This window comes from Corylus avellana, chromosome 1, assembly GCF_965113065.1.
Source record: "Corylus avellana chromosome 1, dhCorAvel1.hap1.2, whole genome shotgun sequence".
Taxonomy (NCBI): Eukaryota; Viridiplantae; Streptophyta; class Magnoliopsida; order Fagales; family Betulaceae; genus Corylus; species Corylus avellana.
The window spans coordinates 10,241,093-10,313,181 of NC_142490.1; the positions used below are offsets into that span (position 1 = coordinate 10,241,093).

General features: G+C 36.1%; 2 protein-coding genes and 1 long non-coding RNA gene across 5 annotated transcripts in view; 1 reads left to right on the forward strand and 2 right to left on the reverse strand.

Annotated features, from left to right (window-relative positions):
* Positions 1-21,519: 21,519 nt before the first annotated feature.
* LOC132171915 (uncharacterized) lies at positions 21,520-23,142 on the reverse strand. Its single transcript, XR_009439095.2, has 2 exons — positions 23,004-23,142; positions 21,520-22,440 (listed from the first exon to the last, which is right to left on the reverse strand). It is a non-coding gene; the product is annotated as an uncharacterized LOC132171915 (long non-coding RNA).
* A 3,760-nt stretch (positions 23,143-26,902) lies between these two features.
* Positions 26,903-48,534, reverse strand: LOC132171943 (protein SPIRRIG). The gene is made up of 19 exons (XM_059583360.2): positions 47,858-48,534; positions 46,384-46,453; positions 46,180-46,265; positions 45,714-45,849; positions 45,568-45,624; positions 44,940-45,116; positions 43,323-43,514; positions 43,123-43,188; positions 42,548-42,662; positions 41,175-42,352; positions 40,195-40,894; positions 39,997-40,099; positions 38,780-39,894; positions 37,005-38,643; positions 33,765-36,821; positions 30,040-30,348; positions 29,493-29,799; positions 28,986-29,132; positions 26,903-28,743 (listed from the first exon to the last, which is right to left on the reverse strand). Exons 1-19 carry the CDS (start codon positions 48,058-48,060, stop codon positions 27,565-27,567), a joined length of 10,836 nt encoding a protein of 3,611 aa, XP_059439343.2. The 5' UTR covers positions 48,061-48,534; the 3' UTR covers positions 26,903-27,564.
* An 18,072-nt stretch (positions 48,535-66,606) lies between these two features.
* Positions 66,607-72,089, forward strand: part of LOC132170741 (2-oxoglutarate (2OG) and Fe(II)-dependent oxygenase superfamily protein) — a 13,075-nt gene continuing 7,592 nt past the window's right edge. Inside the window, exons 1-13 of one of the 3 annotated variants that reach the window (XM_088519200.1) lie at positions 66,607-66,738; positions 66,865-66,942; positions 67,468-67,551; positions 67,646-67,804; positions 67,996-68,064; positions 68,183-68,309; positions 69,058-69,130; positions 69,288-69,404; positions 70,454-70,573; positions 70,697-70,715; positions 71,193-71,277; positions 71,472-71,575; positions 71,736-71,797. In XM_088519200.1, the coding sequence (XP_088375326.1) occupies positions 66,649-66,738; positions 66,865-66,942; positions 67,468-67,551; positions 67,646-67,804; positions 67,996-68,064; positions 68,183-68,309; positions 69,058-69,130; positions 69,288-69,404; positions 70,454-70,573; positions 70,697-70,715; positions 71,193-71,277; positions 71,472-71,575; positions 71,736-71,797 (1,187 nt within the window). In that variant the 5' untranslated portion in view covers positions 66,607-66,648. Of the gene's footprint in view, positions 66,739-66,864; positions 66,943-67,467; positions 67,552-67,645; positions 67,805-67,995; positions 68,065-68,182; positions 68,310-69,057; positions 69,131-69,287; positions 69,405-70,453; positions 70,574-70,696; positions 70,716-71,192; positions 71,278-71,471; positions 71,798-72,089 lie in introns of all 3 variants that reach the window. The other 2 variants (XM_059581829.2, XM_059581830.2) reach the window with 2 other exon arrangements.

Below are 72,089 nucleotides of genomic sequence, written 5' to 3' on the forward strand. Positions count from 1 at the left end.
AATCACCGTCTTTCATGCCCCCATACTCATCAACAAAACGGTGCTATTGAACGTAAGCATCGCCATATTGTCGAAACAGGACTTGCACTTCTTTCTCATGCTCATCTTCCCAATTTATTTTGGGATGATGCTTTTATCACTGCTGCTTATTTAATCAATCACTTGCCTACAAAAGTACTTAAAAGCAAAACTCCATTTGAAGTCCTTTTTCAGTCTCTCCCTGACTATTCCTCTTTACGTGTATTTGGATGTGCTTGTTGGCCAAATCTTCGTCCATACAATTCAAATAAACTCATGCCACGTTCTAAGGAGTGTATATTTCTTGGTTACAGTCCTTCTCATAAAGGATACAAATGCCTTCATGTATCTTCCTCTCGCATATATATTTCAAGAGACGTTATTTTCAATGAACGTCACTTTCCTTATGCTGTAGTGTCTCAGTCTTCCTCTCACCCTACACATCCCACATCTGATACAATCACGTGTCCTCCTATCATGATTGCCAAGTCTCTTTCTGAAGCTTCAACGTTGGCACCATCCACATCACAAGTAAGTACTCATTTATCTTCTACTACTTTATCTTCTCCTACTTTATCTTCTTCTACTACTTTATCTTCTCCTACTTTATCTTCAACTACTTTGGCTTTTCCTACTTTATCACAAAACCATACATTTGAAAATCCTGCACCCCCCACCTTCTCTCCTACTTTATCTCCAACACCCACGCCTAACCCAACCCTCTGTCCTACTTTATCTCCAACACCCACACCTAACCCCACCTTTTCTCCTACTTTATCTCAAATACGTACAAACCATACATCTACCAACCTAGAAGCCCCATCCTCTTTTGAATCCGTAGAAGACAAAGAAACCCAACCTGCAGCAACCCATGTGGACCCCCCCAGTAACATCTCATCACCCCATGATAACTAGATCCAAAAATAATATATCCACCCCCAAAATTTCAAATAATGGCACAGTCAAACACCCAATATCCCACGCCCTTCTTGCCACTGTGCTTCCGGAAATTTCAGAACCCACATGCTACACCATGGCTGTCAAGGATGAAAACTGGAGAAAAGCTATGAATCTTGAGTTTGATGCTTTGCTCAAAAACCAGACATGGCGTTTGGTACCTTCTACTTCAGCTCAGAATGTTATAGGTTGTAAATGAGTCTTTCGATTAAAAAGGAAAGCAGATGGTTCTATTGAAAGATACAAAGCTCGATTAGTTGCAAAGGGGTTTCACCAACAGCCCGACATTGATTTTGGAGAGACTTATAGCCCTGTTATCAAGCCTACTACGGTACGCTTAGTTCTATCTATTGTTATATCTGCTAATTGGCCTGTACATCAGATTGATATCCATAATGCATTCCTCCATGGCCACTTATCTGAGGAGGTTTTCATGTCACAACCTCCTGGTTTTGCACATCCTCAACATCCAAATCATGTCTGCAAGCTCCAAAAGGCCGTATACGGATTAAAACAAGCCCCAAGAGCTTGGTTTTCAAGGCTAAGCACGAAACTTATCACTCTTGGTTTTCATGGCTCCTTATCAGATATGTCATTATTTATTCTCAAAACTGCTACATTTACTATGTATATTTTGATATATGTTGATGACATTCTCATAACATGTTCAAGACCATCAGAGATACCCAAATTGATAAATGAGTTAAATGCCGAGTTTGCTGTGAAAGATCTCGGCCCTCTTAATTTTTTTCTAGGGATTCAAGTACTAAAATGCTCCACGGGTGTGTTTCTCTCTCAACAACGTTACATGATTGATATTCTTAAACGTGCTAATATGCTTGATGCCAAGCCAGTAGGCACTCCTATGGCCTCCTCAACTCAGTTATCAGCATATGAGGGTGAATTATTTTCAGATCCAACATTATTTCGTAGCACTTTGGGTGCCTTGCAGTATTTATGTATTACAAGACCTGATATCTCATTCTCAGTAAATAAGTTATCTCAATTTATGCATCAGTCACGTCTCTCACATTGGCAGGGAGTCAAACGCTTACTTCGGTATCTCAAATAGACACTTCACTATGGGTTACATATTCATAAATCTTCAAACCTTCATCTTCAAGCATTTTCTGATGCTGACTGGGCAGGTGACAGGGATGATCGTCGCTCCACTAGTGGTTATTCTATTTTTTTTTGGGTAATAATTTAATTTCTTGGAGTTGTCGCAAACAACCTACTGTAGCTCGTTCTAGTACAGAAGCCGAATACAAAGCACTTGCAAATGCAGCAGCTGAAATTATCTGGATTAAATCAGTGCTCACTGAACTTGGATTGCAACCCTCCAAACCTCTCATTCTTTGGTGTGACAACATTGGGGCCACTTATTTGTCTTCTAATCCTGTTTATCATGCTAGGACAAAACATGTTGAAATTGATTTCAATTTTGTTCGTGACATGGTACGCCACAAGACACTTGACATTCGCTTTATTTCAAGTAAAGATCAAGTTGCAGATATATTCACCAAACCCCTCTCATCTTCACGGTTTGCCTTTTTACGTGACAAGCTCACCATCGATCCTCTACCGTTGAGCTTGCGGGGCGTGTTAGAGAGTTATCAACTGATAACTCTCTCCATGTTATCAAGAATTCAAACAACCATTCAATTGAAGATAAGGATAGAATTAGTTGAGATAAACCATTTGTAATTTGAATTTGTATTTGTAATCTCTATGTTATCTCTTGTAACAGTTCTATTTATATATACAAAGCCTTAACCACAATTGATGGTAAGGTAGTACAACCCAAACACTAGAATTACCAAATTATCACACTATACATGAAAGAAAGTGTATTTGTGAGAATCCAAAGGTACAATTTTTTACTACTCTTTATTAGTAAAGCAAAAAACCCTATTAATAACATTATATTGGTACAACCTTGAAAAGAAATACCAAAGTGATATATATGTCTCTGATGCCCTGCCAACTAGTTGACGAAATTGTTATAACAAACCTCCTCTCATAGAATAACATTGGATCCACCTCTTTATCTAGTTTGGCACCCAAGCTTGATTCACCAAGTCAACACAAAGGCAATACCAAAAAATGCTATAACAATCTATACGACCACTTTGGAGCCATAAAGATTGATAAAACATGAGGATCATATTCTACCCTCAACCACCAACTAAAACAAAAGATAATACAAGCACAGAATAATCATGCATAACAGAAATTCAAACATCACAAGAAGAACACCAAAACTTATTGATGAAGTGGAAAACCCGTTGAACCAATCAAAGGGAAAAACCACTTTGGGGCAGCCAAACCCGAGAAATCATTATACGAAGATTCAAATTACAGATAGTAGAAAATACTCACAAACCCTTGTGAATCTCTAGACTTTTTAAGAACAACAAGCTCACTTGCTTGTTTCCTACAAGGAGTTTTGTTAGGACGTGAAGGGTAGACTGTCTTCTCTATAAAAGGTTTTACTGTAACTTTTCACTGTAGACTTTTTGGGAGGATTTTTGTCTGTGCAGTCTCAATAGTTCACTTCGAGCACTATGTCTCGGGAGTGTTTATTCAAGAGAGGATGTGATAAAGCTTCGGGTTGTCCTTTGCTCTTGATTTGGCATGTTGCTTGTTTGTTCACTTACACAAAGATTATTGCCTTGGTTGTTTGAAGAAAGAAGTCTACCGAAGGGTTGGTGAGGAAATGCACTCCGTGAAGATGGTTAGGATGGAGACAAGCTAGGAAGCTTGTTGTTCTTACTATGTCTAAAGGTCCTCCAGGTTGTGAGTATCATCTTCTCTGTAACTCTGAATCTTCATTTAGTGATTTCCCTGGTTTGGTTGCCCCAGAGTGGTTTTTACCTTTGATTGGGTCAAAAGGTTTTCCACTTTGCAAACAAACTTGTGTTGTGTTTGTGATGTTGTTTTAATCTCACTGTGCATGTTTTATTTTGTTCTATGGCTTAGTTCCATACTTTGATTGTTTGGCGATTAGAAGTAGAACACGTTCCTAGTACGTTTTCAATAATACAAACACAAAATAATCAAGCACAGCAGAAATTAAAACATCACAACCACAACACCAAAACTTATTGATGAAGTGGAAAACCCTTTGAACCAATCAAAGGGAAAAACCACTCTATGGCAGCCAAACTCGGGAAATCACTATACGAAGATTTAAATTACAAATAGTAAAAAATACTCGCAAACGCTTGTGAATCTCTAGACTTTGTAAAAACAACAACCTCACTTGCTTGTTTCCTAACCGACCATCTTCGTGGATTGCAATTCCTTACCGACCCTTCGGTAGACTCCTACACGGTTGTAGAACAAGCACAGTTGCAGATTGTGAAATGATGATCAACAAATCAAGAGGGAGTAGAACTCGAAGTTTTCACCACGTCCTCTCTTAGAAACCAACTCACGAGAACTCATTGCTCGGAGGAAAACTTCTAAGACTATTGAGAGAACAAAAAAAAAAAAAAACAATTACCATAGTCACACACAAAACAAAAACCAACACATGGCAAACCAAGGCCATATCTTATGAAAACCACACGATAACCAACATCAATCACAAATGGTATACCAAAACCACATGGTGTTTAGTGTTGTGCAAATTTATATTAACTCGCAAGTGCACGAATCGTTTATAGTTTAATGGGTTGCAAGTGCAAGGTCGATCCCACAGAGAATTGTGTTTTTGAAAAGTAAATTTAAATCTAAACTAATTAAATCCTAACCTAGTTCCTAAAGAGATTTGAATTTAAGGTTTTTAAAATAAAAGACAAAACATAAAATAAAATAAACTAAACAATAGATAAAGGTACTAAGGATGTGGAATCCACACTCGCTAAATTATACAACATACTTCATGTTCATCAATATTAATCCGAAGTTCTCACAATTAAAATCATATGTATGTTTTACTATGTTTCAAAGAATTAATCAAAACCATCCCATGTATCCATTCATTGCACAAATCACAAAAGGAATCCAAATTTAATTGAAACACCAAATGTATCCGAAGAACAAATTACAAGGAATATCCAATTTTTAGGCATATAAAACTAAGCAATCAATTATGTGAAGTTATCTTAAATCATCAAGTGTATCTTTGAATCACAACAAGATATCCAAGAATTATCTCACACATTGAAAAGAAGTAAAACAATAGAAATCAAGCTCAATAAAATCGGAATAATAAAAACTTACATAAAAGCAACGTTGTTCTTCATCGGTGAGGCTTCATCCCCAACTTTAGTTGGGAATTTAGCTTCACATAAAATTAAAACCTAAACTAAACTAAAGAGAAAAACTGTGGAATTTTGTTCTCTGAGATTGTATATCTTTCTTGACTGGAAAAAGGTCTATTTATAGGATTAAGAAAGTCCTAGAAGCCCATAGATAATTCGGAGGTCTGTCTTCCAGTCAAAATAGAAGTTTGAAATCGGAATAGGATTCGTCCAGATTTGTGTTCTTTTATTGCGGAACAATTTTGGCATAGTAAACGTCCGAATTAGGAAAATCATATTTCACAATGAATTGTATTATTTTGAGCTAGCTTTCCAATGCGCTAGTTTCACCTCAATCCGATATTGGAGAAAAAAAAGTTATGGTCAAAATACTAAGACATATTCAAAATCTGAATTTGAATTCAATCCGATTTTGACTCCAATTAAAGAAATTTCACTTTAATCCTTTTCTTGATTGGGTTAAACTTAACCACATCATCTAGATCTTCTCAAAGTGTGCTTTCTTCCAAACTTTGCATTTTTTTCCTTTAAAGATGCAGTTTCTCTTTAACAACCTACAAAACACTAAAAACACAAAACAAAAACAAAACATTAGATAACGACACAACTAAAGAATTAACTAATGTAAATTAAGAGGTCAAAATATGCAATATTTGGCACTTATCATTTAGACACGTCATAAACATTGTCCTATTTCTGAAACACTCATACAAGAAACATTACTTCCATCACATCCAAAACTCAAAAAGTAATGTAAGAGATTGAATCAATTTATCAAAAATCAAGATAAATAGGATGTCAAAATACAATACAGAAATGCATAATAAATAGGATGTCACAATACATAATAAAGATTGATTGTTTTGGAATATCTCCTCCTTTTTTGTCACAATGGACAAAGAGGTAAAAAAAAAAAAAAATCACTTGGATTCCAAGGAATTCTCATCATCATTGTTGTGCAAATTTATTTAACTAGCAAGTGCACGAATCATTTGTAATTTAATGAATTGCAAGTGCGAGGTCAAACTCACAGAGAATTGTATTTTTGAATGATCAACTTATATCTAAACTAATTTTACCCTAACCTAGTTCCAAAAGGGTTTTGATTTTGATTTTGAAAATTAAAAGACTAAACATAAACTAAATAAACTAAGTAAATCAATAGATAAAGGCACTAAGGATGCGGAATCTACACTCACCAAATCATAACAACATATTTTATATTCATCAATATTAAACCGAAGCTCTCACAATTTAAATCTTATGTATGTTTTACTATTTTCAAAGAATTAATCAAAAATCATCACATGTATCCATTCATTGACCAAATCACGAAAGGAATCCAAATTTAATTGAAACACCAGATGCATCCGTAGAACAAATCAAAAGGGATATCCAATTTTTATGAGTTAAAAACCAAGCAATCAATTATGTAAAATTATTCTAAATCATCAAGTGTATCCTTGAATCACAACAAGATATCCAAGAATCATGCCACATATTGAAAAGAAGTAAAACAATTGAAATAATAAACCAATAAAATCATAATAATAAAAACTTACAATAAAGCGATGTTGTTCTTCATCGGTGAGGCTTTATCCCCAACCTTAGTTGAGAATTTAGCTCCACATGACTATGAAACTAAAACTTAAACCTAAACCTAAATCTAAAGAAAACCTAAACTAAAAAGAGAAAAACTGTAGAATTTTGCTCTCTGGAATTCTATATATTTTCTTGAAGGCAAAGAAGTCTATTTATAGGCTAAGGGAAGTCCTAGAAGCCCTATTAAACCTAGATAATTCGGAGGTTTGTCTCCCAGTCAAAATAGAAGTGTGAAATCAGAATAGGATTCGTCCAGATTTGTGATATTTTATTGCGGGGCAATTTTGGCAAATTAGGAAAATTATATTTCACAACGAATTGTAGTATTTTGAGTTTGCTTTCCAATTCCGCTTGAATCATTTCAATATAATATTTGAGCAGAAAGTTATGGTCAAAATACTAAGATGTGTACATAATCTAAATTTGAATCCAATCCGAAATCTTATCCAATCTGGTCTTTAATCCGATTTAATCTTTTTCTTGGATTTGGTTAAACTTAACCACATCATCTAGGTCTTCTCAAAGTATGCCTTCTTCCAAACTTTGCATTTTTCCCTTTAAAACTATAGTTTTTCTTCAATGACCTACAAAACACTAAAAACACAAAATATTAAATAACGACACAACTAAAGGATTAACTAATGTAAATAAAATGGTCCAAATATGCAATATTTGGCACTTATCAATCATCATCATATCCGACAGGATCAATTGGGTCAGCCAAAGGAACTGGATCAATAGGACCAGTAGGAGCAACTGCACTCACTAGTGGATTCCAAACATCTTTGAAAAGGTCAGTGAAAATGAGGTCGCTCTCAGGATCTAGGTACTCCATGTGGATCATCCCAAAAGTGCTGGTGTTCTCAAAAGGTACGTCATCCTCTAGCTCTACCTTATCACCATCATCATCCAGAGCTGCATCTCCTTCAACATTTGCCTCAACTTCATTTATCTCAATGCTCTTATCCTTTATTCTCTTGAGAAGAGTGGTCAAGGCCGCTTCTACTTTGGAAACAGAACCCTTTAGCTTAGCAACTTCCATCTTTAGGTCCCTGACTTGACTAAGGAAAATTTCCCTGGTTTCCTCAAACAATTTCTCTAAACGATTTAAAACATCAAAGGGTAGGGGAATAGAAAGAGAAGAAACAGTGCAAGAGGAAGGAGTATTAAAAGAAGAATTGACCTCTTTCTTTTAAGAGACTCTAATTTAGCAATAGTGGTTTGATCACAGGGACCAAACTGCAAAGCTAAGTGATAGAAAGGAAAGACTGAGAAGTGGGTCAACACCTTGCTAATAACACCACCAAACGGAAGGGCAAACTTTTAGATTTAAAAAGCTTAATTGAGGCAATAAGATCAATAATGCAGGATTCTAGGTCAATGCAATGATTTCTAAGCATAGAGAAATTGAGCCATATTAAAACGCCCCAAGTTCTAACGGTAGAGCGATTGGGAGCAACATATTCTTATTAAAATTGTTATTATTCTACCACATGTTCACCACAGTAACATAAAATCACCAGAGCGCTATAAACTTCTTTGATTATGAAATCACAAGCTCCTAATGTGCTAGTATTCAATAACCTCATAGCAATAAAGTTACTAAAACAAACTTCAGAATCATACAACCTTAAAACGTTAAAACAATATATACTATAATTCTTTCCTTACAACTCAAGAACTACAAGATCTTAATCCTTAAGTTATAGTAAATGTCCTATTACCCTTGCTGAAAATATGAGCCACAAATCAAATGGGTGAAAGCTTTACACATAAGAGTCCAACCTCTCGAAATTATACAACTTTACTAAAATATAGAGTACAATGAATAATAACTCCAAAGATCAAAACTTGAAAACCTTTATCCTTCATTCCTTGTTGCATCATGTGAACCTCTTGGCATGGGTATTTCTTAAAGTTGTGCCATAGTCACTGCACTCTCTGTAAATGCAATTTGTAAATTAATACATATTGCATTTACAGGTAGAAGTGGTAAGTCTATGACTTAGTAAGCAAAGTAAGATTAAACATTGTGTGCATGTAAGCCTTTATTAAAATCTCTAACATAACCTCTTAAGGAATTCTTTTGAAGTTTCCTTAATAATGAAAGTAAAATTGGGAAAAATAAAAAAAATAAAAGAATCTTCATTACTACCTATAACTTTAGCTGTAAATGGATATATACACTTCATGTCTCATACCATCAAATGTATACATACATGTACGTCTGAGGCAATGGTGATTTTGTTTTTTAAAAAAATAATTAACTTAAGGCTTCCTTCCCATTTATTCTTTTTTTTTTTTACAAACTGTGTTTTACCCTTTGACATAACTCCGCAAATTTAAACCGTGAGCGGCGCACATTGGCTTGTCCAGAAGGACCTATAGGCTCATCTTGTCATCACAGGAAAGAGCTACCGGGTTGGGAACTTCCCTAGGTGAAGGTCACCCGGCCGATAGCACACACGTTCTCGGAACCGTCCTTCAGTGTGTTTGCCATGCTACCTATCCAATCAAGTACCAGTCGTGACTATAGTAGTGCCTCGGAGTTAAACATTTATAAACACGAATGCACATGTAACATTTTATATAGCATTTAGAGCTCATTCCATTCATAATCATAACATGTTCCAATCATAGTATAAATCTTTCTATACTTTCCATAATCATAGCATGAGAATTTATCATGAATAAGACACAAAATATGGAAGGAAGCATAACTTTAAAAATAATAATAATAAAAGAGTCATAAAATCCCCGACCTTTTTAAGAGTTTAATAGATAATTTGTGTCGGGGTTTTTCTGGGGTATTTTCACTTGCTCTTATTTCATGAAAGATACATTTTCTTTATTTCATAAAACATAAGGCATCACTACACACAGTAAAATAAATGTCTCATCTAAGAAAATATCATTATACTTTAGTTTATAAAGAGAGATTAGTGTTTTTTTCTCTTTTTTTTTGAAAAATGTTTTATTTTCCTTTTATCGATACTATTTAACCTTAACCCACTTACCTTGCATCGCATGCCCTTATTATGATTCTGCATCCAACTCACAATTCCTACAATAGAGGTAAAGAGTCCCTTCGTCATCAATTCTTTTACAAGTTTAAATCATGCATCACTTTAGTTGTTAAGGATCATATCTCTAATCACTATCCCACCATCGTCTATCCTTAGTCAAAACATAAATCCATCATCAAATCATCATTTCTCTCCAGCCAAGCCATCCGTTGACTTACAAATCAGTAAAATCAAAACATCAAGATAGAATTAATCGCACATAGGCATAATCACATTTTCTCATAGGTCAACCAACACCAATTTTCATGCTTATAACTTTAATTGATAATTTGAAATCTAACATGCAAGGTCTTGCATAGGTTACCTAATGTGTCTTAATCATCATCTATTTACCTAATTTCATAACCAAAACATGATCAATACATTAATTCAAACATATGGGGTCAATTTGCAAAAAGGTCAAAAACAAAATTTCAAACTAGATATACATGAGACACGGGAAGAAAAAGTGTATCCTAGTCTTGAAACTTGTGTTTTATGGGAAATGCCTTAGAAAGGTTGACAACCAAAAGACTTACTCAAGAATCACTTCAAATGAAGGCATTTAGAACACTTGTGTTCACATTGTAACAAATTTAGCAAAAGAACATCTTACTTCATCACAGGGAAAATCAAAACAAAAGACATGGAGAGAGAATGATATCTAAACAGTTGAACTAGTTCAAACAGAAACTAAATGCAAACAGAAAGAGAAAAACAAAAATGCAACACTCAAAACATGGGCTAGAACACAAAATAGCACAATTAACAAGAAGAACTAGCCATGTACCTAATCCCAACCTAGAAATGATCCTAATTACCTTCAAGTTTGTCCAACCTAAAGGTAATATCTTTCAACTAAGATATGATTTGGATAAAGGAGTCATTTTTAGTCTCATTCTCATAATAATTGGAGTTTCAATTGGAGTTTTATGAGAGGGTTGGTTGCAGTGTGATCGGATATGACCTCCTTTACCATAGAAATGACAAGTGGGAATTTTCCTTTGAAAATGAGTTCTCCTTAAAGTAGGAGAAAATTGTCCACTGGACCTTCTCATCCTAAAATAAAAGGGGGTTTATCAAACAATCTACCCTTCCCTTTGTCATTTTTATCAAAGCTATTTGACACAACATGTGAGGCATGTGAAGCAGGAACAAAATTTGTCAATTTTTCCAAAGCTACCTCATTTTTTGTAGATGAGGCATTCTGATCATATCCAATTCCATTTTTGTCACCAAACGGCTTTTGCATGCTCAGTATGGTATTCAACTTGGATGAAGGGGATTTATCAGGGAAGCACTCTTTCTGAACCTCTTCAGAGTCCTTAATCCCATCCACTTTGTTCACCCCAAATTGATTTTCATCCTACAAACTCACACAAAGTTTGTTAGCATCAAACAATTTGGTCATTAATGAATTATTCTCTACCTTCAAAGATTACTCAGTTTTGTAGGCCGAGTCCAACAGATTTTGAAGAAATATGTTTTGCTCTTCAGCTACAACCAATTGCTTCATGAGATCTTTGCACTTCTTCCTAGCATCTGTGCAATTTCAGACAAGAGTGTCATGAGACACAATAGGACTGCTGCTTTTCACTAAACCTTCATCCAAATTTTCATCATACGAGTTACCATCTACCTCAGCTGACCCAAAATCACTAGAACCTTGAATGGTAGCAGGGAATTCTATGCAAGCAACTTTTTTCCCGTTGTGGTCATCGGAGTCATTTGATTCTGATTCCTCACTCAAAGATACATTCATTGCATTTTCTTTTGCATTCTTTAGGTTTCCACAGTTAAATCTGATGTAACCATATCTCTGACACTCATAGCATTGAGGAAAACGAGATTTTTAGTCTCTGTAGGATCTATCTCTTGGATCCTTCTAAGATTCTTCTTTGACTGGCCACTCCGATGTTTTGCTTTCAGTCCGTTTAACATTCTTCAGATACTTCTGGAAGTTCCTGGTCAGTATAGCTATTGGTTTAGAGTCAAAGGACTCATCATCACCCGATTCTTCATGGACCACTTCCTTCTCCTTCTTAGTAGTTTTAAATGCTATGCTCTTAGCCTTGGGAGATAATCTCTTGCTCTCATAGGTTATGAGAGAACCTACCAATTCGTCAACATCTAGTAGCTCTAGATCCTTGCTTTCTTCAACCGCAGTTATCTTAGGGTCAAAACATGTAGGAAGTGATCTCAAAATTTTTCCAATCACTCTTACTTTAAGGACTTTCTCACCAAGCCCTCGCATAAAGTTCACAATCTTACTTAATTTGGTGTAGAAATCATCAAACATTTCATCTTCCTTTATGTTCAGTCTCAAAGCGAGATGTCAACATTTGAAGTTTGCCCTTTCTCGCCCCCTTTGAACCTTCATGGATCTTCTCAAGAATATCCCACGATTCCTTTCAAGTCTCACATAGAGTAATCCGTCGAAACTCATCCAACAATACACAGTTGAAGATGCAACTTAACCCTTGGTTATTCCAGTTGTTCTTCACTGTATCTTCCATGCTCCATTTGTCAAAATCACCATCTGGTTTTTCAAAACCCTTCTCAACAATAACCCATATGTTATGATTAAGCCCTTTTAATTAAGCTTTCATACATACTTTCCAATGGGTATAATCATTCCCATTAAAAATGGGAGGAGCATTAGAGAATGAAGACAAAGAAGTATTTCGCTCCATATATAAGAGGTCAACAAACACACTCAAGACGTTAATCAAAAACCGAGCGAATGTTGTGACAAATACCCACATAAATTAATAGGTGAATATTTGCTACGTTTTACTCGCAAATGCACAAGATCAAAACGATAGTATAGCATGCAAATACAAAATCATTCCCCCAAGAATTGGTAAATTATGCTTAGAATTGAATTTCCTAATTAATTAACAGAATTAAACTAAATGTCACAGATTTAATTTAATTAAAAAGATAAAATAATAGATTAACTAAAAATATTAGACTAAAAAGGATTAGGGTTTTGAAATCCACCGCTAACTATACTCAAATAAGATAAACAATATACAATCATTTCAATTATATCAACATACCCAATGTTTGCCAACCTAAGGGCATGGTATCTACTCCTTAAGCTATTGATTTCCCAAAGCAACGAACTAGGCATGGTATCGACTCTAATTCTTTTCTTTTTCAAAGAATTTAGCATTACACCAAGTTGTTATTTAAGAAAGCATAAATCTATGGAAATCGGCAACCACATGAAGCCTAGGGCATGGTATCTACTCTTGGTTCCCCATGTTGATTAATCCAAGAACCTGTGATGAGATTCTTTTGTCACTCTATTATGCCTAGGATTCGGTCATCCAAATTGACACAAATAACAAATCCAAACACATGCATATGTTTGTCAAGCACATTCATATGAAGAATTCGATTAAACAGGAAATAATCAAGTTAAATATCAAAAATATAATTGTAGCAAAAGTGTCAATATTGCAATTCTACATAGACATGATTAGGGCTTCAAACTAGTCCTAATTAAAATATTAACTACATAATAAAATAAATTGGGGAAGAGAAGAAAAACTCAAAAACTCTTCTTGATCTCGCCTTCAGTTCTTTATCCCAAGCTTGTGTCTGATTCTCCTCCTTCTCCCCCTTCACAAAAAAAAAAAAAAATGCATATCTTGCCTTGGTTGTTTTATTTGATAGGAATTCCAACGAATTTTATTTGAAGCCTCATGATTGTATGTTAATTTCACCTTGCACCTATCAGAACATATGATGTCTCAATTGTCCATTTATGAGTTCTTTGATATTGGATTCCCTAATGATTGTGATGATAGTGTTTGTCTTGTTAAGCATGCTTATGAATGAGATCCATGGTTTGTGTGAAACTTTATTCTTTTCAATAACATAGCATTGACAATGTTTGTGGGTATCATTCATGTTAAACCCTCACAAGACTTCACTCGTTCACTAAGGATACCTAGGGGTTTAAAAGGCTTGTTGCATATACTAAATGCAATCGTCTCTCCCACGACAACGAATTTATGTTTCTTGCTTTCAGTTTGTTTTTCGTTTTGTTTTGCTAAGGGACAACCAAAATGTAAGTTTGGGGGTATTTGATGAGTGCCAAATATTACATATTTGAGTCCCTTAATATACATCTATTAATCTTTTAGCAGTGTCTTAATCTGACGTTTCGTGTTAGTTTTGGTATTTTAGTGTTTTGCAGGTTGTTAAGGGAAAACTGGGGCTTTAAAATGAAAATTGCAGATTTTGGAAGAAGGTTGGAAAAACAGCCATCTGAGGAACTAGGATCGAGCGCACACTCCTAAGCTCAAGCGCATATGCGCTCGATCGCAGAAGTTTTACGCTCGAGCGCATACACGCCCACAAGCAATCCACCAGTGCGTGAGCGCTATGCTGCAGGAGAAGTCAAGCATGCTCGAGTGCGATTGAGCGCACCTAGTGTGCGATCGAGCACACTCGTCCGACCTGGAAGCGCTGAAACCCTAAATTAGGGTTATAAATACCATATTTTTCTAAGGAAAAGTACAGAGGCGTGCCAAGGGGGCGCTGTTCATTGTAATTTTCCGATTTTCTAATATTTTTGAGCTTTGAACTCGATTCCCTTTGTAAGTTTTTTACTTTTCATGAATTCAATCCATTGTTATGATGTTGTTTAAAGTCATGAGAGGCTAAAATCTTCAACTAAGGTTGTAGATGAAGCATCACCATTGATTAGCTTTATATTTCTCATGTATGTTCGTACAATTCCGACATTTATATATATATATATGATGTTCTATTTCAATTCAGTTATTAGATTAAACTCTTTTAATTGATTGCTTGATTATTGGTTTGATTAAACTTTGGATATTCGATGTGTTTCATCCGACGGATACATCGAATCTTTCGATTGAAATTGGATATCCATTGTTTTTCGTAATTCAAACGGATACATTGGATGTTTTGGTCTCAATTAGATATTCGTTGTGATTTGTAATTAGGATGGATTCATTGAGTGTTTCAATAGATTAATTTTATAAAAATAATAGAACTTGCATAGGATTTAATTCCTTGTCGGATATATGAACAAAAACATGAGAATGTGAGCTTTAATTTGGTAAGGTGAATTTTGAAACCTTAGTGCTTTTTATCATTTGATTTACTCAATTTTATTTAATTCATAATTTTGCAAGAAAATTCACATCAAATTTGGAACTAAGTTAATATAGAATTGATTTAGATTGAAATTAGCTTTCACGACACAATTCCCTGTGGATTCGACCTCGCAGTTGCATAAACTATATTGCAAACGACTCGTGTATTTGCGAGTACTTTAAAACTCACAACAAAATACACCCCTAAGGACTTATTAACTCGAGTCAAAAAGGTTACAAAGCTAAGCTAGCTATGCTATTAATCAAACTAAACTTCTCACTTTTTGACACGAACACTCACTGCTTAATGAGGTTTATATACATATGGTGTGTGTGTGTGTTTGCTAATTTTTATTTTTATTTTTCTATCTTCAAATTGGCCCAATGAATAAGGGTAATGGCCGAGCATAAGGAGTAGTAGACTCAAAGTGCCACCGAACAACCCACCTGCGATGGTGAGAATCTATTGTGGTCACAATGGAAAATTGGGCAATTCAATTTGTCTATTGTGTTCATGAGTCTTCTTTGGTTTGAAAGTCTACAGTTCAGCAACTACTCATCATCAACTCAGAGCATAAAGAGAAGTAGATCCAAAGCATGACAGCCTGCAATGGAGAGGTTTTGTTGTGATCACAGTAGGAAGATTGTGAGACTCAATTTATCTATTGTGTTCGTGCGTCTTCTTTGGTTTGAAAGTCTTCAGCTCGTGTTTCACCTTCTAAACTCAAGGACGAGTTTTTTCAAAGAAGGTGAGAATGATGTAGAATGAAGAAAGAATATTAGTATTTAGACTTTAGGATTCGGCTTACCTGCAGTAGTTTTGTCTACCGGCCAGGATGTCTTCTAAGGGTTTTTTTAACGGACAAAGTTTTCATCCAAACTAGGTTGGAAAAATTTTCTTCAACCTAGTCTATATAAGAGACATGTGTCTCTTAATATGTGAAATGCACATGTTTTCTTTAATAGAAGTGACAAAGTTGGAATACATTTTAGGAGAAACTTCACTTTGGCCTCCTGAACTTCCACTCGATTTTATAAACCCCCCTGAACTTCCAAATCTCTCGTTTTGGACCCCTAAACTTTGAATTACTTTCAATGTAGACCCCTTTGTCGGATTTTAAACGTTACATGACATTTATACCCTTGACTTTTGTATAAAATTTCAACTTCCAAAACGTTTTTTTTATTTTTTTTTAAAATGAAAATCAATGACATTTTGGTGTTTTTTTGTATTTTTAACGGCTAAAATTAACGGAATGATTCTAATTGAGAGTAATTAAAAGTTCAAAAGTCCAAAATAAGAGATTTGGAAGTTCAAAGGGAGTTTGTAAAATCGGGTGGAAGTTCAGAGGGTCAAAGTGAAGTTTCTCCTAAATTTTATTAAAAGTGACATGTATCCCTCAAAAGAAAACTACCGTGAATTAAAATAAAATAAAAAATAAAAAAACTATCGTGAATTAAAATAAACTACCGTTAAGTCTCTTTGTTTTTTTTCTTCTCTATTTTTGCTGTGAACTCACATTCTCTTCTTCTTTTTGGGACCAAAACGACTCCGAGCCGGCCGGTAGACAAATAATTCTCCTCTTCTTCTGAATCTGTTTCCTAAACGACTCCAAATAATTCTCTTTTAGCCGTTCTTCTTTTTCTGAATCTGTTTCTTTCTCTTGAAATTCTGAATCTATTTCTTTAATTTCCTCTTACCGAAATTCTTCTTTTTCTTGGCAAGTTTCAAGAGGAAAGTACAGAGACGTAGAGACCAAAGCTCTCTCTTTCTCAAAGGCTGAATTTTGTACTTCCAAAGCCACCCATGCCGTCTAGCTAGAAAAATAAAAAATAAAAACCAAAACAAAACAAAACACATGACTCTATCATAATATCAACATATCTAAAATGTTTTGGAGTTTGATAATATAAAAAATCTGCTTGGAGTCGTTTTGGTCCCAAAAAGAAGAAAGAGAATTATTTGTTTGAGAGCGAAGAAAAAAAAACAAGCAGACTAATTAACCGTAGTTTATTTTAATTCACGGTAGTTTTTTTTTTTTTTTTTAATTAATTCACGGTAATTTTCTTCTAAGGGTTAAAAAACCCTTTGAAGACATCCTGGCGGTAGACAAAACTACCGCATAAGCATGTAAGCCTGTCCCTAGACTTTAAAGTTATTATTATTTTGTAATGGTTTTTAATATTTAAGAGCATGTATTTAATAATGGGTTTACTGTTTTAGTCTATTTAAGCATAAGTTTCAATTGTATTTGGGAGACTATGATTGAGAAATAAACAGTTATTTTGCTCTTTGAGAATTGTGATTGCTCTTTTATGTGGTAATTAAAACTCTACGTTCCTGGTGAGACGCCAAATTTACCCAATTGTTGAGACATCAATCTTTTAACTTTATTTTATTTTTCATCTATACTGCGTCAGGAGCTGAGGTGTCGTTGCTGAAGCCAAAAAGGTGCGTGCTGACCCCGCAAGTACGGCAAAATTTGTGCTTTCCATAGTAAGTAATTTTCTTTTGTTAACTTCACCATAAAATGATGTTGAAGATTAATGAGAGGTGGGTTCGGGTTGATTTGAAACTCAGTTGTGTTGGTTGAAGATGAAGAAGAGTGGGTCATGGTTGATGTGAGAGTCTGTTGTAAAGAGACGCACAACAAGTCTTCGTCAAAATGTTTGTGCCACACGAATCACGATTAGTAGATCTGTTTGGTTTTGAATTGGCATGCTCTCTGTCAAGACTAGCCTTATCCCTTGATTATTGATTTTCAGGTTCAACACCATCATCTGATCCAATAGGACCAATACACCAATTAAAGCCACAAACACCAATCTAGTTATTATCCTAGAAAGAACTAAACTCTAACCTTGACCCAGAGCATATAACCACATTACAAACAATGGTAGCTCCTTTGATTTTGCTCTAAACAATTTGAGGATTCGTCTCCTGTCAAATGCCATACACCACAACCACAAACATAAATGAAAGGTACCTTCCCAGCTAAACATAATGGGAGGAGTTTTACTCTTTGCATTTAAAAAACAAATAACTAGAAAAATAAGAAGGCACATATCATCCAGGAAGCATTTAGAAAGTGACCATAAATACTTAACAATACCTTAATTAGTAAGAAGGCGACTCCATAAAGCCAACCAAATAAGAAAGCAATGGTGGGGTATATCAATTCTTTGTACTAATAATATGTTTTTCCCGAAATAGAGGTTCTAATCAATTTTAGCTGCAATTTCTCTATTTGTAATAAAAATACAAATTGTCAGATAAACATGAATGCTGGAGATGAAGTATATCTCTATGACTTCTAGAAATGAATCTTAAATTACCTTAAATTTTCTCCCTCACACGTTGTCTTAAATAATTAAATTATTTTTAATCTTTGTCTCACTCGACAAATATGCATTTTTACCTTCTCTTGATTTACTTTTCTTTTTGAACAAAGATGCCTTTGAGACCGGATACCTCTCTTAATGATATTCTCTAATAATATGTTTGACTGTAGTCCCTTTCTCACTTGATATTCTTTTCATTGCATATATTCTTTTCTTGATTAAACTCTAATTTAATTAAGATATGTTATGTTCTAACCTTATGAAGTAATTAATTAGATTTTACCTGTCATCATTAATTAAAAGTTACAATTTTTTTAGGGGTTTTTATTTCTTAAAATGGGGTCTTTTAATGCATTTTTTAGGGCACTTAATTTCTTAAGACTTTGATGCTACTTGATAAGGGCCTTTATTTCTTGGGTTGGTTCTTCCACTTCGATCTTTGACTATTCAAGTTTCCTCTTATGCCTTTGACTCATACATACTAAGAACTGAACATGTTAATTTTATGCTTAAAATGTTCTACCAGAATAACAAAAGCTAAAAATGACCAGATAAGAAAAAATTTATGAAGTTGCAACAATCAAGGACTAAAAATTGTGAAAGAGACAAATTCTATCTGCCTTCTTGCCACATCGTTTAACAGTTTCAAGAAGTGTAGTAGAGAGTAGTAGTGTTCTTTAGTAGGTAATGTATCAATTTTAGAACATGCCATAGTTTTTCCTTTCACTCTTTTTTTGTTTTTAATGGACAATCCTTCAAAAACAAAGTCACTTTGTTTACCCATTTTTAAAAGGCAAATTCTGAAGCACCCCCTCACACAAAATGAGGCGCCCCCCTCACACGAAATGAGTACAACTCGACTTTGCCCTAACGTAACCCTAAAAAATTGTTTAAATACAAAGAAACTCAAACCATTTTTTATTTTTTTATTTTTTGTGAGTAAAGAAACTCAAACCTTAAACATGATAGAGATACCACTTAGTCTAAAACTTTTATTTTTAATTTTTTTATATGACGGGAAACCTCGACAAGGTAGGACCCTTCAAACCAACCCTTGTAGAGTAAACTTCAGACCTGTGCACCGTTGTGTGGCCCCAAGGGGGAGCTTGCTAGATACTCTCTAAGAGTACTAGCAGCAGATGCCCTATATGGCATTCCCTTCCTTATGTTTAGGAAAAATTTCAAAAAAAATCACAAAAACCTACTCACATCAAATTCCTTACATTTAAAAAATCCTCAATGGTTGGTACAGTGTTTTCCAATTTGTAGGAAACCAAAAGTAGTTCCCTATACACTATTTTAATATAAACATTTCTTTTTCATCTTTCATCTTTCCTCTTTTTGTCTTTCATTGAAGATTATGTTGAAATTTTGTAAAAAATGTGAGGGAAAATAAGAAACTTATATTTTGTAAAGAAATAATATTTTACTGTATAAGGAAAGGAAATAGAAGTTTTTGTGAATTACATTTTAACATGAAAGCAAAAAGTAGTTTTATTTCCAAAACTTAGGAAAAATCAAAGGAAAGCTGACCGTAAGCATCAACCACTAGGCCAACCCCTTAAGGTTACTAAGTTTGCTGCATGCTTACTAAGAGTTTGTTTGGAATTACATTTGAAAAATAGAACTTTTAAGAAAAAAAAAATGCTTTTGAACAAAAACTTCATTTTTAAAATTTTGCCTAAAGTGCATTTTAATAATTTTTAGGCATTTTAAACTCTTAAAAGCACTTTTAATTTTTCAATGGGTTAAATACCTTATCCACCCCTAGGGTTTTACAACTTTCTTTTGGTCGTTAGGATTTACTTTTGATTACAAGAGGTCCTTGTGGTTTGCTTAAAGACCAAAATAGTCCTTCCATCCATCTGCCGTTAGTAGACTTAACGAAAATTCACGTCATTGACTTAAGGACCAATTACATTTTGATACAGGTTCTAATTGCCAAATCATCAAATATGACTAGATTTTCAAACTAGATTCACACTGAAAGTTGGTTCCTAAGTCAGTAACGTGAATTTCCGTTAAATTTACTAACAGCATATAAATGAAAGGACCATATTAGTTTGTAGGCAAACCACATGAACCTCTTTGATCAAAAATAAACCCAAAAAGTTAAAAAATAAAAAATTGTGAAACCCCAAAAGTAAAAAAGGTATTTAACCTTTCTTTTATGAAACAAATACATTTTTCTTCAAAAAATTTAAAAATACTTTTAAATCCCTCAAACGTAATATCAATCCTGCCTCAATTCTAAAACTTTTTACCGGACAAAATTCTAGCATTAACCTATGCCATTACAGTACCAAGTACCGCTAGAATAATTTGTTGTGTAGGTGCAATGCAATGATTACAAGCATAACAAACAGGGCTGCCACTACCATTAAATCATAACAAAGAAAAGTGTTTGTTGCACACTACACACGGCAAAAAACGTCAAATACGTGGATAGGAAGGCAACAAAGTACATGAGGATTATTAACTACTACATTAAATGTTGTCAAATTTAGTTCTGACCATTTCCAACTGTGATTTTGTCCCATACGGACGTGTAGTGTATTCTTCGCACGAAAGAAATATCATCACTCACAACCCAAACATGAGATAAGTTATACCGAGCATGATTTCATTTTGAAGGGAGAAAACCAAGGATGAGAGGAAAAATTAAAAAAAAAGGCTTTAAAAAACAAAGCATTTGTCATTAAGCATGGAGTAAAGCTTTTCAATGGTCCCAAATATAGAAGGCTCACACATGACACAACCATATTACATTACATTACACATTCATTTTTACTTTTGAAGCATCCCTTCTCAAGAATACTTTATTATTTCACGCATGCGCCTGATCATCATTTAAATAATACAAATAATAATAAAAACTGGTGGTGGTTTGCATAACCTCTACAGCAACATAAACGAAATCCAAGCATTTCGTAAATCTGAAATAGTCTGGAAAAATGCCAAAAAGAAGGGTTCACCATTCTCCCAGATCTGTTGTCTTCCTTTTCTATGAGCACAACTTTTCAGTGTGAAAATGGAACTCGCTAATAACAAACACGTCGATTATAGAATAATCATGCTACTTTTATTTTGTGTACCATCGAATTATAATTCTTCTAAATCGAATTAAACAAGAGAATGGTATCCACTTTGGTATTTGGAAGAAAAAGAAAATGGTATGTAGCATACACATATACATGCTATAGACGTAATATCCTCACTCTCCTGACTAAGTGGTAGGGTTCTGATATGACACTGACACAACACGATTTTAATCGGCAGGAAGAAAAGATGTCACAGAACATATATTATATAAAATGCATAATTAAAAATGGATACATCGATCTGATAGAAACATGCACACACGTGTATGTTGATTTTTCTAGTCTTTTCTGGTTCCAAAAATAGACATGTTAGGGTTATGATGAAGTCCAAGATACCATGTACACAGCAGCAGGATGTCTTATTCAGATCAGCAGCTAGCTAATGAGTTTGTAATATATACACAAATAAGTGATCAAGGAAAACTAGTGTTAAAAATTACGACCAAAATCCAGAAACAAGGAATATCCTTTTAAGGAGCTTCATGTCACCACATCTGTCCGTCCATCCATCCAAGGCCACCCCAATGGCGTTAGCAAAAGAGAAAGGCAAAAGGCAAGCAGTGCTGATGTTAAGCAGGTAACATATTACAGAAAAAACATAAAGGAGAAGAGAGAGAGAGAGAAATGGGGGGGGGGGGAGAGGGACAAACAAATGAAAGAAAGTAAAGGTAGAAGAAAAGAAAAAGTAAGAAGGAACGCATGCCAGGAATAACAGAAACTAAGAGAAATATACTATACTTACAGTGATTTCTCATGCTTACCTTTTGCTTTTTCTCCATGAGATTTGAAGGGTGTTTGGAATCTCTATTGGGTCCCCAATTAGGAAGGAGTGAGGCTGTCAGAGCATGACCTAGTTAGGGTTAGTATATATATATATCCCTAACCAAAGCTAGATCATGCTGGCAGCTTCACTTTTTCCTTTGGGAACATCTCTTGCATGCTTCTACAAAAAGAATAGGTCAACTCCCTCTCCCACCAGAAGAATCACAAAAAAATGAGAAAGTAGATAATTCTAGAACCAAGGCCAAGACTCGACAGAAGGAAAAGGGCCTGATTTCCTCAACTTCTATAAAACAAAAAGAGAGAGAGAGAGCAAAAGAACCCACAAAGAGAAACATGCACATGCATGGATCATCAAAGAATTCTTTATCTTTTCCCCCCTTCTTTTAATTTATTTATTTGTTGTGCATCCCAGAAAGAATATTAACAATTTCAAAAGACGCACAACTTTAGAGGTTAAGTAGCTGCTATATATTATAAAGCAAAGCTAAGTTTAGAACAAATTCAGAGAAGAGAGGTAGTAATATCTCACAACCCATTACTCAAAAAGCATAGAAACAAATAGAGACACGAAGATAAGCATATGAGAGGAGGCCGCATGGTATATCACTACTCTTTTGCAAAAAGCCAGAGATGATAGTCATATTTATACAAGGGGATCTGAGACAGATGTTAAAGAGGCAGATAAAGAGAATAATAAAGACATATAACCCCCCCACCCCCCACCTTGTGAAACAGTGAAATAAAGAGGCAACATCATGTGGGCTGGCCAAGAAAGAGAGAAAGAGAGAAGGGAGAACAGCTAAGAAGCAGCTATAGGAAATAGACGTAATGAGAGGATATTAGGGTCACAGGTGGTAGAAATGTAGAGCGGCCTGGCAGGGAAGAGTGGGGGGGAGACTGCCCCCTCTGAAGTCTGAATAGAGAAAAAGTGTAGGGTCGTACCCCAAAAATCAAAATAAATAAATAAATAAATAAAGACAACTGTTCCTCCCGAGGGCCAGAAAAAGAGCACTGCCTGATCTGCCTTGCAATATGCAATTATTGGGTTAAACAAACTTTCTTTACAACTTCAATGCATTTTTGGATTCCAGTGAGTGTGATCAAATTCAGTTGTCAATTCATGTTGCGGGTTGATTTTAATGCTAGCTAGCTGCATGCTTCCCGTCCATCGAGAAACTGTAACCAATCTATCTATAATAAGCTGTATCAAATTTTGATCAGATCATCATATCCGTTGGATCAAGGCTTTTTGGACTCATTGCCTGTTTTCTCCTAATCTCACGCGCTTCCTTTTAAAGCCCAACTAGTTTACACGGTCTCTGTGACTCAAAACCTCGCCAGCCTAAATAGTAGACCTGCGAGATATGGACAAGAGTAGGCTGACACTGTAATGGGCCATAAATTAATCCTCAGGTTTCCTTCAAAATCCATTGTACTTCACCTTCAACCCTAATTTCCAAATGCCACTAGAAAAAATATATTAACAATTGTAAAGTACGTAATATTAATTACTAACCTGTGCTGAGTGAATATATCCCCACTAAATTATTGCAAGACACGAAAGCCGAAGACCACCCAAAAAAAAAAATGGAGAATGTTAATTTTTTTGTGTTTATTTAATTTTAAGTAGATATTATTTTTTAAAAATTGAGTCAGAGTAATAAGAAACCCAAAAGGTTAGTTTTTTTTTTTTTTTTTTCCTTAGAAAATAATATATATCTACTTATGGTCAAAAGAAAATACTAAGAGTACACTAACATTTTCAAAAAAAAAAAAAATCATAGGACCTTATTTTAAGATTAGTTTTGTAGAGTCACAACTATATGTGTTTATAGGGGGGGAGAGAGAAAATGCAATACCCAGAAATAATAATATAAAATAAAAATATTTAATCCGACTCGGTTCAAGTTTTAGAATAAAACTTGCAATTTTAAAATATCTCAAACATTTTTTTCAAAAAAAAAAAAAAAAATCCCGAAACAGTTTTAATATTTTTAATTCTAGTCCAACCTTGGAAGTTACCCTAGAACATTCGAAGATGTGGTGCCCCAAGATTTAAAAACTCGAAAAGAAATACATCCATTGGAAAAAAATCGTTTTATTAAACATTTTCATATATGCAACTGTTACCTGCAATTGTTTTAAAACCCTTTTTATTTGAGAAACAACAAAAAAAAAATTAACTTTTGGCTTTTGGTTGAACGTTTGATTGATGGGGGACCACCGAACATTCGACTTTAGTCCCTAACACAAATGTTCGAGGCTAGAACACACCAAATATTCGACCTGCAACTCTAGAATCATTGGGTAATAGTACACCGAACGTTCGAGCATAGTACTGAACATTCGATGACAGTTTGGAAAGCAATTTTAACTCATTATCCATCTTCTCAGCTTTTTGTACGCCTGTAACGTCCTAGTTAAATCAATTAATTGGTAATTGACTTCATAGTTCGCCTCTTAACCTTATTCCTCTCGGAACAAGACTCAGAGATCTCATCCTTTCCGAAGAGAGACTGCAGTGGAAGACTTTGACTAAGGAACAGAGATAATAATAATTTAAAACCACAATCATAACAACTATGGTGAAACTTAAGAGTATCATAACATAGATAGGTCTCTAAATGTATCAGTCAGAGATTAGTCATCAAAATATATTACACGTCACCATTAATTGTTCTGAATAAACTAAGGCCTATATTTAACTAAATAAAACATAGAGATGATCTCGATCATCTCTAGACAAATAGATCTGTTAGCGTCCTACATTGAATTGAGCCATACAAGGTCCAAGTTCTCAAAAATGATCCTGAGCAAATCCTTCATAATGACTAGGTGTCTCTTGAAAAATTCATCATCAGCTGTGCTAATTAAACATCGCAATTATATATAATGGAAGGGAAATGATACAAGGGTAAGTCCAACGAATTAGTGAGTAAAAATACAAACGATGTACATGTTATTTGAATGATGAACTCAATTGTTGATAAACTACATGTAGCATTATGAGATGACAGATTATCATGAATATAATATAGATATAGTATATGCTGTAATTATGAGAATCAAGTCATAGTTCAAACTGTATGGTCTACCTGAGACATTACCCTTTCTCAATAGGCTTGGCGCTGTCCCGATAGACCTGTAATACAATATCGGTGCCCAAGCTAATGTACTTTGCCGTCCATTACACTAGCAGCCCGATCGAGTCCAACCTCAGGTAATCCACGCTATTAATGATATACGTCTTGTAGTGACCTGCCAATTAAACATGGTTGCGCCAATCACAAAACATCCATTAGATCCAAGGTCCATATAACACGTACACATTTGACCATAGAGCTAACATTTATAATAAGTCCATGGCCATTATCCTTCACGTATCGGTGTACCATGTCATATGATGCAATTAATCTTATATGTCTTTTACATGCATGCTCTTACAAATCTCACCATGTTCATTATCTTGCTTAAGCAACACACATTTTCACAAAAAAATAGAGTTCATAGTAAATCAAAATGTGTTTCATGAAAGTTGTAAAGATACATGTTTGGTACATATAAAATAATCGTACAATGCTTTGGACCTTGGTACATATAAAATAGTTGTACAATGCAGGAAAAATAACAAGTATTCATGTGAGTTTGTACTCACTCCTAGTGTCCCACATGCCTTAAGTTTAATCTTAATCATGTGTATATAAGCTCTTAATGCAATTAATCTTATATGTCTTTTACATGCATGCTCTTACAAATCTCACCATGTTCATTGTCTTGCTTAAGCAACACACATTTTCACAAAAAAATAGAGTTCATAATAAATCAAAATGTGTTTCACGAGAGTTGTAAAGATACATGTTTTGTACATATAAAATAGTCGTTCAATGCTTTGGACCTTGGTACATATAAAATAGTTGTACAATGCAGGAAAAATAACAAGTATTCATGTGAGTTTGTACTCACTCCTAGTGTCCCACATGCCTTAAGTTTAATCTTAATCATGTATATATAAGCTCTTGAGCACCCTTCTCTTGTAAGCCGATTTTTAAGAGTGAGTTCTACCCAAGGTTTGTATCACCTTTGAAGCATTTACCGGAGATGCGTTATGTTATGGTGTTATGAACCCTTTCACTAACAACTTGCATTCTAGATACGTTATTTTACTGGATTAATGGGAAGGAGATCAAAACCAGATTATTAAGCGAGATTTGATAAATAACAATCAACAAATTGGAATTAATCAACTGGTCAAAGTTACATGATAGCACCCAATTGAAAGCCATTGACTTTTTGTCACTGCTTATGTGTTTGTAGTTACTGAAACGGTTTTCACTACCCCACACAAACCACTGCTGCCGGTCTAAAATTATAAAACATGAGCTCTTCAGCCGTTCATCCAAAAATTCAGATGCTAATTGGACTCGGGCATAAAAGGACCATTGACAACAAAAGTAGACATTATATGGATGTAAAATCAAACACCTATTTGGTAAAGTATTCTGAATCTACAGTCCTCAACAACTTATAACAGCTGTAAATTTACAGACCGATTATGTAATCTTCATTGTCCATCCTAGCCTACTTAATTCTAATATTATGTAAAGAAGAAACACCCGAGGAACTTTTGAATGAACAAAAACAGACATCCTAATAACACGAGCGTACACACGAACACACAGAGATCTTTGATACATTTTAGAAGAAGAAATGGGCACCTGGAGCTCTATTGCATTATGCAAAAAGAAATTTAAGCGAAAAGGATATCACTCAACCAACCAATTAACAGTCCCACACCCATATCACTCCACCAATTAACAGCTCTATCCCATTCTGGCACACCTTTCCACTATACAGTTTCATTATACACTATTTGGTCAGTCCATCTATTTACATCAAAAAACTAGTACACATGATATTTTGGTGCAATGTTGAAAGCATCCTCCCCTCCATTCACCAAAAATACGACAAGAGCAGAGAAATGCCCATCACCTTTTGCTCTCATCAGAAGCTTGCTTTAAAAGGCACATATACGTTCTGGAAGGCCTCATGCCTGTCATATTTTCAACATTTGTCAAAAGCTCGTGAGATTCATCCCCCTTGTCCATCCTCTTGTCTGCAGCTTCAATCCCAGGCCAGCCCTGTTGCCGTATTCTCATTTCCCATATACTATGCATATGGTCTATTCTTTTCTTGAGGATGGACTACCAGAACCCTTCTTGGATTCTGGGGACTCTAGATTCTCCAAGAACTGAAGTTAGCACACTCAACCATTAATTTTCCACCATCACTCCTGATTAGATGAAGCTCTCAAACTATCATCTGGCAGTGTCCATGACAGCAAATGGCCGTTGTAATCCCCACTAAGTAACTGCTTCAGGTCAGTTGTGAGATGAAGTGCAGTAACTGGATGCTTATGGAACTTCAGCACCTTGTGCAGGACCAGCCTGTATTCTGGTACCTTATCACCCAGATTTAACCCTCCTGTTCCATGGTTAGTTGACTTGCCTTGAGAAACCTCTTGGGTGGAGCAGTGAACCATTTGCCACACCTTAACAGCCCCACTCTGGTGACCAGTCACATACCAGTTTGTGTCTAGCCAATCAGAGAACGTACTACTAGTAACTGAGCGTATAGAATCTGAGGGCAATTGGGATGTGTTAACCACTGCAAGGCAGTCCCCATTGATGCTCCAAACTGCAAGCAGAATTCCAGCTGCTGTCACAATCTCCCCAGTCAAGTCATTTACGTATATTGCTGAGACTGGCGCAGGGAACTCAGAGAGCTGCCTAACAAAAACCAAGGAGCTGAGATCCCAAATGATAACAGTGCAGTCATCTGATCCACTCACAATGAGCATGTAAGGCTGGCTAACATGAAGGCATGTGATTGAGCCTGTGTGGGCACAAAGTGCCTTCTCCAACTGCAAGCGTCGTAAAACACGAGGCCCATACTTACTGATTCTCCATACAGAAACTAAACCATCATCAGCCCCAGTAACCAGAATCTGACCATCATGGCTAACACCAGCACACTGAATCTGGTTGCCCCCATGAAGATTTTCGTGCGTAGAAAGAAGTCTATCCTGATCATTGCTCATAAATCTCAAGCTACGGTCCGCAAAACCCCACGCAACATATTTTGTATACGTTCTTGGTTTAAGCAAATTATTCGTTCCAGCCACAAGAATTTTGTCATGGAAATTAACAATCTGAGTAATGGAAGATGAGCTCTTACGTATCTCATGTGCAACAAGATGTGCCGAATGCTTGAGTGGATGAGGAGGAAGCTTTCTGTCAACCCGCCTTTTGACATGAGGTTTAAGGAATAGTTGCTTTGGTGTCTGCCCAAAGTGATTGATTTGTGCTAAAATTGAGGCTTTCATGGCAGGATCTGTAACAGAGTCTATGTCCACACTCCCTTCATATGTGTAATGATAGAAAACATTCACAGCTTCTTCAGCTGCCTGTCAATCATACAAGGTAAATTTAGAATTGGAAACAGAACAAAAAGGAAAACTGAAATAGATGACACAACCATGGAACAGCAGACCTCCCCCATATACTCAAATGCATTTAAAACAAGTATAATTAGTAATTTAATAACTTGAAAATTTGCAGCGCAGTTCACAATGGGCTAAAACCCATAAAAAACAAATAAGCTCTGAATTGAACAGCAATATGAATGGTAATGAATCTGGACACCCACCTTCCCTCTCTGTTTACATCCAAAGATGAGGTCTATCCAATGATTCAGATTTTCTGAAACATAATCAGATTCCAGCGCTTCCCTGTGCTTCCTTATAAACTCTCTTACACTGCCTTTGGCCCATGGAGGCAAGACAACATCACCAACCTAAAAAACAAAAAACCAATAAGAACACCAGAATGATAATATCATTCGAAGAACTTTAAACAAGGGAAAAAATAGAATGGAAAAATATTCTTTGAATCAGCAACACTCAGTGGGCTACAGGGCCCACAACCCCACAAATCTGTGAATGATTAAGTTCCTATCAAAAGTTATATCTATCACTAGGGTGACTTTTCCAAACTTATATGATGGCCGATAGTCTTGACAAATTCCATATAAGTCATATGGAACAAATAAAATATGCAATTTTTTGGCCCTCAAAGAAAATTGTGGATCAACTATCAATCAGCAGAAAATAAAACAAATAATAATAATAGTCAATGATTTATTGAAAATTGCAACCTTCTCTCCAGATTGTTTCTCTCCCAAGTCAAGATTGAATTGATTTTCCAGGAACTCTGGCATGTAGAAAAATTCTGGAATCAGTTCCTTCACATCTGATGTATTGCCTTTCCCAGCTGCACTTAACCAAGTATCTCTAACACTATTGAAAAGACGATCAGCATGGTCAAACTGGCCACCCTGAAGTTTTTGATTCTCTGAACTGAAAGGTGGCAAGCGTAGAAGATAGAAGAGGACAATTCCAGCACTTGAATAATGAGAACCATAGTGAAATTTTGGGACCTCTGGATCATCCCAGCTCTCATATCTGGCATGGCAGAAGAAAATTTCTCAGAAAAAAAAATAACATAAAAATAAAATAAAATAACTGGATGAAACACAAACACACACAAAAGAGGGTGGAAAAAACGCTACTGGTATTCGCTGCAGAAAATAAAATTATCCATGAAGCAAAGAACTCGGCAAAAACAAATATTTTAAGAAGTATTAATTTAAAAATAAAATCCAAAAAATGAATAAAATCATAATGTATATGATAGACGCTGACCTCTTCTTAAATTCCTCTTCCCCTTCAGGTGTCTGACACCCCATGGGTTTTTCAAGCCTACGAAATGTTTTTCGATCTGACAAGTCTAGATTTTCACTCTCATAATCTGCAAGAACCCATGGAAACACTGGATATTGGGTAAGATCACTGTATCCACGTCCTGCCAACGTGTTGAGATGCATAAGATACTGAAAATTGCTTATTTCTCCATTTTGCCACCTTTTTGAAAAGGATTTAGCCATTATTTTAAAAAGACGGCTACCCTCATTGCTTTCTTGTTTTGTTGATCCTGAAATGGTTGTGTCCAACCTGACAGTCAAGGGAGAGAGTTAGAAAGATCATTACCCTGGTCGAAGGATCCAGAAGATAGATGTAGAAGTAACGATGCATGATAAGCATCAAAGTACAAGTAACTCAAGAATCAATATAATAAAATTACCAAAGACGTGTCAGATGTACAAAAAGAAACAAAAAGTATAACCGGCTGTTACAGCTTAGCAGAAACCCTAGAAATACTCAAACAGATCTGCTCTTATTGCAGTACATGGAAACTGCAATCCATAAACTCAAGCAGATTTACCTCTTCATTTGGATTGCATCACTCTATGTTTAAAAGCACAGTACTGTTACAAGAATGAGGGTTATTTTGTTATGAATAATAATTTATTAGAAAGAAAAGCTCACACATGAAAAGTATACAAGCGAAACAACCACCCTATTGGGGTCGAAAATCTAGAAAGTTTATAAGATCTTCAAAATTAGAGGAAGAGAAATTAGGAACAAAAGTTATTGCACAATCTAAGAGAGCACTCAAGGAGGATTTTAGTTGAAACACATTAGATTCACATTCCTCAAAAAGACTGATTTCTTTCTCTCCAAATGCTCCACATTAGTAAAGAAGAGATGACTTTCCATATGGCCTCTTTGGATTGTCCCCGCCCTTGCGACTTCCAACATTGAAGTAGCTCAACGATATTGTTAGGCATGACCACAAGACTCAACGATAAGATGAGAACCAAATGCCGTATCTCGCTAGTAAACTCACAATGGATGAGAATGTGGCTTACGGTCTCTCCTCGATCTTTTTGCAAAGACAACACCAATTGACAAAGGTAAGACCCCCACCTCCTAAGGTTATCAATAGTCAGAATTGGACCCAATGCCACCATCCAAGTGAAGAAAGGAATACAAGGAGGAGCCTTCACCTTCCAAATGCTCTTCCAAGTAAAAATGGAAGACTCACCAAACTGTAAAGTATAATAATAGCTCCACTTTTTTTGTTTTTTTTTTTTGATAAGTAGTAGCTCCACTTTTTTTTTTTTATTTGACACCGGGTATCTTGAGCTTCGCTCCGACTAATCCCGGGGATACACAGGCCTTCAGCAAGGAGTTTCCCGCAAGTGCACCTCGGTTAATTCAAGGGGCAAACCCCAAGTTTGATGACCCCAAGAAGCAATTTGCACTCGGTGGGTTTCGAACCTAAGACCTTGAGGAGCATACTCAAAGTCCCAAACTGTCCAACCACTGAGCCAACCCCTTGGGGACCACAATATTTTATTTCCCTTTAAACCTGTGATTACAGGCTGGAGACCACAACATTTTATTTGTCTCTTGGAAGGGTTTTCGATGAGTATAAAGGTCGAGGAATGCCACTAGAGACTCAAGCTCCCAATCCTGGACCGCCCTAATAAAACTCCGGCTCTAATGGACATATGTGCTAGAGTAGTCCACGTAATCTGACACTAAAGATCAGATATCACCAAGCATCCCATCAATACAGTAGGCAGATGTCAGGTGACATCATAAAGCACATTTGCATGTCCATCTTACGTTTGGTGAAGCATTTTTTGGCTGGACTGGGGCTGTGGGAAGATTTCCTATGGCTTAAAACTTGGTTGGAAGTGGCCAGTTTCTCACCAGAGGGTGCTTGGATGCTAGAAGGCTGGGAAAGTAGTTGATTATTGCTTTTAGATTGTGGATTCTGCTTCATGTGAAGGTCTGTGATAGTCATTAGTTGGAAACAGGTGGTTCTGGAACAGGAACGGTGATTTTGGATGGTCATATGTTGAGCATCTGGACAAAATCAACAGTAGGAACAGTTGCATCATGTGTGTATAATCAAGAAGGTGCTCCTTAGATATTGTTCTGGTTGTGTTTCATCCCAACAGATCGATCCTTCCTACGTCCTTCCTGAACCATAGCTATTCTAAATTAGTGAAAATGAGTTGTTTCTACTTTATATTGGCTAGGGGCTTCTTTTGTACACATCAAGCACACATGGGACAATGCCTGAAACCTGTCATATTAGTTTGTATTGTACTAAATTATGTTTTCATCCAAAAAAAAAAATTGTTACCATCACATAATTAGGAACTCCTTTCCTTTAATCAAACAGTGTGTTTCAACAGATAACGGTAGCACTAAAATGTCATGTTGCAGTTTTTCTTGATAAGGGCTATAATAAAAATAAAAATAAAAATGATAAATTAAAAAGTAGTTAAGAAGCTATAATAAAAATATTTGACAAAGACAATACATCCCCTGCCAATGATTTTTGGACAAAGTGGAATCCCTTACACACCCCCCCCCCCCCCCCCCCCTCTTCCTCTCTCCCCCTCCCTCGATAAGTACAACATATTACTATCTCAGTCACCACATTTTTTAATGAAATCACATGTCAGGGCACTTTTATGTTTATAAAGTCTTTTCGCAAAATCTTTCAATTGTATCTTATCTCCATCCCTGCAATTATCCCATTTACTAACCTTCGTCACTCTTTTTTTAGCAGAGTATGTAGGAGATTTTATATGTTTTAAAACAAATCCATCTATTCAGATTTCTAAGTGGTCTGACTACCTCATAGAGTGATCTAAAGGTACCTGATGAATTCTTGTGTTGCTTTTTATTTTATATTTTGCACTGTAGTCTACTAAACCATATACATAAAGGCTGAGAGTAAATAATGTTCCACTATCATTACACTCACATCGATCTTTTCAAGTGACGTGTATTCTAACACCTACCACTATTAAGCTTTACACTGCCCAAATTCAACTTTCAAGATTCCTTGTTAATATGATGGTTTGACATAAGCGTGGAAGGCACTTAACTCTGTGTCACTCCAATGGTGCAAATAAAATGTAAACGTGAGAGCCTACAAGTACTATACGAAGAGCAGGACTCGAGGTAACCTCACCCGATTAACTCTTGGCAGGAAGACAATATAATACCCCATGTCATTAAATAACACTGTGACACCAATATAATGCATATGGTATTGAGTGTTGCATACAGAAATATATAACCAAAATATTATGTGTCACTAAGTTTGAATGCTATACATTTACAAAAGATGATAGCAGTTGAACAACAAGCATTTACACAGAACAGGTTAAGCACAATATCTTTAGACATTAAATAAAAATATTATATTAGCAAAAGCATATCTAAATGCAAGTCAAAGGAGCCAATTTTCAATTATTTTACTGTATATAGGAATATTAATGGCTGGCAGAGCTAATGAGCTCTAACTCGAATGGCACTTCCTCTCCTAAGAACAAGGTGAAGGTGACTCATGGGTTCAAGATCCATTTGGTGCATGTGTAAATAAAATAATAATAACTGACATATTTTTGGCAAATATGCAAAAACACGAAGCTACCATATAACAAAAACAAGATGGACAAGATAAAAACAAAGAAGCCCATAGGGAGTATGATTCTTACATGCTGTTTCGAGGCAGATTCATGGCAACTAGATTTTTGAAAACTTCTTCTCGCTCTCTTTTGTGGAACACCAGCAGATCATTGCATCCATCCATGCTAAATATCTCAATAGCAACAGGGCGCAGCTGGTAATCACGCTTCAAAAGCTCATGAACACTATTAAGCTTCCACATACGCCAAGGGTGAGGTAGATTACTACTAGTACATACTTTCTCCTTTCCCCATGCACCACCATTATAGGCCCATGCTCTTCCTCCAACCAATGACTTAACTGTTGTGCCCCAAGATGATGATGATTTGGACTGGAACTCCATACTGCTATTAGCGTCCTTCTTTACACCCAGAGCTTGATCAATAACAGATAGTTCATCTTCACATTCCTTCTCGCAAATGCACCCAGAGTCATCAATATAAAAATTCTCAATTACATACAAACAGAGTTCTCCTATCAGAAATATACCATCATGTTTGTCAAGACCTACAACCCGTTCACAATTATATCTGAATCTTATCTTTTCAAGAGGCTCCAGATAAGGTCTGATCAAGTATTCTCCATTATCATTTAGTTCCTTATCTGGTTTATCCTCTGTAACTTTGATGTCATCTATTCTCCCAGAAGAAGATGGCCTTGGAGATCCTAGTTCAGATCTTTCATTTATGCTCTCTGCCATTGGGACAGACACTGAACTAGACTTCACACCAGACTCTAGGGCAGAATGAAGGCTTGTTTCATTTGTACTACTAGCTCTGTCATCATTCCATCCATTCCTAACAGAACCTTCATCTTTAACATCATCCAATTCTTTAAAAAATGATTGATCATAGAGCTCGCCATCAACACCATTTTGTTTTGCAGTATCAGTCAGAAGAGCAAAAAATGATTCAGAATCAGTATCGGAAGCATTAGGCCCATTCTCATTTTTTACTTTGGACAGCTCAGCTTCCCCTACTTCAAACTGTCCATCAAGAACATTTTGGATGGTATCAATTTTTAATTTGCAGCGCTCAAGCTTTTTGCGCATTCTATATGGACCCTCAATGGGACAAAGCTCCCATTCAGGCTCTTCAGTCATAGAGGATTTACGCATTGGGAATATTCCGCGTTCATGTACAAGTTGTTGGAGAAGGGTTTGCCACTCACTCTCGGCATGAAGAACCCACCCGTATTTATCTTGACGGACAACTCTCAGCTCAGTAGACATTGCATCACGAACCAATTCCAGTGCATACCTCCGTTCGTTTACCTGTTCCCAATGTTTTAGGTCTAATTTAGAAGTTTCCCGTAGTCTTCTTCCAATCTCCCTCTTACGACGACCTTCCATGCCCTTTATTCTCACTCCAGGAAATTTTGCTGATCCAGCAATATACTGCCTCCACATAATTACAGCACACTGCTCCAGTACTTTATTCACAATCTGTTCACTACTCTGAAGCCACTCAAAAAAGGCAGGTAAACTCCCAGTCAATAATTTGTCAAACCCATCATGTAGTACATCCAGGTGCTGTCCTTGGTTTGGTTTAGAGACAAGCAGGTCTTCTAGTGCAGCCCTTCGATGCACCAGTAGATACCTGATAACATCAACGGCCAAATTCTGAACATTTCGCCTTTGATCACAGAGAAGAGATATTAAATTCACACAAAGACAGCAATTTAGATCAGTATCGATATTACTGGGACAGAATATAATTCGTCGATGAGCAACTAGCAACTGTAAGACCGCACAGATATCAGTTCCTGAATCATCTTGTGATAAGTATGAGGACGATCTCTTCTTAGGTTCAATGAGAAAACCTAAGCTTGACAGAAGATCATCTTCTCCAATAGTGATCAAGAATGATGGAAGGAAACAATACAATATCATACGATTTGTATTTTTAAGAATTGAATGAATATAAGTATCAAGTTGTCTGCTTCCTCTTCCAATCGATAAAAGACCCTTTCCAGTTGGGGCAACTTCTTCAATTTGTCCATCTTTGTTTGCCAATTGCAACATAGATAACAAGAACTCAAGAGTTTTCAGTACACCAGCAGGGTGAGGAAAAGCACCCATATATACACGATCTACTATCATCCAGCACAATGCATCTAAGTTCAAGGACCAGCGACCCTTGTCCAGCTTTTTCTGATTTTCCTCGTCATCACGCAGGAGACGCCTTTCAAGGAAGTTCATCAGTCTACTAAGGCACAAACCCTGGAATGCTAGCACTGAATCTGCATCAATATATAGAGGAACACTTTCCAAGATGTTTTCTATAACCTGTGACACTTTCATTTGTTCCGTCACAATGTCAGAAAGAACTTCCGCCATGAAATCTAAAACCGCCGTTGCTCCAGCAGAACAAGGACCACCACCATAGCCAGAATCATCAATTTCAAGAAGAAGCTTTGGACTGACAGAAAAGAAGGTATTGGCAGCAGATGGTCCTTGAGAACTGGACTTAAAGTCTGAAGATGGATCAAATTCACTAGCAGACACAGAAGACTCCATGGAAGGAGTGGCAACTAAGGCAGCCCTGGATTCATTATGGCTTGCACTTCCCAGCCAAGATGTCAAGGCAATAACTGGAGATGAAGAGGGTGTGAGTGGTAGTCTAGAATTAGATTTCTCTGATAAAATGGGAGAATCAAGCATAGTAAGAGACGCAGAACTCTGAGAATCTGGTGGCTGAATGGGATCAAGAGTGACTTTAACATCACGGAAGCTAAATCCATTTGTGCTAGAGGTGGCAGAAACCTGCTCAACATTATCACCATCTAAGCTCTGAGCAGCTTGGGCATCATCTTGGACTGATTTGTTCAATTTCTGCTGGGTCACAGAAGCATTGATCTCTGCTTTATCACTGGCCATATAGTTTGGCGGTAGAGCCATATCTTCAGAACTTGTACTTACCTGCCCTTGAGGGAAGCTTCCAAGGCTAATGGAAGTTTTGACAGATTGCTCCTGTTCATGAGGCATGCTAGAATTCGGCGAGCTACTAGAATCATCACAATCATTCAAGTTTCTATCTTCTGTCCTTACAGAGAGTTCTTTAGCCATCTTTACTGCATATGCAGACCTATAAGACACAAAATAGTCAGTTCAAAAAAACAAAGAAACAGTTTATTTGAGTCAGGAAATAAAGATTAGACATCCCATAACAACTTGGAATTAAGTCAACAAATATTCGTAGGTTTAAAAAATATTAGCCAAAAGCAATGAAAAATAAAAATAAAAAACAAGAAATAACTTCATGTCTAACCTAACACATGAAAAATAAAGGTCAATGCAGCTTTCAAGAATTTCCACCCGTCTGCATAGAGAACAAAAAGGAGGGCACATTTTTGCCAGATCAACCATGAATCTCAGGACTGAAGTTGCTGCTGCAGGGGCTGATGCTTCCCCGCCCATTAAGCGTGCTGCATATGTCTTATGCATCAGTGCTTCACCCTGCAGCTCTCCAGTCATGTCTGCATTTTCCTCCACAAGGCCAGCACCAACCTGGGAAAGATTACCAGTTTGGTGGGCAAGCATTGACTGCATGCTCAACCTATCAAACGTAGATTTTGCCATAGCAATCACAGATTCCAACAGTTCCACAAATTTCAATTCCACATGACTTCCATCACTTGGCACAAGGGCATGAAAGTCTAGCATGCGGACTTCCGGTAATCTTGGATAAACTGGCTTTCCAAATATCAGACAAAACAAAATGTAATATATATCTGGGGAATCATAGAAACTTGGGAGCACTCGTGCCAAACCTTGATAACCGCCATTTGTCCGAAATTTTAGAGAAAAGGTAGGAGAAGAAGTAAGACACACACCAAGAAGAGTCATGATCCATCTCATACTAGTAGGGTGAACAGCTTCGTCAAGAAAATATGTAATTAGTTTGGATGAAACAATCTTATGCCACCGCTCAAGCAACTCTTCTGATTTAATGGTTACCAGTAGATCAATAAGCATTTCCAGCACTATATTTCTCACAATGACATGCTTCCCCATCAATTCTCGCATGATTGGACGCCGTGGTATCAGTTCAGGTGGATCAAATGTCATAATCACAAACCTAATTACATGTTCCAGTTCAGAAGCAAGAAACCCATCTTCTAAAATGACCCCAAGCAATACAACCAACTTTTCCAAAACAGGAACTTCAACATCACCCCGCTGCAGAGTCACAAGTAAATGTTGAACAAGGTTTATTCGACGCAGAACTGTAAGATTATGGTTCCTGTACCAATGCATGGACACCAGATGCTCAAGAAATCCCAGCAGTGCAATTTGAATTGAAACTGAGGCTGTTACCCACAATGTCCAATCCAATAAGACATGCTCAACCATATCTGCATTTGATAAGACAATGCAATTTGAAGTTTCAGCAGGCATATCAGCATTTTCTAGCTCTGAAATATGACTAAATGAATCTTTCTGTGCAGAAAAATCATCCATATCTCCATGAGATCCAACTGAAGAAAATTCATCACGGAACTTTGACAAATTAAGATCCTCAAAACTACTCTCCTGAACAGTTGCAGCAGGTGACAATGTAGTCCGAGTATTCTCCAACTTCTTTGGTTCAGAAAATGAAGCTTCACATGCAGCAATCTGGAAAAAGATCTCAAGAGAATGCATGTCGAATAATGACATTCTGCGACGTAGAAAGAGAGAAAGCAAATGGTATCCCCTGTACGTCTGCATGTCTCTAACATTTTGAGGATTCTGATGAAGTGTACAGGCAAGTAACGTAAGGGCCATGTGCAGCATATCCCTAGTTTCAGCAGCTTCAATAAGGGCCAAGATAACAGTCATCCCACCAACTGGGCAGATGGTATCGCCAATCACACATTGTCTACAGACATAGATATCCCCATGAAAACGTCCAAACCGCGGTATACCTACATAATCAGAAATAAGATAACAAATGAAGAGAACAAAGAAGAGAAATTTCAAATACAAATCAGACTCCACTTGCATTCCATAACTTTGATGCCCACAATTTGATGTGAAGAGTGAATTGGATAGGTCACATACCCCCAATAGGAGAAGCAGCTGCTGACATAGGATCAACTAGATTCAGCATTGACATAGTTCCTGATGCTCGAACAGATTCAGTACATGTCCCATCAAATGCAAATATAAGTTTCTTCCCAGAGAGCTGTAAAGAGAGGTTTCCTATTCTCTCCAAATCCCAAACAATCCCACTGCCATCTGCTTTGGACTCTCCTTGCTTGCTAGCACTGTCAAGCCTCTGTATGTTTGAAGACAAAGTCAAGTCAGCCTCTAAAGAATCTAAGATTGCCATACTACCACCCCCACAAGCCTGGTTTGGGACAAACTGCAGAAGATCTGTGTCTTGGAAGAGCCCTCTATATCCTCTACCAAGAATGTACATGAAACAAATAGAACCTGGTGTGAGCACCTCCTCAAAAAGATAGCACGAGCGGAGTTTCCAGGTCAAGTCACTAACTCTTGCACAAGTAACCGGAGTCCCAATTGTTACTTGCAAAGGTTTTCCAACTGGTGATGGAGAGTATCCTAGTTTTCCTGTGTGCCTCATCTTTCCATTAAGATACACATAAGCAACACTAGCTTGGAATAGCCCAGCAAGAGCATTTGGTTTGTTATGAACAACTGCAAGGTGATGCCACCTGCCTTCCTCAAGTTCTAATCCAGAAAATGACAAGGAGCAAGAATTACTTGTTGCAAGGGTTAGAACACCATCCTCGTGAAGATAAAGCTCAGCATAGAATGTGCTTTCATTGTTTGCTGCACCAACAGAAAATATCCGGAGAATATGCCGCTCAAGTTGATGTGTTGTAGAGCCTGTCCTCCTCTTAGAAGGGCCAGTTCTGGAAGGTTCCGTGTCCTTTACTTGTGGTTTCAAGAAATTTCGAAACTGAAACCAACAAACAAATGAATAACCAGCAGCTGGCGGCCATGATCTTTCTCCAAGAGAAACCTGAACAGAAGCATGGCCATTCTTGCTCATGTCCATCTCCACAAACGGTGCCAGAGAAACATTTTCCGAGGTCATGTCTTCCATGAGAATCAATTTCTCCATCATGTCAACAAGTACATGACCAGAATTCTTCAGTCTCAGTTGTAGAACATATCTAATAAGCATTCGAAGTTCTGATACAGATAATCTATCACCAAAAGTACAAACCTTGTTATTCAAAAATGAGGACAAATAATGCAAATTGGGACAGGCAGATAAAATAATGTCTCAACATGACCACAATTCTTACCTATATGCCCCAAGAACTTCCACAATCTTCAAAGCATAAGAGAGCAATGGAGAGGAGCCCAAAAGAAAGGGGTAAATTGTCTCCAGTAAAAGTTCAACACAACCTAAATACATCAGACAAAGCAAACGATAAGACCACTGGTCACTGTTCAAGGTAAACAAAACAGCAAAAAAAATCACAAAATGATCTATTTCGCACCTACGGAGGTAAGGGTTTCCTGATTGAAGGAGCCAGCATGAGCAAGCCTCTCAATGAGGCTTAGCACTTCTAGCTGCACCTTGGGAGTAAAGAGCAACAATGAACGGATAAGAACTCTAACAGCACCGGCGTTATAGACTCTTTCTTTATCAGGATGAAATGAACCAGATGGAGTCATTAAAAGAAAGCTAGATGACTCGTTTTCAAGAATATCAGATGATGTAGCATTCTCTGATGCCAGGAATGGTGGAAGCACAATTTCAAGAGCAAGTTCCAGTAACAACTGTATGACTTGCTTTTCACACTCCACACAAAGTAAGCCAGACTCAGATAGAAGATCAAAGAAAGTTTGGGATGATATAATTGTATGCAACTTTGTTCTATTAACAGCATTATCACAAACTCCAGCCGTCATAACCCGCAGTAAGTATGTAAAAACCCTGACGTAAACCTCTAAAGCAGATTGATCTGTGTGCTCTCCATCACTTTGGAAACTGTGGAGTGTGGTAAGCAGAAGAGAAAACCCAGTCGCTTCACCAAAGACCCTCTGAGAAGAATTATTTACTCCCAGAATGCGCCACAAGGCTCCCATAGTGTCACATTTTGCATCATTATGAAGCCTGTATTGAGATCCCGAAACATTGGTGACCATTCCACTTTTTAGAACTTCAACAATTGCACCTAATTCTTCAGGATGAGCCTGGTAAAAATGAGAACTTCGTAAAATTTTGATGATATTGAACACAAAATAACAGCACAACCATTTGACTTATAATTTACACACGAGCATGAGAGATTGCTACAACAGTCAACATTGTATTATTTGAACCTTCTCTTGAGACTACCACATTCATTGGAAAAAAAAACTACCAATATATATGAATAAACAAATAATTTCATGGGTATATACCTATAACTCTTACAAGTAAATCTATCCAAATTTGAATCTGTCAGACTGTAAAATCAAGATGGTCACGAACCTGTGTTACATCTTCAATGATCATGCATGACAATATCCGCAGAACTCCTGGGCGATGTGTATTAGACACCAGAAAAGGGAGAACAGTTGTTACACCATTAGCTGAACGGAATGATGCTTGATTGGCTTCAGCTTTCTTTAATAAAGAGACCATACAATCCCATGCAACAGAAACTGTACCCTCAGCTTCAAAAATAGGATACTTCCCAGAACCCAAATCCATTAGCTTGGGTGAAGTAATTATGACATCCTTACTATCCATATGTTTCTTGAAGCTGCTTGAGCTGGATTTTCTCTCCAATTGATCAAGGTTACCATTATGTTGGTCTGGACCCAAGAGATACTTGTGCTGCTTCAAATCATCTAACAGAACTTCCAGTACACCAACTTCTCGCAAGACTTTTTTGTACTGTTGGTCAAAGGATAAGAGCTTTACAAAAAAGGCAAGTATGGTGTGCTTCAATTCTGAAGTTATTGGTTGCTGTAATAAGCAGCAAAGTGAAAGTAGTTCTTGCTCAGGAACGCAATTCACAACAGTCACAGCATATTCAAGAATTTTCAAGATTATCTCTTGGAAAGATGGAGGAAAACCCGCCATATTTAGGATAAAAAGTGGAACAGTACGTAACTGCTGACAGAGCTTGTAGTTTTCAAGATCACTTGAGAATATTTTAAACATTCTATTTAACACTTCTTCCTGCAATTCCCTGCAGTCTGCTTTGAGGAAAATGTCTTGCAACATCTGGACAGCTTCAAGGTCTTTAACTTTATTATTGTCCTTGTCCCAAACTTCATCAGCTATGCGGTCAGAAGATAATGTACGACTTCTGCTATGGCCACCAGTCTTAGAATGAGAAGACTTCAAACCTTTGCCGCCAGAACATCCTGTACGTTCCATTGGGCCAGTTTGAGCTAAATTAACAAGAACATCAAGCAACCTAGACAGCGTGAGTGAAAGATGTTGGGGCAAGGGGTCCTCTTTTCCAGTGGAATCCAGTCTTTCTACTTGATACAATGCAATGGAACCATCTGAAGCACGATTTTGATCAGAAGAATGGGAATAAATGGACTGAAAGCCCAGACTTTCAGGCATTCGGGAAAGAGTTAAGGCAAACTGAACAAGGAACTGATAACCATGGGCATTATGTATATCCTCTCTGAGCCTGACACCACCAGCCTCTATAAATCAAATTGAATCAAATCAGCACCAACACAGAACACCACACAAAGTTATAGCTATAAAAATTATATTATGCCAAACAACCCAAAAGACAATAGGTCAGATTCTAAGGCCAAAGTACTGTCGAGATATTATCAGAATCCTTATGAATTGCTCTTATGCAAGCCATAAAGGATACACAATGTGTCAATTACCAGGTTTATATGACAATTCCACACATTCAAGTAACAAGTCCACAATGCCCATAGTATAGGCAGAATCGCCACTGTCAGGATTGAAATCTTTTACAGCCATTAAAAGAACTTTTATCTGCACATGGGAACAGCATATGAGCAGCTGACATAGTTCATAAAGATGAAAAGATTCCTATCAAAAAATCAGAAATATAAATCAGGCAAATAACAAAATTCCTGGTTGAAAGAAGCTAAGAAAACTTTAAGGGAAAAGTGTCAGAATTCCATTGTGTGGCTAGTGTATGAGGCACACATTGCATTCAGAAAAAGTCACAAACAACAAAATTTAGAAAAACACTAATAGAGGATACACTATAATAACTATAGAAAAGTTGCTTTATCTTCGAAAATTTGCTATTCGTGTAATGAGAGTGCATTCAAAAATGTAACTCATTGCCTTCCCAAAAACATTTATGAGCTTCAAAACAATCTGCTAAATACAAATTAACATCAACTAAAGAAACAAGTTCACTTGCGTCCCACAAAACTTTTCACTCCAATAAATGCCATCAAGAATATTAACAATAATGGCATACCAGATGATGCTTGCGAATATATTTGGCTGTGCTTCCATTGTCATTGACCAGAAGAAGACCAAGTATCTGTCAAATAAGCACAAAGCAACAATAATATATTTCAACTATCAGGTCATTAGATTATTCGAAATTCTAGGTGTCGATAATCCTTCTATGAAGCTGATACTAAACATATAGCAGGACAAATACTGTTCATTTACCTGCATGGCATGTCTATGAAGCTGTATGCTGTGCAGAGGAACAAGACCTTCCTTGTATCGAGCAAAGACTATCAAAGACCCATTGGCAACCACCTGAAAGAGCAACTGAAGTGAATCATCTTCAATCAAACTCTGTGCTGCTGAAGGATGGCTTGCCAATGCTTTCATAATATGCACAACACTTCCCTCTACCTGCATGAATAAGGATTAGTAAAATTGTGTACCAAATTTACAATTACAAGTTTTGCATGGATAAACATCATGACTAATACAGCAAGACTTAAACCCAAATTAAGTATAAAAGAATCAAGGTGCATGATCGCTACCTTTGGCATTATTCAGCATTTAGCAAAGTTCATGCTTAATAGGTTTGGACTAAAGTTGTAAGTTATAAAAAGTAATAACTTGAACTCCTTAGTTATAATTTTCAAATGCAATATCTCACCAATTGAAGTTTCCCATTTTTTTTCACTGGATCTAGTAATTGGCAAAAATTTAAGGAAGTGATTTGATTCTACCCATGCAGGGTGAGGGACTTGTTCGATAGTTGGTGGTCGGGAGGACGATCCCGAAGCGCGGTGGTGTGGAAGATGATCCCTCTGTGTCTTATGTGGTGTATATGGAATGAAAGAAATGCTAGATGTTTTGAAAATTCCACTAGGACTATAGAGGAATTGACCCATTTTTTCTTCTTTACTCTTTACTCTTAGACAGCCGCTTGGCTAGCTCCATTAGTGATTAGTTTTTCTGATTTTCTTTTTCATTTCTCTCCCTCTTAGGCGCTCTCTATTTATACCTCCCGTGTATGTGGGTTGCGCCCCTTTGCGCTTTTGATATATATTACATTTACTTATCAAAAAAAAATTCTACCCATGCTAAAAGACTTAAGGAAACAAATCACTGCACACTAAGTGCACATAGAAACAAAATAGTGAAATAAATTGGTGGTACAAAGCATTGTGCGTACCCAGATTAATTAAAGGCGCATTTTTCTGCTACTTAATTTTTGAGAGAGAAACAGATATTAGCATAGGCACCTAATCATCTATTGAAGATAAAGAGGGGATATAGCCCATGCAAGTACTTTACTTAGGAAAGACCAAGTCCTGGATTGCTAATGAGTTTACCCATGCACCTGCTCACTTTAGAAACACCTAGGGCTAAGCAGAATGACATAATATGCCCAAGCAATCAAAGATACTGATTGCTCAAAAGTAGGTATTAAATGCAATTTATTTTAACATTTTTTCTCACATATCAATGCACAAACATGAATGCCATCAAACAAGTGAGGTGCCAATCATGCCTGATTCACAGAATGGTGATTCTAATATAATTAGTTAAAGTGTATAAAACTTGATCAATGGTCCAAACCTTAACAGACATAGTCATAAAATTGGAAGTTTAGATGAAAAGTCTAAACTTGTCATCATGATCTGATTTTTTTCTAAACTTCATTAATTTAAAGAGCTGCATGGGATGTTCAGTCATGATCTTCAATGTACCAATAACATGGTAGTTTCTTTAAGGAAAATTTACATGTACATACATATATGTGCATGTGTACGTGTGCATTATACATGGAGTGTATGGAGAGAGGGAGAGAGAGAGAGAGACCTCAAGCCGGCGGACTTGCCCAACATCACTGTCATAATCTTTTCCTGCTAGCAATACTTCTTCATGATCATTAGCCTTTTGCCTTTGACTGGTCTGATAAGGATCCAGAAGGGCATTCAGAATATGAATGAGACAGCATAATATGCCCGAATCGAGGAGAGACTGCTTATCAACAGGCTGCAATGATGAAAATTGCACTAAAAGTTAATGCATAGACATGATGTAGGAATGCATAGTCACATGCACATCTCTGCATTTCACAAACCAATTTTAAGCCACCTCATGGACTGTACAATGTAGCATTTACATTCGCAGTACAGTAATCATAGTTACAGAAAACTAATCCCACTAGGTTCAGCTAATCATTGCATGCTGATCAATTTTAAGGACTAAGAGAAAATCATTACAGACTACAATATCTAACAAGACAGGACATGAAGAGTGTTTTAAACTCTATATATAAATATTGATAAGTAATTCAATTCATTAAAAAGCACAAAGGGGAGCAACCCTTGTACACAGAATATATACAAAAATAATCCCAGATACATAAGACACCAAACAAACAAAAAGTAAAAACCTTGGAAATAATAATTCACTTGATCTACTAAAGATTAAGGAAATATACCCCAGACACAAGGATCTCAATCGCAAATAACAAATTTGAACCAGGACTGATTCCATCCTGTACAGAAATATGCAAAATATGAGTTCCAACAACCAATAATTGAGAAAAATAATCTACATTCAAACACAGACATATGGGATGCAAACCTTTGTGATTTCTGAAAAAAACTTTAACACTTTAACTACATCCAATGACCTTGTTTTGCTGCTGATTTTCAACTTCTCAATATCTGTTACAAATGCTCTTCCCACAACAAAAGAGAAAATGTGTGTTTCAACTAACCTGTGATTCATCCAAACTTTTGAAGTCAGTCAACATGCTCAAAATTAAAAACTCACCAAACAATCACTACAGGAAGCCCCACGGCTGTTCAATTACTTGAAAACAAGCAATAAGAGGCACTTTTCACATGACCTATCAAAAGTAAAGACTATATTCCCCATCAACAATCAAATCTTTCTTTTTTATGAAAAAAAAAAAATCTGTAATTAACCTGTAACTCTAGTACAATGTGAACCTAGCGTACAGCAGTGACCATCTTATGGAACAATGAGATTGCATAAAAGAATGCTGAGTTACGGGAAATTGGATAAGGAAAAACTTTGTGCATACATGGTAAGTAACTGAGCTACATTAGTATGCTGCTTCACTAATCTACAAAAAACATCTACAGTCAAATTCAAGGCCGCTTCTTTCTCCTGCATGGATGAAGAAAACGCCATTAATGAATGATTTCAGTTCAAGTAAGGCTAGAAAGATGGTACATAGAAGAGTAGCAAAAGTATAAGTAAACAAAATATATTGACAAGCAAGAACCTTTTCCAAGCTGGATGACCGGAACTCTTCCCAGTATCTCTTGAAGTCCAACTCCAATTCATGTTTGTCTCTGTTTTCACAGGAAAAAAGGTCATCATCACTTAATAGCACACGTGAATATGGTAAGTGACCGAAAGGAGTATCAAGGATATTATATTTGCCTCTGCTTTCATAGGTAAATAAAAATAAAAAATAAAAAGGTCATCCTTGAGTTTGAAAGCAGATTTAAAAACAACAAGCCATCAAAAAATGTACAAGGTAACAGCTACACTTGTGACCACCTTTTGCTTCCTTCAATCCATACTTTAACGGGATTGAAGTGACAAGCAGACACACATATGTTTTAATATATATTAGGCCACCCTAAACACTTAAAATAATCTTAAAACCAGACGCATCTGAAGCATGGATTATACCAAAGTAAATTTGATAGTGATTAATGAAATGATTTTTCTTGGATGGCATGCATTTTCCCTTTTTCGCCAAATGACCCCAATGAGTCCATTACCCCGAAACTCAAGCAACACCATTTTAGTGGATGAGTTTCAAACTTATCAATTATTGACAAATGATCCCAAGCAATGGTTATAAATTGTTAACATCTAGCCTAGACACACCATATCAAAAAGAAATTTCATTGAAGAAAGATGTCACTGATTGATCCCTAACCAAGTGATAACTGAAAAATATTGGCTTTAGATGGTGTGAACACACTCCCAGGGTAAATTTTTTCTTTGATAAGTAAAAATCAATCTTATAGAAGATGCAACTCTAGTGTACAAGCCAGGATAAAGTTGAAAATGAGTTCCCGTTTAACCTACCAACAATGCATAATTAGCCTATGTAATCAGAAAACTCGGAGCAGAAGTTTCTTAAGCTGGAAATTGAAAGAATGAAATCATCGAGTGTAGTCATGACCTACCAGTACAGCATGAAATGTCAGTGTTATCAACTATAAAAAGAGACAGGATATGAACCAACCAGCTACCTTTCATCCTAAAGAATACTACTGCTCCCTACAAAGAACATTTGGGCGCCATCAAAGTGAGTGCATCATAAATTGAACACTGTACCATTAACGGACCTATATCAATCTCCAAAAAACTACGGAAAACAAATCTACGTATCTATTCAGCGGGGTTCATCAAGCACCAAAAAACTCCTATGCTCTATTCAACAAGCACTCAAAAAGAGCTTCCCTACTCGGAAACAATCACAACGACCAACATTGACTACGCCAACATCATTCCACAAGCTAAAGTTAGGAAAAACAAATTGCTCCCATCATTAATTATCAATCTTAAAACTTGCCCAAATCTCCATTTGAGCCCAAAACCCAGTACCAGACTAAACCCACATCGAATTCAACACAATTAAGCCAATGCAGCACTACCCACACACCATTTCAACAAAAGCAAATCTTTCTTTTTTTCGTCTCCTTAAACTAACAAAAAACACAGTATCAGTATCGAACCTCGTGGGAGACGAAGAGGAGTCCTGCCAGCGAGTTGAAGAAGGAGCATTGCGATCACGAGCCGACGAGGGAGCCGAAGAAGGAGAAGAAGAAGCAGAGGCAGTGGCGGCAGCAGACGAAGACTGAGTTAGACCGACCTTCTCTTTGATGTCCTTAAGCAATGTACCCCATTTCATCGTTTTCCGCTTCGATCGCTCAAACATAGGCTCCCAACCCCACCCCTTTCCCGGTCCCCAGATCCGAAAGATCTCCCCCACAAGCTCCACACACGCCCCCAAAATTCAAAACATAATCCACCCAAAACAATCACAAAAAATTTAGCTGCTAATGTATTCTACGCAGCGATCGAAAATCAGCTGGCTATCACAAGCATCGCGATCTTCGAATTCAGAATTTCGTGTTCATGATCTGTCTATTTTTTCTTTACCAAGAAAAATGTTTTTTTTTTCGATTTTTCTCTTTCTTTTTCTCTTCCCTAGTCCGAGAAACGAGGAGAAGAACTAAATGGAACGCCGAATCGTGGGCTTCGCCGAAGCAAAGAAAGGGCGAGATAGAGAGAGAAAGAGATTGGTAGATAGATGGGTCGTCGTAGTTATAAAAGAAAGAAAAGAAAAGCTAAGGAAAAAAAAAAATTTGCCTCTCTCTCGGAGTCTGTCTGTACGTCTCTCTCTCTCTCTCTCGCTCTGTGCCTGGTTTTGGACGGCCTCACCGCGCCTTGTTTCTCGCTCTATATCCTCTCTCTTTCTCTCTCTTCTACCACGTCACCGTGGGATCCACGCTTTGGAGTCCTCCACGTGGCGCTTCGAGATTTACGCACTAGACGTGAGAGCCTCTCCGGTGTGTTTAACTAGGAGTTAATGCTTTTTAAACGGCAAGTATTGCCATAATTTTATTTTATAATTATCTTATTATTAATTCTGAAATTGTTCCTTTTTTTATCATAACTGGTATAAGGGGTTTTTTTAAAAAAAAAAATTTTAAGTGACTGGTATAAGGGTTGTTCGGTTGCAGTAATAATTGGTTCAAATTATCACGTTAGTATTATAAGATAAAAATACAATTTCTAACATTATTTGTAAGAAATATATGTTTTTTAATAGTTTTATTAAAAAACAGTTATGTATTTTTTATCTACTAATTAAAAAATCTATATTATTATCACACTTTGCTGACATAACCTCGAAAATTTCATAGTCCTCAGAGCGCGACGCCAAACTTCGACAGTCCATTGTACATGTCATTGAACATAGCTTGCCTTCGAAGCCACCATCGTTGATGTAAGCCTTCTCGCCACCTTACCGGCAGTGTTGGCCCTATTTAGCTGGCGAGGATGCGAGAGATATTTCATGAAAATTGAGCTTCTTAGGGTTTTGCTTTTTCTTATTTTGTGCATATTTTTTTTTCTCTTCAAACTTATTTATGAGTTTTATTTTGCCCTCTATTACTGTGTTTTTAAAAAGTCACGTTTTCATTAACTACGTTTCAAAATTACTATTCTTTTAAACTACTAAATCAAACAATCACCGAGACAATCAGCTTATCAAAAAGGAAAATCCATTACACTCGATTATATTTATTCAACATTATATTTTAAGATTACAAGTGGACTATGAATTAAATTATAACTATTACTTAAAATATAATGTATAGGAAATTACACTAATTTCTCTTAAAGAAAAAAAAAAAAAAAAAAAAAAAAAAAAAAAAAAAAGATAAAGTGAGAGATGAGAGAAAATAAGATCAACTGAGGAATTAAGCTAGTCATGAAGATTGAGAGTTGAATGGTTGGATGTCGTTTACCATCATGTGAAGCCTCTTTCTTTTATTTGCCCTATTTTTCTCGTTGTGTCGTGCCACACACATCCTATTTTTATTATTACATAATAATAACAAAAATAATATTAATGTATTATTATTATAAAATGAATGAATGATTGAATGTGCGTGACTCCCATTTTCCTACCATTATCCAGCAGAGTTAGCGATGGCTAACACTACTTCTCAAAACTTGATAAATACTTTTGGTGTATTGTCAAACCAGCACATGGCTTTCAGTTGTCTATTTAATTAGCTATGAAACCCATTCTGTATTCTTACTCTTAAAGCAAAAGATCTTATTTCTTGTTACCATTTCACATTTTTTACGACGTTTTATCTCTTTTCTTTTTTTTCTTTTTTCCAACCCGCACCATCTTTACCTTGTATATATTCTAGTGTACTTTTATACTCCGTGTATTTAAGGGCGACAATTTGTGCTCACGTATAAACTTCGAGTTGCGTTAGTGCATACGTATAAGACTATATAAGTCAACCTTAATCTACAGGTAGTGTCAAAAATTGAGAGCCTAAACGTCGGATGTTGGGTCGTCTCGAGTCGTTAATATAAAATTACATAAGTTAACATTAACTCAACCCATTTAATTAAACGGGTTATATCTCAATCCTAATTCGAATTACAAACCTTGAGATATTATTTATGCTTACACCCTAAGAAATAAAAATTTCCTACTTACTAGTTACTGGTAAGGAAAAAGCCTTCGATCAAGGAATCTCCCATTATCACGCGTATGATGATAAAGAAACTATACAAACACTTATGGAGCTTGATGACATGAGCAAAAAGATACAAAGAGTGAACACCAAGCTGATCCTTGTCATGTATATCATCAACTTTTATTTTATTTTTCTGATCAAATGGGGGAAAAACGTTACAATAAAGAAAATAAGAGCAATAAATAGGAAAAGTATTAAGCTAATTGGAAGGAAAGGGGGGAAACAAAAGCAATTAGAATTATCATCATCAGTGTAATGAAGCCTGAAAGTAGCTTAGAAAAACAATAAAATGAAGCTGAAACTGAGAGTATTAGGTGGAGCCGAGACTGACACAATACCTAAATCTAAAGCAATGCACAAGAAGAAAAAAATTACCCTTCAAATGGTAAAAATAGTTTAGTAACTTTTATTACTATTATTTATTTTCGATGAAGTGAATTACAAAATTAGGTAAGAATGAGTCTCTATTTATTTTTTTATTTTTATCGGACACTTTCAAAATAATACAACTCCTAATGGGAACAAACCTACCCCAAATTGCCAACTATTTTCTCCGGTCCAAACATCAAACAAAAGTACTTTAATCAAAAGTCTTTTTCATCCTTTTTTTTTTTCCAATATGGAGTGTATAAGAAGCACAGCCATGCGTACACGTACCCAAAATGATTTCCCTCACTTGAATTGTCATTATGGTGTGGGTGTAATTACCCATTAGCATGTGCTCAGGAAAAAAATAAATAAATAAATACCCATTAGCATGTGAATTGTGACTAGCTTCATCCCGACTAGCGCAGCAACTTTTACACGACTTGTGAATTTGACATAAATTTAATACAAAATTTAGATATTAGAGTTAATGAGTTTGATTTGTTTAATTAAATTGGTCAACCGACACGTGACAAAATGGCTGTCAATTTTTGACATGAATTTCGAACTGATACAAACAAAAAATACAAAATTAGAGGGTTAGAATTAAGAGATTTGATGCATTTAATTAAAGATGTCATATTAAGGTTAAATTATATAATTTTATACATACGAATTGAACTTGATAAAAATAAATAAAATTTACCATATTTATTTTATAATTAAAATTTAAAATTAACACGTCTTTTAGGGTCCGTTTGAGATTACGGTTTCAATAAGTGCGATTTTAAAAATTGCGTTTTTAAAAATTGTGTTTTTTAAATCGCTATTTTTTAAAATCGCAAATATGTTTAGTAAAACACGCTAAAAAGTACTTTTTTATTAAATATTTGTTATGCGAAATCGTGATTTTGGTTTAAATTTGAGTTTTTTCAAATAAGCACCCCTTAACTTACTTATTGAAATCGCAAATTTAAAAAAAAAAAAAAAAAATTATATTTTACATTAAGTACTTTTTAAATCGCAATACCAAACGCTTTATGTTTTTATATATCTTTTAAAAACGTAAATTATTCTTACGAAATCGCAATCATAAAACGCACCCTTAACGCTGAAGCATGGCACTAGGCTCCAAATTGAGGTTTTTTACTTAGTTGTTTTTAAATTTTTGTTAAACCCTGTTTGACTTTATGGAAGTGGGCAATTACGTCTATTACTAATTAGTTTATTCTCAAATAAAAATAGTGGAGAGTTAATATAATAGTAGATTATGTCCTTTATTTGACCGGATATAGTTTGTTTGGAAGCAGTAAAGCTCTGGGGGCGTGAGTTTAAGTTCTCTAATCCATCGTCAATCGCGTGATCGGGTCGGGTCCAATCCTATGGTTGACTCTGCATATACAACTCGCCCTTTTCGAGAGTGAGGTTTACGCCCACTGAAATAACGTGATTTTTAATTTTGGAAAATGCTTTTTTTAGTAGTCTTTTTTATTACTCACTAAATGCAAAATTGGTCCATGTAGTTAGCATAATCTACAAATCACTCCATATGGTTTAAAAAATAATTTATTGGCCCCTAGGGTAGGCCAAATTGCCAAAATAACATTTTACTTCCTAAACTCATTTTCTATTAAATGACTTAATGGAAACTGTTACTTTGCTACATCACACCCAATAAAAATTAGACATATGTTATTTTTTATTTATGTTTTTAAAAAAATGATAAATAAGCATTTTCATGTCATTTTGAGGCTCCAACACAAACTCCACGTCAAATTAAATAAACATAATCTCTTTATATTCCATGTGCCGTCGTCTTCTTCATCTTCCTCTACGATTCTTGCCGTCGTTTTCATTTTCTCCAACGATTCTTACCGTCGTATTCATCTTCCTCACAGATTCTTGCCGCCTTCGTCTTCATCTTCAAAAAAAAAAAAACCAACATAGAGAGAGAGGAATAGATTGTTTCCGATGCCCGAAAATAATTTTTGAAGATGCTTCAATGCCAAAAAACAAATCCGAATTTTCATAGAAAGACTGTTTCAAAAATGCACTAATCAAAAAATGCACATGCCCAAAAATTTCAGAGTAACTCACAGATCGAATATCACACCTATCGAAAGATGAAGACGACAGTGGCACAATGGAAATAGAGGGATTAAGTTTATTTAATTTGACGTAGAGTGTGTGTTGAAGCCTCACAATGACGTGAAAAAGTTTATTTGTCATTTTTTAAAAACATAAATAAAAATCAATATGTGTCTTATTTTTTTTTGGGAATTCCTAAATCTCTATGATTTAGGAATTATGATGATTTTGTAGACATTTGTAGTCCTTCCATCCCTGTTTTTTTTTTTCGACAAAATTCTTATTGATTTAGGATATAAGGCGCGTGGTCTTGTGCATTGTGAAGAGGCGCGTATAAAGTGGAAACTATTAAAGCATGCGAAAGGGCAAAAAAAACATAGAAAGACATTTGATGGGCTCCACCAGCACTTAGCGAAAGCGCGTTAAAGTGGCCCCCACTTTAAGGTTGTTCAAATGTGAAAGACCGAGAGTGGCGGACTATAAGGGGAAACTGGGTCCTAGCTTTATCACATATTCACATCTTGACTTTTGAATTTTCGCTTTTATTTTTTATTTTTTTATTTTTTAGTCACCCTCTCTCCTCACCTGTTCTATTTTTGGTGGCTTGAATTGAACACTTCAAGAAAATTTGAAAAGTCGATCATTTTGTTTGCTAGAACATTTCAAATTTGAAAGTTTATTGTCTCGACTATTTAATTGTTAAAATTTGAGAAAATTTTACAAAATATTTTTGTTCGTTTGTTTATTTTTTAAATAAATGTTTTGATTTGATATAAAAGTAAAATTAATTTTTATAGGTAAAAAGTGATCTTTAGTGGAGTTTGCATTTGAGATAATGTTTCATGTAAGGTTGGCAATTTTGACATGACCTGTAAATCTGATATGAGCATAACACGAAAAAATAAGTATTGGGTTTGGTCTTATCGGGTTTTGGTCTTAATCGGGTCTATTCAATTAAGACCCAATTAATTTTGTGTTTAGCGGGTCGACCCGCCATACCCAATTACTGTTTGGGTTTGACAGGTCGAACCGTGTTTGGCCGGTCGACCCACCAGACCCGTATAAATTTTTTTTAAAAAAATCTCCTAGCTATATTATAAATTGACTATCTAATATATATAAAGTTGAAAATTGCTAAATTTTGTGTAATGTGCTTATCTAGCTAGGGCTCCTATTTTTGATAATGAATGTGACGATTTGGATTGTAAGGGTGCAAAATAGGCATATATTAAGCTTGTATTACATTGCAATAATCCTAAGCCACATGATATATACCGAATTGGCTATGTAACCATTTATCATAAGATGAGTACGTATTAGACACATCTAAGTGATACTCAAAAAGAATAGTCAAAATTAGGCTATCCATATTTGCTTAACATAGCCCATATCATACTACTACAAACTTGAGGTCATCAAGAATTTGAATGGCTGAACACTCTGTTGTATATTGAATGTGCACACTGAGACTAAATAAGTGACTAAAAATTAACAATTTGTTAACAATTAACAATGTTATTGGTATTATTATTATTACATTTTTTTTAAAAAAAAAATTTAGGGTTTAAGGCTTTTTGAATGTATTGGGTTGTATCGGGTTACCTACTAAGAACACGGGTCGTGTCAACCCGATATGACTCAGTTATTTTAAACGGGTTAAATGGGTTACTTGACTATTTTTTGTGTTATAATCGTGTTAGACCCGCCAGCCCATTTAGCTAAACAGGTTGTGTTCATGTATATGTTAATCAGGTCGCCAGTCTTTACGAATTGTGTCAAGTACTTATTTTGCCAGCCCTGATTTTCATATGAAGTGTACCTGTTTATAACAAAATAATATATTTTGTTTTAAAAAAATGTGAGTGGACGTGTAGGTACAATCAATGAAAGAGAGAGGTAGCTACACGATTATTCATGATCTGGTTAAGGTAGCATGTGGCACCCCAAACCTACTATGGTTGCCGTGTGACCACCTCTGAACATGACAAAGGCGGTTGCGTTATACCCCTATTTGGTTGGAGTTGCTGTCCGGCTGCCTTTCTCCTCCATTAAGGACGTGCGCATGATCACTATTTTTTTTAGTTTTTATTTTTATTAAATAGTAAGTTAACATTTACTTTAGTAAAAGCTAAGCATATGTTTTGACAGTTTTGTCAAAATATTCTTATGATTATGCTTAGCCAAAATATTCTTATGAGAAAGTGTAAAAAGTTTTCTGAAATGTATTTTGAAAAGTATTTTATATTTTGAGTTATTTGTTAATCATTTTGAACAAAAAAAATCTGAAAACATAAAATATTTTGAGCATATGGTACCAAATAAAGCCAATTTTCTTTTGATAGGGCATCCATGATACATCCAATTAATCCACCAAAACGGTTTAAAAATAGTGTTATGAAGAGTGACATAAATGTGAAAATTATTTTGCATTTTCAAGAGCATTTTATGCCTCAATATATATATATTTTTTTTGAATTAAGAAAACAAAAGAAGAAGAAAAATTAACAAAATAAGCCATCTGACTTTGAACCAGTTTTACAACAAAGCCTTTAATTTTAAAATGAAACCCAAACGAACATGGCACGTGTTTTCATTTGCATGATTGCATCAGAAGCAGTCATACTTATACAGCATGAAACCGTCAAATCTTCAATGTCCAGCACGCCTACTCAACTGACTTGAATCATAAAACTTGATCAATTCCTTCGCCTTTTGTTTTGGGAAAAATGGGAAATTAGTTCCTATCATTTGTTGGATTTGGTATTAAAATGAATTTAGAAATTCTTGAAGTACGCCAAAAACATAATTTAGTTTCTATAATCAAATTTCGTCCACTAATTAAATACAGTGTCACAGTTTTTTTAGCACTTAAAGCTAATTATAAATGAGATAAACCACATTAATTGATTTTGCATTTTTCCCTTTTGTTTTTTATTTTTGGATGTCGTAACTTGTAACGGTTATTGGTGAGGTAGGCCACGTTACTCAATTCTGTGTCGCCATTACATTGCAAATAAACAAAAACAAATCACCACAAGACAAGACAACTCAACTTCATATATTTTTGGGACATCATTCTACATAAGTTCGACCCACATGCATTTTTATTGCTAATTATAGTGAAAGGCAAAGTAGGTTCCTCAAGCATGCCAACATATAAATTCTTATAATATCCGACAGAGCTGTAATACTGCCATTTTCTGTGTGTCCTTTGTTGAGGTGGTTGGATTTGAAGGCTGTCCAGTTTTACATATATTTTAGGAACAATTTAATTTCTACTCGTTTTGACACTATTTTTTTAAGTTTAAAAAGTCTCAATTAAGATTATCGAAACTTTCAATTTTTTTAATTATTTTATTCCGTTATGATTTTTTATTAAATTGTCAAAATACTCATTTTTTAAATAAAAAATTCTAAGTAATTGAAAGTTTAATACTATTAACTGAATTTTTTTAAAAATTTTAAAGATATTCTCAAAATGCATGAAAGTTAAAAAATAAAAAAAAAATAAAAAAAAAAAAATTGTGAAATTTTCCTCATGTTTTATCGAAAGTGTTATGGCAAATTTGCTGTTAGAAAAATCTGTACCACCTTTTCTTTTTAAGCTTTTAAATTTATGAGACAATAAAATTGACAACGGAGGGTCACGTAACACTTTTGTGATTGAAATTTGGAGGGGCCCACGTAAGATGATTTGTCTCTTTTCTTCTGAAAGTCGAAAGGAATGCGACGGTCACATGAACATTGCTTCCTGGGTACGTTATTCACATCAATATTAAATTACAAAGAAAGCATTTTCTTAACGAGAGTGTCTTCTGTGTGCTTGTTATACAAAATAAGGGTTTTGTGCAATTCACTCAAAGTTTCACACATTAATATTGAAGAAAAATTGCAAGAAAAATATATATGAGCAAAACAATAGATTATTTCTCACAACCATTTGAACCACCACTCACATCCACCTGCCGTCGACGCCACCACCTCACATCACCTCCGTCTCTCTTCGCCGGCCACATGGGGGTAGCGTTGGCCACCCCCAACCCATGGGTTGGTAGCCAACAACCCCAGGAGTGGCTGGGGGTGGTCGACGAGCTACCCCAAGACCATGGGGTGGCCATGCGCCACCCCAGAAGTGGTCGGGGGTGGTCCGCAAGCCACCCCTACACCATCTGGGGTGGTTGCGCAAGCCACCCCCGCCAGAGAGAGAGAGAGGGAAAGAGATTCGGCCGAAAGAGAGAGAGGGAGAGAGATCCAAGCCACTGGGGGTGGCTCGCGGCCACCCCAGGCCACTGAGGGTGGCTCGCGGTAGGGGTGTTCAAGCGGGTTGGTTATAATCGATCTGCTAACCGATAACCGATTATAACCTCAAACTGATAACCGCTAACCAATTTAGTAGTCGGTTATTAAAAACCGCTAACTGACTATGGTGGTTGCGGTTAGCGGTTTTAGGAGTAGGGAAATGTGGTTATAATCGATAACCCCTTTATATATTAATATAAATATTTTCCTTTTCTTTAATGGGGATTCTTTCTCTTATGTCTTCTATTGATATAGAATATTTCTCAAGGCCCAAATAAGGAGCCTACTACATATAGAAAGCCCACGTTATTAAGCGCATTAAGCACAAGCCCCCAAAACTTGGCATTGTCCCCAGGTCCACATCAAATCAGGTAGTTGGGCACAAGATCATGCAGGTCCAACAATTAAGGGAACCGAATCAAGGCTCAACAAACCTAATCTGGGTATAACGAACCTCATCTCATCAATTAAAGTCCAAATACATCCAAACTTCTCCAGAGATTATTATGGGAGATATATCCTCTCAACAAACTCAATCTCACCTTCCAAGGGTAGTTACCAATATTTGAGGAAAGCAAGTGAGAGTCCTGCGGGACTCTCACTCTCAAGCTCCATCTATAAAAGGAACATACACCGTATTGTCAAAGGACGGTGAATTCTATCCTTGACTATTCTTAATTATTATTGCTTATTATTTCATTACTCTTATTTTACTCAAGTTCTCACTCAGGCATCAGAGGTGGTACAACTGCCACACCCCCACTTCGCGGTCTACCATTGCTGATAAGTTTTTACTCTTAGCAGGCTTTGGAATCTAGTTGCTACCAAGGTTGACAACTGTCTCAACAGTTGGCGCCGTCTATGGGAACGAGGATCATCTAAATGATCCAAAGTTCAAACAAGACAAAAGTCATCAATGGTAGCTACGAGATCTCAAAGCCAAACCGAAGAACATCTCAACATGACCAATGTTCCCCCTCTCCAGCCAGAGAACACTAATCAACGCAACACCGGCAATCTCGAAACTGAAGAAACTCCAACTGCGTCTCCTGTCTTTGGGCCGCACTTGCCAACCAGCAGACGCCTAGAAACGTTCGAGTTCCAAAATGAGCATATATTGGAAACCCTGGAGTTATTGTTACAGAGGAGTTTTGAGAACCAGCACCAGGAGAAGGACTCGACAGATGTCGAACCATAGCCTAAAACATCCAACGGACCTAAGAAGCCACCTGCAACAATAGAGGGCAGCTCTACTAATACTCGTATGGACGCTTTCTAGGCACAGTTCCAAGCCAAGCTGGACAACCTAGCCTATCAATTAAGGGTGTCAACTCGGTCTGGTTTCTCGTTTTTGGCCAAAACCAGGAACTGGAACCAGGGTACCCCGGTTCTCGGTTTTGAGAAATCGGAACCGGAACTGGGACCCTGGTTAATTGGGGTCCCCGGCCGGTTCCGGTTTTACCTGGTCCGATAACCAGTTTTTTAAGAAAATTATTTTTTGGGCTTATTTTAGGTATTGGGCCTAAAATAAGCCTTTTTTTTTTTTCTTTTTTTTTTTCATAAGTTGGCTCATTTTTAAAAAAATCTATTAGTGTTTTTATTTAAATTAAAGGAACTTTATTGTTCCAAATAATTATTACAACAATAAATACTTTATATATATTCAAATGGTACATTTCATTGTGAGCCTAAGAAATTATAAGAACCAAACTTTATGCAAAGAAATGCATCAAATAAGTGACCCAATTGACCAAATTTCCAGATGCTTAAGACCCCAACATCAGAAAATGAACAACTACTACAATCAACCCAATAAACCCAACATCAGAATTCCATCAAATATTGTTTAGATATTAATATTATACACTAAAGTAACAATATATATAAATATTACAACAATAAATATATATGTATATAAATATTCAAACAATATATTTCTTTGTTTTCCATTTTTCCTACTCTCCAAACTGATTGTCTGAAAATTTCAACTTAGCATATATATATATATATCAGAGCCATAAGAGTTCCGATCTCTTTGCTGCCTTGATGTACACCCTGCTCTCTTTCTCCCCCCCTGAGTATAATCTTGCTCTTCTCCTCTTTGCTTACCCCCTGTTAACCTTTCTCTGTGTCGAGGTTCTAGTTGCTTTACGGTAGTCCACCACCCCGTCAGTACAGTTTCAAGTTACCACCCCGTCACCTCAGTTTGCGCTTTGTTTGCATGATGCTAGGTTTCTTGATTTTAAAACCAACATTATTGGTATGATTCAGTCATCATTATTTGGTGGTCCTGTCCACTTTGATGTTTTCCCTAATATGTCTCTTTCTTTAACTGATGTTCATATTCTGAAAGCTCTAATGCTGAATATACTCACATCAGGATATAATATGGAAGAAGGTAGCCATTCTATTGCTATCATCTATCGTATTTATTACAAATTGATGAAAACAAATCTGGATCCTAGAGCTGTGATTAAGAATCCAGGCGAATCGACTCTGTTGATTCAAAGTTCTACTCAGAATGCTCATATTAAAACTCCAAAAATGATTCGATGGGCTGAGATTGACCTCCCCAACGAATGGCTTTTGGAAGGTGTTGCAAAACCTTCTCGCAGATATGATGCCAGATTAAGGATAGTGATAGGTACAAAACGGCCTTTACTACCCCTTTTGGTCACTATGAGTGGAATGTCATGCCTTTTGGTTTGAAAAATGCCCCGAGTGAGTTCCAGAATATCATGAACGATATTTTCAACCTATTCAGCCATTTCACTATTGTTTACATTGATGATGTTCTTGTTTTCTCAAAGTCCATCGATGAACACTGGAAACATTTGAAATCGTTTCTAGAAATCATTCGATATAACGGCTTGTTGTTTCTGCCAAAAAGATCCAACTCTTCCAAGATAAAATCAGATTTCTTGGGTTTGATATTTCTAAAGGTCAGATTCGTCCTATTGACAGGGCAATTCAATTTGCTGATAAATTTCCTGATGTCATTACTGAGAAATCACAACTCCAAAGATTTCTTGGTTCCTTGAATTACATTGCTGATTTCTACAAGGATTTGCGAAAACATTGTAAACCTTTATTTGAAAGGCTACAAGGCAATCCTCCCCCTTGGTTTGATATTCATACTTCTCTTGTCAAAGAAATCAAACTCCATGTCAAGACTCTCCCTTGTCTAGGCATCCCTTCTGATAATTATTTCTAAATTGTTGATATTGACGCCTCTGAAATTGGCTTTGGAGGTATCCTGAAACAAGTTGTTTCACCAGGATCTAACCCAGAATCTTCTGAACAAATTGTTCGTTTCCATTCTGGATCCTGGAATTCTACGCAGATTAATTATAGTACTATTAAGAAAGAAATACTTTCTGTTGTTTTATGCATTACTAAATTTCAGTCTGATTTGCTCAATCAAAAATTTCTTTTACGAATTGATTGCAAATCTGCCAAGTATATTTTGAAAAAAGATGTTGAAAACATTGCATCAAAACAGATTTTTGCCAGATGGCAAGCTATTTTGAGTGTTTTTGATTTTGATATTGAATACATCAAAGGCTCAAACAATTCAATACCTGATTTTCTTACCCGTGAATTCTTGCAGTGCCACAATGGCCAGCAACAAGGGAAAGGAAAAGGTTAACCCTGTCTTGAAGCCTTGTCCATCCATCCCTCTTGATTCTATTCCCCTTGATTTCCTTGGTGAACCTGTGACCCATACTTCATGTGTTTTTGGGAAATCCCCACATATTGTCCAGTCAGATTCTTCTGCTTTTCATGGTTATATTCCTCCTGCTCCAGATTTCCAAACGGAACCCAATGTCCATACTGGTTCTCAAACGGAACCAAATTCTAATCCCATTGTTTTATCCTTCCCTTGGATTACTCTACCTTTTTCTCAATATCTGTTTTCCTCTGAAGATCTTTCTATAACCCTTGGGCAATTGGCCTATAACTATTTCCCTGCTCAATTTCATTGGATACCTGAACATCCTCTGAAAGATTTGTCATTTTTTACTGATATTCTGACCAAAACCAAATCTGTCAAATTTAGGACTATTCCCAAAAAAGGCAACCCTCAAACGGCTGTCGGGACTATTGCCTATATTGTCAAATTCATTTCTGTTGAAGAATGGGGATCCCACCCATCTCAACTCCTCCCCTCTTCCAATTCTCCAGTCCTCTTTTCATATTATGATTATGTCAATGCCTGGTTTCGTTTCATGCTTTATCAGAACCCTGAGTCCAAACACTTCTGGTTCATTACTTTTGTTGAAGATTTCAATTGCCTTCTTCCCCCTTGGTTCAAACATTGGTGGGATCATTTTGGCCTAACAATTGATGTTCTTCCTGATCCTCTTTTTATGCTTTTCACCTATTCTCCTTTTATGTTCCCTGTAAAGGCTTTGTTGCTTATTTCAACCCTATTTTTTCCCCCATGCTGTATTTTGCCAGAGAATTCAGAATTCCTTGGTTTCTCAAATGGAAATATGTCAGAAATCAAGAAAAAATCGAAAGACACTGGTTTCAATGCAAAACTTGGACAATGTCTCCAAAAATTGGTCCCATTGTTAAAAAAGTTGAGCATATGACTCGCAGATATGATGCCATAGTGCCATATTCTGCTCCTCCCCTTCCTCCTCCAGTTCCCAAATATTGTTCCAAAAAGAAACAATGGATTCAATATATATATATTATCAAGGATGATATCAAGAAATTTGTCTGCAAATTGAATGGCCCGATCAATGGGTTTAACCATTCCTTGACTAATATTGAATCCTAAAAATCTGATTTTTGTTTGAAACAAATTGATTTTTGTAGCTAAAACAACTAAACCACTAACTTTGATGATACTGAGAAACGAATGAAGATGTTTCCAGTTTTCATCAATTGACTTGGAAAATATGAGGACATCATCTATATAAACAATTAAGAAATGTGCTATAGGGTCAAAGGGCAAAATCTTATGTTCATTCATATGGGATGTACAAAAATTCATCATTATGTAACTTATGTTCATTCATAAATTTTTCCAATTCTGCAAAGATTTTTAATTGTGGGTGTAAATGAGGTTCTTCTATATCCGTTTGTGTTGGGGAATTTGGTCATTCTTCTTCAAAATTTTCTTGATTAGCTGTATAACATGGAGAGCTTATTACAGATTCTACTTTTATACCTTTTAACTTTAAATTTTTATTTCTTCTTAAAGGTTCAATATTAACGGAGAAAGATTCAACGACAATCATTCTTGTTATCAAAGCCAAGATACCAATAATAACAGTCATTCTTGGTATCTTTGTTTTAATAATAATTTCAGCAGTCAGCTCCCTATTTGGTTCAACAGATGGTGGCAAAGTCATGGGATGATTCCTGAGATTTTACCTCCAGAACTTGCAGATGCATTACAACAGTTCTCTACAGCCTACAGAGTTAATGAAGCAAAAAGCAAATTTCCTTCATTGCTCCATATGGCAAATAAATATAAAATCTCATGGCTCTTCAAATGGGATTATGCTATTGATCAAGAAATTTGCAGAAGAAACAGATATGTCCGTTGGTGGGACAAATTCAACATTCAAAAAATACTTTCATCAATACAGAGAGAATTTCCTTCATTCACCACTCAAAGCCAATTTTTGGCCAGCAAATCACATTTACAGACATAAATTGCAGTAGCCATGACCCAGGTCCAATGTAAAGAAGACCTCAAGGACTTTTGCAGAAGCCTTCTCCTTAAAGCTGAAGGCATTGAAGAACAAGGAGAACAAAGCCCGGCTTCGTCCTCCTCTTCAACAAACTAAGTACAACCGATTTACCAGGAAGCCCAAGACCCCTATGATCTTGATGAAGATTGAGACTTAAAGAAGCCCAAATACAGCAAATACTGTTCCCAAATACAACACTGTTCACGTCACTGTTTTGGCGGTCATTACTGTTCATGCAACTGTTCATGTCGTCAACTACTGTTCATAGCACTATTTAGCACTATTCACCCGACATATCACTGTTCATCTACTTCAAGCCCCTTCAGCTCTTGTAATCGAGGCTCGGGTTCTTTCGAACTTAATTCTCTTTTCTTTTCTCCCTCTCTGATTATCTGTGAAATCTCACAATATGTATGTCAGAGTTTCATCTATGTATTACAGAATGTTTCATTCAATGAAAGCTTCTTTAAGCTAATTTTACAGTATCATATTTTCGTAAGTCTTTATTTTCATATATCTTACTTTCATTATGTATATTCTTGAATATATGTTTCCAATTGAAGTAGATTCAACATTTCATATTCATATTTATGTTTATATCTTTGTGTATCCTTCTAGATATTATGTTCATATTATTATATCTTTAATAATAATAATAATATAAATATTATTAAATTAAATGGAAACCTGGTTCCCGGTTTCCCGGTAAAAATCTACTACCGAAACCGGGGTACCTGATTTTTGGATTTTTCAAACTGGAACACGAACCGGAATCGGGTCCCCGGTTTCCCAGTTTCCTGGTTCCGGTTTCGATTTCCTAGTAATTTTTGACACCCCTACTATCAATTGAATGGCTCCCACACTGCTGGCGATAGTGATTTCTTGGAGACGAACTTGCCATTCACCAAGAAGGTAGTAGAGGCTGATCTGCCTGACAAGTTCAAATTACCACACATGGATTGTTACGATGGAAGCCGAGACCTGGCAAACCATCTTGAAAGATACAGAGCTCACATTGCGTTGCAAGCCTCGTGATCCTTTGCCGAGCATTCCCCCTTACCCTCAATGGAGTGGCTAAACGCTAGTTCAGCAGTCTGCAACCGCGATCCATAGGAATTCATTGAACTCGGTAAGAATTTTTGTTCCCATTTCATTGGAAATCGCTAGCGACGCATGCCAGCGACATATTTGCTAACAGTGAAGCAGGAGTTCAATGAGTCGTTGAAAAGTTACATGGCTTAATTTAACAGAGAGAAACTCACGATCGACGACCCAGACGAAAGGGTGGTCCTCCTCGCCCTAATAGGAGGAATATAGCCTCATAGTCAGTTTATGGCCAACGTGGCCCGCGATCTACCAAGAAATTTGAAAGAGCATGGCGAGAGCCGAAAAATTTATCAGCCCCAAAGAAACTACAAGCGCGTTTGCGGAATAAGCAAAAAATGAGAAGTCTCTAGAAAAAAGGAAGGACAGCCGGCGGTCCAAGAGGGATGTAGGAACTTGTAAATCAGAAAATCATTTCGTAGCATACCCCGCTCCTTAGTAGAGCAGAACCAGGTGAACCACTATTTGTTTATCTGGCGTCTTTAGCCACAACTGTAAGCTCCGTTCTTATCGGGGAAGATCGTTGGACAACTAGTAAGTCCAGTGGACCGCTAAGGTCGTCAGACAACTACTAAGTCCAGCGGACACCTGCCAAATTCGATGGCCTTATCAACATGTTCTTTTTTGTGCAAAAATGCACTTTTTGGAAAAATGCTGACCAAGAAATTGTTTCAAGGTTGAATCATAGGAGCTATTTTGACTCATTACTCTAAAAGGAGCAAAAATATATTTTTTGGAAAAGCTTAAAAAATGAAATTTTTTTTTTTATTTTTTATTTTTTTTAAAAAGCTATTTTTTCGACTTTAAAAGCTCTAGTTCTCGATGCAATCCCAAACATATTTTAAATGTTATCCTGATAGCTTTTTGATGTTCAAATCAATGACTTAATTGATATAAGGGAAATTATATACAAACTCTTTAGGTCAACGCGCTTTTATTAAAAACTCAATGAGTATTTTTTTTTTTCTGAAAATTTAGTCATTGGGTCACTCGAAACTACTAGAAAACTTCATACCGTCAATTTTTGTTAACTGCCGTTAGTCTACTCAAAACTCCCCGTTTTATCTGATTAAAATATTAAATTTTTATTAATTTAATTTTAAAAATTAAATCTTAAAAAAAAAAAAAAAAAAATTGAAGAGCGGTGCCACCCCTGGCCACCCCCCAACCCCTTCGAGCCACCCCTTTCCACCCATGGGGTGGCTCGAGCCACCCCTTGGGTGGTTTGGGGTGGCCTGCGGGCCACCCCATTGGGGGTTTGGGGTGGCCCGCAGGCCCCATGGGGTGGCTCACTACCACCCCTGGCCACCCTTCAATTTTATTTTATTTTATTTATTATTTTTTTAAAATTAAATTAATAAAAAATTAATATTTTAATCAGATAAAACAGGGAGTTTTGAGTGGACTAACAACAGTTAACAAAAATTGACGGTAGAAAGTTTTCTAGTAGTTTCGAGTGATCTAAGGACTAAATTTCTAAAAAAAAATACTCAGGGAGTTTTTAATAAAAACGTGTTAACCTAAGGAGTGTATATATAATTTTTCTTGATATAATGCACAACTATAGAGTGGCTTGCTTATTGGCAAAACTACTCCCATGTGATTTTGTGAGAAGAGGGCATGGATTTCAATGATGCGATTCTAAGGGTGGGAAACTTGTGTCCATTAATTCTTGCTCACTAGTTTCCTACCACTATATTTTGTTTTTGGGAAACTTGACTTGTACCTTGCATGCCCATCTAGGCTCATCTTACATAATAGAGTATACAAGCGATTGTGGTTAGTAGTTATTGAAACACATAACCATACCGTATAACTACTCTCTAAAAATTGGCGGTTTGGACTTCAATGAGCCTATTTTAGATGGTTTTGGGCCCTTTTTAAATAATTAGAAGGCTTCAAAATATAATAAAGCTCAATAATAATATTGTTATTTTTGTTTTGATGAATAAAGATTAATTTCATTAAACTCAAAATAAAAATCCTATATCAAACGCACCAAAATGACGTCGTTTTATATATTATTATTATTATTATTATTATTATTATTATTATATATAAGGTTAGGTGGGTAGTAGGTATTAACCGCCTTCGCCTACTCCTAAAACTGCTAATCGCCTCGATTTAGGAAAATCATTCTCTCTATTTCAAAATCCCTCAATTTCTTCAATTTAATATATTTTGAAGGGTATTACATTTAATACACTACCATCATTAAAATTTTTGGACAATAATACCCTTAAAAATGCACTAAATAGAGAAAATTGAGAAATTTTGAAATAAAGAAGATCCTTTTCCCTCGCGGTTTAAGTGGCTAGCGATTTGTTTTAACGGCTTACAAAAGCAATTAATAGTTATTAGGCAATTAATAGCTCCCGCTTGTATACCCCTACGGGCCCTACCGCTGAATGTCCAACACCAGCTAGGAGAGCTACTATCATTACGTGCAGCTAGAGATTTCATCCTTTTGGGTTGGAGAGGATGCGCCACACAGTAGTGGACCTAAAATTGTTGGGCTTCATATAAAGGCCCACCAACACTCACACACACTCTCTCAATCCACTATTCCAAGTTTCAAACAAACAAAACCAAACCCGGTATCTATAAAAAAAAAAAAAAAACCAAACCCGGTATTCCCAATCGGAGCTTCGTCCGTACAGCTACCGAGAAATGGACGATTCCGTTAGAGTCCAAAGATTCGAAGAACCTCCTTCGTCCATAGAATTCGAGTCTCTGATCGAACTCCGAAACGCTCCCGCGGTTTAATTCTCACTCCCGCGAGAATTTCCCTTTTTCGTATTTTCTATTATCTGTTTGTTTCGCGGGAAAATGCTACTCACTTTCTGCTTCTTTCTCTTATCTTCATTTATTTATGTTTGTTTAAAGGTGTTTACTGGATGTGTTAAGGACTGGGCAGCTTTGGCCAAGTGGAATCCATCGAATGGCGGCCTCGACTATTTGCAGGTTTTTTTTTTTTTTTTTTTTTTTTCCAACTCTGCTTTGTTAATTATATAATCGGTTTGCGTTGTTTGGGGCATTTTGGAAGTGATTTTCTTGCTTTATAAAAGCCAAAATCAAAACAAAATATTTTTCTTTTAGGAGCAAGAAAGAAAAGTAATGTGAAAACTGAAATGCATTGGCTTTCAAAACTTTCACGCCAAATTAACCAACTTTTTAATAATAGCTGTATCAATTTTTGATGGATACAATAATTGAAATTATTTTTCAAATGTGTGTTTTTGCGCATGTATGCTTAATTGCGTGCTCAGTGTTCACTATGTATTACTTCATCGTGAGAGGATTAAGACTCAACATATTTAAATTTGGCCATAAAGGCTAAGCCTTAATGCTTACCCACTTAAACTACGCTCATATGCTTAAGAAGTTAGTTATAATGATTTTTTTAACTTTTGGTTTTGCCGTTATTAATATTTTGTTTATACGGTCATTGGATGAATTATTGATTTCTTTGCTCTAATGGAAACATAGGAACGGGCAGGATCATGCATTGTGGAGGCCATGCTTTCAAGATCTGCGCCTGTATTTAATGGTGATCTGAGAAGCCACGAGAGGGTAATAATTCTCCACAGTTTTTGTGAATGTTGTGGAACTTTGAATTGCTCCTTCTCGTGGTTTAATGCAAGCCCCAATTACTTTTTTTTTGTAGATTCCCTTACCATTTTCTACCTTTATTGGTTACTGTAAGCAACAAAATCAAAACAAAGATTATGGTCGTGATGTCCATTCCGAATTGGAAGAACACGGGCTAACAGGGCCCAATGCAGAACATGGAGAAGATGCTCCTGGACAAATCTATTTAGCACAGGTTCCAAGTTCAATGTATTTAGTATAATTAATATTTCTATAGATTTTGTTATAAAGTTAATTGTTTCTTTTCCATATTGCTGTTGGGTCCATTTCTATGCTGCATAGGTTGTATTTCGCTTACCTTATTCATTTGTTTTGTGGGTGGTAATATAACACTTTAAGATTTGTATTCGATTACATGCAATTCAGGTACCAATAATGAATGTTGAGGATGAAGAGAGGGTTCAGTTGGAAATTCTGAGGGGAGACACTGAACTGGTTAATATATTTCTTTCCACTATTCTCTGTTGTCTAGTCTATTGCTCTCCACAAGAGTGTCATTGTGCACAATGTGCAGATTTTATTTTTCAAATTAACATCCGTTTGAATTCTGCAGCCTGCAATTTTGGAGAGGAAACCTCTAGCTTCTATCAACCTGTGGATGAACAATGCTGAAGCTAGATCCAGTACTCACTATGATCCACACCATAATCTTCTATGCATAGTTGCTGGCCGCAAACAAGGTGAGGTCATTCTCTTGGTTTTCTTCCCTATGGATGCCCCGTGTGTGCTCCTAGAGTGGATGCCCTAATTTTACCTTAACAAATGAAAGAAAGAGCTGGCGGTGTTAGGGTGTTGCAAATTTTTACTACAGTTGATTTTTTGGTTGCAAAAACATGCCAGCATTAGTTTTTGTCAAAGCAAATTGTCACATTGGATTATAATATTTGAAGGAGCCCTACCCAATGCCTTTTTTATTAAATCATTAAAAATTAGTCTCTTTTTTTTCCCTGTATAAAACAGTTCTTCTTTTGTATGGGTTTTGTAGATATCTCCAGGATTTGATGAGACTGCTTTCTTTATATCTAGGAAAGAAATATGGACAAAATTTTTCTACAAACTGGGTTGTAGGAGTTCACACAACCCAGCCTCTAAAATAGTGACATGTGTTCCTTAATATGTGAGAAACACATTTTTTTAATAGCATTAATAAAAAGCCATATGCTTCTTACATGCTTAAAGGACACATGTCACTTTTTAGATGCTAGGTTATAGGAGTTTCTACAACCCAGTTTGTAATCAATTTATGTCTAAGAAATATATAGTTCAAGACCTTGCATTTATTTCTACTTGTTTTGAGTAATTTATTCTATTCCCTATTGAATATGTTATTGTACATTATTGTGTTAGGCTATTAGCTTAGAGCCTTTACAGCGTTTCAAGTTATATATATTTAAAATTGTCTTTTTGAAAAGCCTCTAATCTTTACAGTGGTCTTATGGCCTCCTTCTGCTAGTCCCATGCTATACCCAATGCCAATATATGGGGAGGCCTCAAACCATAGGTATGTTGCTTTGTATATTGGTAACAGAAAATTGGTTCTTGGTTTCTTCTCACCTAGTTAGATACAAAAATTGAATGCTTCTAATTTTTGCTCAGAGAAATAATATTATAGAGATTTTAAATTTGTGTGTGTTTTTAATCATTTGTTCATCTGGCAGTTCTGTTGCTTTAGAAAACCCTGATTTTTCAATTTATCCGAGAGCAGAATTCTCTATGGAGTACTCGCAGAAGGTTGTTCTTCATGCAGGTGATGCACTTTTCATTCCTGAAGGCTGGTAAGGTTTTAAATCTATTTATTTAAAACAATGTTGCCTTTGTTAGAAGCCTTATTTTTTATTTTTTATTTTTTCCAAATATACTGCTGAGCTTTCAAGGTTTCTGATATCTCAACCTCTCTTCAAGTTGTGGGGTTATACTATTTCTCTACCCCCCCCCCCCCCCCACTCTCTCTTGTCATCTTCTACTTTTTGGTAATTATTGTGTTGTGTACTTCAGAAGTTATAGGCCATGCATGTTTGTCAAAGTTTTGTTTTATGTTCTCAAAACAAATACATCAACAAACAACTTAAAATACAAAACACTTCTTGTAAATTTGTATTCTTCCCTTGTTGTAGAAATATTTTGGCAAAATTTGTGCTTAGTAGAGATAAAAGAAAACTTATTATTTAAAAATAAAAATAAAAAAAGATTAGGGTGGTCGTGTGACCACCCGATTAACCTTTTTTTTTTTTTTTTTCTACTTAATTTTTTAATTTTTTACAAGTAGGTCTTTACATCAATTTGGGCTTCTCAATTAAAAAAAAAAAAAAAAAAACTAAAAACCAAAAACTGAAAAAAAAGAAAAGAAAAGAAAAAGAAAAAAAAGTGGTTTGAAAATCGCTCCTAGGGCTGAATCAGACGGGTGTGGGCAATCCACCTAGGGGCCACCCCCAAAAAATGCTCGGGGGTAGCTCAACCTCCCCCATTCGTTTCAGGGGTGGTTTGGCTGCCATCCCTAGGTGTTGGGGTGGTTTAGCCATCTATGAGTGTGTTTTTTTATTTATTTATTTTTTTTAACTTTTTATTAAGGATATTTTTTGTCGTAAGGGGGGACATTGATATTTTTTGGTAGTTTAGGGGGGGACATTGACACAATTGGTAGTTTTGAGGGGACATTGACAAGGGGTGGTAGTTTGAGGGAGGTATACGTACTTTTCCCTATAAATTATTAAATTATATCATACAAATTACTCGATTTACTCATTATTATAATATTTTTCCTTTAACATAACCTTATTCCATGTGCATCTCTAGGTTAGGTGATTGTTTTTTCTGTTTGTTACAGGTTCCACCAAGTAGACAGTGATAATTTGACCATTGCTGTTAACTTTTGGTGGCGGTCCAACGTGATGACTTGCATGTTAGAGCACATGGATGCGTATTATTTGCGCAGAATATTGAGAAGGTACTTGTAGTATAGATTCTTTTCAAATAAGTCACTCAAGCACTTCTAATATAGTAAACTAACTTTAGTTTTGTGTCAATTTCATGTGTCGTTTGCTCATCGAATCAACATTTTATATTAAAGGTTGACGGACAAAGAGATGGTATGTATCTCACTTACATATATTATTTAATGCCACATAGTTATTTGCTAGAGTGTTGTCTTTGTCAGTCTTACTTCCATGGTATACAAAGTTCTCTGTGAAAGATACTCGTTGAAATATCCTACAGCTGGAGTTTCAACAACAGCCACTAATGGTAAAGATGATTTCATGTATCTGTGTACTTAATAGAATCTTTACTGAATCTTTTTTTTTTTCCGTTTCTTTTGGCGTTTTATGCTTAGTTTCTATAGGTGTTTTTTTTCTTAACCTGCAAAAGTTTGGGGATCTCAGGTTTCTGACAAAGTATTCTATGAATTTATCACAGTTAATGATGGAACTAATTTAATATGAACATCTGACCGTCTTTATTCTGTGAGGAGTCAAATTTAACATCTTCATCCTCTTTAAAAAGAAATATTTACAATAAGGGGTATATTAGTGAGCGCTGTTATATTTGATTTTGTACAATTAGGACAGGACCAAGTGCTAAATAAGACCTCTTCTGCTGGAATTGGGAAAATGAAGAGGCATGTAAGCGAGCTGCCTAGTAATGGAAAAGCAGGTCAGTTTCTTACAAGCCCGTTGAATCTCTATTATAATTCATATATCAGGATTATTTAGTCTTATTTTCATTGTATTTTTTCTTTCCTTCATTCTTCTCTTCCTCTTTATGTCGGAGTAAAAAAAGGAAATTTGCCACTCATTTCTGTTCCAGTGGCAAAAAACTTACATCATGATCTGATATTTGATAACCAGATTATTCTGGCAACGAATTGGATCTGGCATGTGAGGAAATAGATTTGAAAGGGAAAGAACTGCAGCATAAGAATCTGTTGGAGCTGGAACCTTTTGCTCTCCAGGTGCTTCATGAACTTGTTTCTCTGGTCCATGACCATGTTAATGTTTCTGATCAAAGTCAACCAGTGCAATCCACTTTCATAAATGATTCTGCTGCTAGAGTGAAAGGCGAATGTAAGGAAGTTGCAACAGCTAATTTATTTCACTTGGATGATGATCCAGTCGCTAAAATTCTTTCGACCCTCAAACCAAGTACTTTGCAACATGTATTTCTTGCCATGGCGGTGAGTTTGTACTCTCTTATAAAGCTTGTAGTTTTAGATTTTGTATTAATACTAGTTTGGTACTTAAAGGTGTTGGTCTTAAATAATTTTACTCATTATATATTATGGGATGGAAAAAATTTTGTTGAATCTAAATGGGTTCTTTATGTAAGTTCTTGCTTGTTCGGTACTAAAAGAAAATGTGGTGAGTTCTTTTTCTCCCTTCAATATTTCTGTGTGGAAAACAAATTGTTGACTAAAGTGATTAGAAAAGCAGGTGATCTTACTTGTAGTTGAGGGAGTTGGGTGATTT

Coding starts and splice junctions, on each gene's coding strand:
- LOC132171943 (XM_059583360.2), bottom strand. CDS start 48,060: ATGTTTGAGCGATCGAAGCGGAAAACGATGAAATGGGGTACATTGCTT. Junction 46,266..46,383: donor GGTCATCCAGCTTGGAAAAG/GTTCTTGCTTGT, acceptor TCATCCATGCAG/GAGAAAGAAGCGGCCTTGAA. Junction 42,353..42,547: donor GGAATTGTCATATAAACCTG/GTAATTGACACA, acceptor TTTGATTTATAG/AGGCTGGTGGTGTCAGGCTC.